The sequence below is a fragment of the Schistocerca nitens genome, chromosome 2, assembly GCF_023898315.1.
Source record: "Schistocerca nitens isolate TAMUIC-IGC-003100 chromosome 2, iqSchNite1.1, whole genome shotgun sequence".
Classification (NCBI taxonomy): Eukaryota; Metazoa; Arthropoda; class Insecta; order Orthoptera; family Acrididae; genus Schistocerca; species Schistocerca nitens.
This window is the reverse complement of record NC_064615.1, coordinates 1047523337-1047595425: the sequence shown is the minus strand read 5'-3', so window position 1 is coordinate 1047595425 and position 72089 is coordinate 1047523337. Positions and strand designations below refer to the sequence as shown.

Below are 72089 nucleotides of genomic sequence, written 5' to 3'. Positions count from 1 at the left end.
GTATTTCAACCTTCAAACTCATTTTTAGAACCAAAGAGCAGCACCTTCTTCATTGCATAAATCGTATAATGGTACTTTCCATTCTATTCAGAGTAAATGGGTTGAAAACTTACCACGTACGGAATCGATGTTACGAATAGTCTGTCTCTATTCCAATCACTAACCCATGGAGATAATGCAGTTTCAGTTGGCATCCGACCATAATGCACTGCTTAGTCGAATCTCGTTACATCTGACAGATGTTTCTCATTTTTTTCACTGACAAAGCTCATCATTTCTTGGTAAGAGGGTCCATAAACAAGAATTTCGATTCAGTTCATCACCCTCTTCGCTAAGTTATCTACCGTTTCACTATCAAAGAAGCCACTGTGCACCGAAATCCACAAAAATTGGTCGTTTTCCTGCCTGTTTATTTGTAGCGACTTCTACATCCGAGATGTGGAGGAGGCCCTACCGGCAGCGATAGAGACCACTGGGTGCACCCGACTGCAAATTGTTGCTCATGTTGGCACCAATGACTCCTGCCGTCTGGGTTCAGAGGTCATCCTCAGTTCGTACAGGCGGTTGGCGGAATTGGTGAAGGCGGAAAGCCTCGCTCGCGGGGTGGAATCAGAGCTAACTATTTGTAGTATCGTTCCCGGAACCGATCGCGGTCCTCTGGTTTGGAGCTGAGTGGAAGGCTTAAACCAGAGGCTCAGACGATTCTGCGGAGATCTGGGGTGCAAATTTCTCAACCTCCGCTATCGGGTGGAGAAATGTAGGGTCCCCCTGAATAGGTCAGGTGTGCACTACACGCCGGAAGCGGCTACAAGGATAGCGGAGTACGTGTGGAGTGCACATGGGGGTTTTTTAGGTTAGAGAATTCCCTCCCTATGCCCGACAAGACGCCTCCTGAGACGCGGCAAGGTAGGAGTAGGCAAAATGCAACAGGGAATAACAATATTAATGTGCTAATAGTTAACTGCAGGAGCGTCTATAGAAAGGTCCCAGAACTGCTCTCATTAATAAACGGTCACAACGCCCACATAGTACTAGGGACAGAAAGTTGGCTGAAACCAGACGTAAACAGTAATAAAATCCTAAACTCAGATTGGAATGTATACCGCAGAGACAGGCTGGACAGTGAAGGGGGAGGCGTGTTTATAGCGATAAGAAGTGCAATTGTATCGAAGGAAATTGACGGAGATCCGAAATGTGAAATGATTTGGGTGAAGGTCACGGTTAAAGCTGGCTCAGACATGGTAATTGGATGTCTCTATAGGCCCCCTGGCTCAGCAGCTGTTGTGGCTGAGCACCTGAAGGATAATTTGGAAAATATTTCGAGTAGATTTCCTCACCATGTTACAGTTCTGGGTGGAGATTTTAATTTGCCGGATATAGACTGGGAGACTCAAACGTTCATAACGGGTGGCAGGGACAAAGAATCCAGTGACATTTTTTAAAGTGTTTTATCTGAATACTACCTTGAGCAGTTAAACAGAGAACAGACTCGTGGCGATAACATATTAGACCTTCAGGTGACAAACAGACCCGAGCTATTTGAAGCAGTTAACGCAGAACAGGGAATCAGCGACCATAAAGCGGTTACTGCATCGATGATTTCAGCCGTAAATAGAAATAATAAAAGAGGTAGGACGATTTTTCTGTTTAGCAAAAGTGACAAAAAGCAGATTACAGAGTACCTGACGGCTCAGCACAAAAGTTTTGTCTCAAGTACAGATAGTGTTGAGGATCAGTGGACAAAGTTCAAAACCATCGTACAATATGCGTTAGATGAGTATGTGCCAAGCAAGATCGTAAGAGATGGAAAAGAGCCACCGTGGTACAACAACCGAGTTAGAAAACTGCTGCGGAAGCAAAGGGAACTTCACAGCAAACATAAACATAGCCAAAGCCTTGCAGACAAACAAAAATTACGCGAAGCGAAATGTAGTGTGAGGAGGGCTATGCGAGAGGCGTTCAATGAATTCGAAAGTAAAGTTCTATGTACTGACTTGGCAGAAAATCCTAAGAAATTTTGGTCTTATGTCAGAGCGGTAGGTGGATCAAAACAAAATGTCCAGACACTCTGTGACCAAAATGGTACTGAAACAGAGGATGACAGACTAAAGGCCGAAATACTAAATGTCTTTTTCCAAAGCTGTTTCACAGAGGAAGACTGCACTGTAGTTCCTTCTCTAGATTGTCGCACAGATGACAAAATGGTAGATATCGAAATAGACGACGGAGGGATGGAGAAACAATTAAAATCGCTCAAAAGAGGAAAGGCCGCTGGACCTGATGGGATACCAGTTCGATTTTACACAGAGTACGCGAAGGAACTTGCCCCCCTTCTTTCAGCGGTGTACTGTAGAAGAGCGTAGCGTTCCAAAGGATTGGAAAAGGGCACAGGTTATCTCCGTTTTCAAGAAGGGACGTCGAACAGATGTGCAGAACTATAGACCTACATCTCTAACGTCGATCAGTTGTAGAATTTTGGAACACGTATTATGTTCGAGTATAATGACTTTTCTGGAGACTAGAAATCTACTCTGTAGGAATCAGCATGGGTTTCGAAAAAGACGGTCGTGTGAAACCCAGCTCGCGCTATTCGTCCACGAGACTCAGAGGGCCATTGACACGGGTTCACAGGTAGATGCTGTGTTTCTTGACTTCCGCAAGGCGTTCCATACAGTTCCCCACAGTCGTTTAATGAACAAAGTAAGAGCATATGGACTATCAGACCAATTGTGTGATTGGATTGAAAAGTTCCTAGATAACAGAACACAGCATGTCATTCTCAATGGAGAGAAGTCTTCCGAAGTAAGAGTGATTTCAGGTGTGCCGCAGGGGAGTGTCATAGGACCGTCGCTGTTCACAATATACATAAATGACCTGGTGGATGACATCGGAAGTTGACTCAGGCTTTTTGCAGATGATTCTGTGGTGTATCGAGAGGTTGTAAAAATGGAAAATTGTACTGAAATGCAGGAGGATCTGCAGCGAATTGACGCATGGTGCAGGGATTGGCAATTGAATCTCAATGTAGACAAGTGTAATGTGCTGCGAATACATAGAAAGATAGATCCCTTACCATTTAGCTACAAAATAGCAGGTCAGCAACTGGAAGCAGTTAATTCCATAAATTATCTGGGAGTACGCATTAGGAGTGATTTAAAATGGAATGATCATATAAAGTTGATCGTCGGTAAAGCAGATGCCAGACTGAGATTCATTGGAAGAATCCTAAGGAAATGCAATCCGAAAACAAAGGAAGTAGGTTACAGTACGCTTGTTCGCCCACTGCTTGAATACTGCTCAGCGGTGTGGGATCCATACCAGATAGGGTTCACAGAAGAGATAGAGAAGATCCAACGGAGAGCAGCGCGCTTCGTTACAGGATCATTTAGCAATCGCGAAAGCGTTACGGAGATGATAGATAAACTCCAGTGGAAGACTCTGCAGGAGAGACGCTCAGTAGCTCGGTACGGGCTTTTGTTAAAGTTTCGAGAACATACCTTCACCGAAGAGTCAAGCAGTATATTGCTCCCTCCTACGTATATCTCGTGAAGAGACCATGAGGATAAAATCAGAGAGATTAGAGCCCACACAGAAGCATACCGACAATCCTTCTTTCCACGCACAATACGAGACTGGAATAGAAGGGAGAACCGATAGAGGTACTCAGGGTACCCTCCGCCACACACCGTCAGGTGGCTTGCGGAGTATGGATGTAGACGTAGATGTAGATGTAGATTTACAAAATTGATTACCAAACTGTTTCGTGTCCAAAGTCTGCCGTATTTTACTGCTTTTCTAATTGCGATTCCTTCCGCAGAGTGGATCATTTCCTCCTTAAATAGACAACGTAAGACTTGATAATTTTCTGCAGGGCTGAATATTGAGCATCTTACTTTGCAAGCATTGACGGCCTTTGATCCATCCCTATAAATCATCGTCGGATTCAGGAAAATGGTACGGAGCAGAACACTGATTTTAATCTTCAGTTACCTTGTGCAGCGTGAAGGGCAGTGCATTCGCTTGCGGGAGAGGAAGGTGGGACAGAAGCGGATCGAATCTGCTCGGCAGATTAATTGAACGTGGCTGGTGCACCAGCCAGCTTGTGGTTTTCAGGCGGTTTCTCACGCTCGCTTCCACAAATGCTAGGCTGGTCCCGACGTTTCACCTTAGACACCGTATTACACAAACAGTTAGAAAACGATCTCACACAACAAACTTTACACAATTCACAGAGAGGTAGCGCACATGACTTCGCTCCCTTATGTAACTGATGACTATGGCCGTAAGGTTAAGTAAACTAAAATTTCCAGAACTTGAAATAAGCGGAGCCCAGATCTGAGGTGGAGTAAAAGCTGATGAAGGAGAAGAATTGATTTTAATCTTCAAGTTTGGAGAATATTTATATTTGACTAGCTGTTAGCCATGGCTGCATTCCCCTGTCAGTTGTTTTGTTATGCTGAGTGATGGAGAGTGAATAAGCTACGTACGTGCAATAACACCAGCTGCCCTCACATGTCTGCCAGTTTGAGTAAGCATAGCATATGACAGGAACCCCGTTCTTCCCCCTCCAAAGCTGCCCCAACGCATGTTGCGTCGGCTCGTGCTGTCGCTATTGAATAGTGCGTGCAGAGGGGTGTAGACAGCAGCATGCATCTGTGCATCATGCTGTTGACGTATCTGTACATTATACCACTGACGTGCCAAAGAAACTGGTGTAGGCATGCGCATTCAAATACAGAAGCCGGCCGTTGTGACCGAGCGGTTCTAGGCGCTTCAGTCCGGAACCGCGCGACCGCTACGGTCGCAGGTTCGAATCCTGCCTGGGGCATGGATGTGTGTGATGTCCTTAGGTTAGTTAGGTTTAAGTAGTTCTAAGTTCTAGTGGACTGATGCCCTCAGATGTTAAGTCTCATAGCGCTCAGTGCCATTTGAACCATTCAAATAGAGGGATACGTAAACAGCCAGGATACGGCTCCGCGGTCGGCAACGTTGTATAAGACAATAGGTGTCTGGTGCAGTTGTTAGGTCGGTTACTGCTGATACAGTGGCAGGGTTCATGATTTAAGTGAGTTTCAACGTGGTGTTAGAGTCGGCGCACGAACGGTGGGACACAGCATCTCCGAGGTAGCGATGAAGTGGGGATTTTTCCGTACGACCATTTCACGAGTGTACTGTGAATGTCAGGAATTTGAAAACTTGTGGTAACGTCTTATGGGACCAAACTGCTGACGTCATCGGTCCCTAAGCTTACGCACTACTTAATCTAACTTAAACTAACTTACGCTAAGGGCAGCACACACACCCACGCCCGGACCGTGATTAGACGCCTGAGACCGTGCGGCTATTCCGCTGCGGCGAGTGCTAGAAATCCGGTAAAACATCAAATCTCCGACACCGCCGCGGTCGGACACAGATCCTGCAAGAATGGGAGCAACGACGACTGTAGAGAATCGTTCAACGTGACAGAAGTGTAACCCTTCCGCAAATTGCTGCAAATTTCAGTGCTGGGCCATCAGCGAGTGTCAGCGTGCGAACCATTCAACAAAACATCATCAATATGGGCTTTCCGAGCCGAAGGCCCACTCGTGTACCCTTGATGACTGCACGATACAAAGCATTACGCCCGCCTGGGCCCGTCAACATCTACTGTTGGTGCCTGGAAACATGTTGCCTGGTCGGACGAGTGTCTCATTTCAAATTGTATCGAGCGGATGGACGTGTACGGGTATGGAGACAACCTTAGAAACCCATGGACTCTGCATGTCAGCAGAGGACTGTCCAAGCTGGTGGAGGCTCTGTAATGGTGTGGGGCGTGTGCAGCTGGAGTGATATGGGACCCCTGACACTTCTAGATACAACTCGGACAGGTCACACGTACGTAAGCATACTGGCTGGTCACCTGCATCCATTCATGTCCATTGTGATTCCGACGGACTTGGTCAATTCCAGTAAGACAATGCGATATCCCACACGTCCAGAATTGCTACAGAGTGGCTCCAGGAACATTCTTCTGAATTTAAATACTTCCACTGGCCACCAAATTCCCCAGATATGAACATTATTGAGCATATTTGGGATGCCTTGCAGCGTGCTGTTCGGAAGCGATCTCTACCCCCTCGTACTGTTACGGATTTATGGACAGCCCTGCAGGATTCGTGACGTCAGTTCCCTCCAGCACTACTTCAGACATTAGTCGAGTCCATGCCACATCGTGTTGCAGCACTTATGCGTGCTCGCGAGGGCCCTACACGATATTAGGGAGGTTTACCAGTTTTTTTGGCTCTTCATTGTATAAAGTGTACATTATGCAACAAATAGTGTGGACGTATGGACTAACCACACTGAAGATTGTATAAGCATTGTATTCCTTACTTTGAATAGCGTCACGTTGCACACGTCAACCAATAAAAGCTTTTGCACAGGTATGATAAAGGAGAGAAGTGAAAGAGTAAAAAGATTTATCAAAAAGTAAATATTTTCCCTAATTCGCATAATATTTTTCACATCAATAAGTATCTTATACTACACACGTCATAAAGTGGCCTGTGCCCTTCCTCAGGGTTCAACCTATCTCCATACCAATTTTCATCGAAATCGGTTCAGTGAGATAGTCGTGAAAACGTAAGAGACTTGTAAGTGATGGTCAAATGCTCAAAAAATATACTAGAACATAAAAAATGGCAAGTCTGATTCTTTAAGCATTTTACTGATTAAGCTACTGCTAGCTGTTTTATTATGTACAAAAGACCTCGTACAAAGGAAGGAGTAACAAAATGCAACAGTTCGTCTCTCCTAGGTTTTAGACTAAATTTGGCTAACTCGTTACCTTCCCCAACACAAAGAGACGACGAATGCCTCTAAACGTGCTGTGAAGCGTGCAGAACAGTGTACAAGATATTTAATACCTATTTTTGTGTCTTTAAAAACATATGCGTCTCATCTGCGTGATCGCTCTGCAGGTCAGAATTACGTGCTTGGCAGAGCTTTTTAAAATTTCGTGAACAAAAGTCTTAATATGTGTTACTAAATGCGAAGTACATTTACGTGCACCTTAAATATAAAAAAAATTGAAAACCCTGTAATTTAGAATGTAACTGTGTGTAACAACAATAAAACACATGGCGGAAACATTTTTCTTTACTTAATTTATCACTGAAGAGGTTACAGAATCGAACTCCCATGTATAAAACAGATTCAGATGCCTGATTACTTCACGAATGATGTAATGTGTTAAATATTTACCTTTAAAGATTTAGCTGAAAAATAGTTAAGGAAAAGTTTGAAATTATACTTGAAGTAACTCAGTGGTCTCATTACGAAACACTGGACGGATATAAAGTTGATAATTTGTCCTATACTAGATTTTAACGCATATCAATGTTTATGACTTCTTATCTCCTGGACTATGTAACGTACAACGATGTAATTTTGGAGGAACATTCAGTGCTTTTGGCCACTAGCTGGTCACAATAATTTGCTTTCGACTGATTCTGCGTCTTACTGACCTGCCTATAAAAAAACATACTCCTTTAGAGCAGACTTTCACTCTTGGAATGACGAAATAAATCTCGGGTGAACAGTCTGGTATGAGTGTGCATAGGACATAATATTTCGGCAATCGACAACGTTGCCGAAATATTGTGTCCTAGGCACACTCATACCAGGCTGTTGTAACCTCCCCACGGAAAATTTAAAAGGACTATATTTATTAGTAATGGAGCCACAGCTAAGTGTGACCTTCCCACAAAAACATTAATGACAAAGACAATTAAACAAAAATTAGCAATCTGACTCAAGTATAAGTTCTCCACACTAAATGTAAGATAATCCCATGATAATGAAACTACAGTGATAATCAAAACTCAATTTAACCGAAATGTCGGTCTTTGCCCTGTGCGAATTCAGAATAAATTTCTTACCTTATTAAAACTGCATGTCAAAATTCTGCTCTTATTGTTGGCTGCGGCTTGGAGGAAAAACATTGGAAGTACCTTTTGAAAATCTTTGTTAAAAGGAAATGGAAGGAAATTTGAATGATTGTTTCTAAAATTGCTTTTAAATCAAAATTATTATTGGGGGCGATTTTTGAAAGTTAAATTACAATGAGTGTTCGTTACATTATCTGATGAGCGCAAAGCTGCATGATTATTTATTTAAATAAATTATACCTCATCCTGAATCTCGACCATTGCTGTGCCGACGCCCGCCGACTGCTCTCCGCTACTGCTAGCAACCGACTCCAAGCACTACTGAGGACTGACTACTGCAGACTGACTGACTGACTGCTCGCTACTGCGAGTCGAGCGCAACTGCTCTGGTCAGAGATTCTACAATGTCTCAGCATCGCTGCCGCACAACATACGTGTTTCATAACCCTCCACTGGGGGGGCAAAAATTTGGCAGCGATGGTGAGTCATTTGGACTTGCCATCGTAACAAATTTTTCCTTTAATTAATTAACATTTACAAAATATTTAGATGTATCACATGAATTAAATGTTGTGCGCATGCACCGATTACAAAACATTACAGACAAGACAAAATATAAGTACAAAACAAATCAGGAAAGATGTATATACAAATTATTTGACAGATAACAAAGTGTACACACACTAAAAAATTCTTTAGCAGTTTCATAACAGGCAAAAAAAAAAAAAATCATGTTGACAAGTGTCATGAGTGCACATGCACTGCAGGGGAGAACATATCAGTAAAAGACGAAATGTATATACAAGAGTAACAAATGACATAAATCATAAAAGGTATACAGAATGAACACAAATCATATCGAAAATTGAGAAGAGTGCACAGGCACTGTAGTTCAGTTGAAAACATATTCACATAAGTGCACATGCACTGAAAACTTTTGAACATTTTTATAACAAATAAACGCAAGAGTAGAAAAAATCATCAAATCACAAAAAGTATATACAATATAGATGACAAGAGTGCACACATACTGCACTTCAAAACAAATCGAAAATGTCTTTAGTATTTTGACAACAAATGGCAAAAATCATGTCGACAAGTGACACAAGTGTACTCGCACTAGAGTTCAACAAATCGAGAAAAAATGTATAGGCCATGAACATAAATGGTGTTAGTAAAAAAATGATTTTCACTATTAGGATAGGAAAGGAAGGATTGCATCATGGTTGTAGCACTTTAGTTTGCACATAGCTGCACTGAAAGTCCATATCTTTCCACAGAATCACAACTAAGTGATACAATCTGCAGTTCCGTTCCCAGAAGTATTTATCAGCGTATCAAGACAGTGAAACGTCGTAGTAGTATTCCATACTATCATTTGGCAGTATACCAGGTACACCAAACAGTGCGACCAGAATAACGTCTTCATCGGTTACGGTGGTGGACAGCATGTCGTGTCAACACCACGCTCTTAAGAGGCGGCACACAGTGCTCCATAACAAAGTCTTGATTAGTGATTACATAAGTAGTTTCTTCGCCTACAGTGGTGGACAGCATGTCGTGTCAACACCACGCTTTTAAGAGGCGGCACACCAACGTAGAATTAGTGCAAAAACCAAATATAGTGCTCCATGATAATGAGGATGGACAAGACAAATGGATGTTACAATAATTTCAGGTAGTTAGGTCAGAAGGTGAAGGACATTAACTAACACACAAGTCTTGATTAGTGATTACATAAGTAGTTTGCGGTATCCATACTCTAGTCATTGAACATTTCTGTACCATGAATGTAGTATTACAGAAAAATGTTCATTAATTAATTTAAAGACAAGAGTGGTAATCAATCGTCATCAAGTATTGAGTATTACAAAACATTTTTCCTCATTCAAATGACATATTTACAAGTAACTATTAACATTCAGTGGCCTAGCAACTTTCGATTAGTACAAAATATTTATCATCATTCAGTATTAATATGGGAAGTCATCATTGAAAACACTAACAAAACGTTAAGTTACATTAATTATTGGCACTCAGTGGCCAGCAAGTATTGAATAGTATAAAACATTATTCATCATTCAGTATTCTTCATATCATTAAGAAATCATTATTAAAAATCAGTTAATTACAGTCATAGCCTTAATAATCATGGGCATAATAAGTAATTACATTAATTATGGGCACTCAGTGGCCAGCAAGTATTGAATAGTATAAAACATTAGTCATCATTCAGTATTATTCATATCATTAAGAAATCATTATTAGAAAAATCAGTTAATTACAGTCATAGCATTAATAAGCATGGGCATTATAAGTTACATTAATTATGGGCACTCAGTGGCCAGCAAGTATTGAATAGTACAAAACATTAGTAGCATTAATAAGCATGGGCATTATAAGTTACATTAATTATGGGCACTCAGTGGCCAGCAAGTATTGAGTAGTATAAAACATTAGTAGCATTAATAAGCATGGGCATAATAAGTACTCTCATTACAATAGATAGTGGCAATTATGTTTAGGTATCATTAAGAAGTCATTATTCAAGTGACATACTATTCAGAGCTGATCAGTGTTATTCAGAATTATCATAAACTAGTGACATTATCTGGGACTGTTAATACATTTTGTTTTTTCTGCTAGCAATGCATTGCTTTGGGTAATTAGAAGGGAAAGCAAGAAGAAATAAGAGAAAAAAAATTGCTTCTAGGTTGTTCCTATAAATGAAAAGATTGTGTAACGTCATTCGTCATGAGTCAGCTGTAGCAAGGTTATCACATTTATAAATGATAGACACAAGTGGGTAAGAAAAATGCAAGTACTAGAACAGGTATAATAAGTAACAGGTTTAGTAAGTATCATAAAAAGCTTCTCCTGAAAGAAAAATACAAAATGGATTATTGAGCTGAAAGAAGAAATGCAGACTATGCTGAAAAGTAGTGAACTTCGAATTAACAGGTAGTGAAATGTGTATAAAAAATGTGTTCCATAGCTGTCCTTTCCAAAACCTTCAGTCATCCTACTACGCAATATAACACCTGCTGTCAAAGTAAACTGCAACAAATACTTAAATAACTACATAGCATAAATACATAACTTCAACATTATCCTCATCTGTAAAGAAAAACTTCATTATTCATATCATCATAACTCCATCATTATCATCACCTGTAAACAAAAACTTCATTATTCATAGTACCATATTCTTCATCATTGTTCATTATCAGCATTCATTATCATCTGCAAAAATCATTTCATTATTCATCACACAACTATTCCTAATCCCTAGCATATTTCATCACTTAAAACTAAAATGTGTAGTTCTGTCTGACAGCTTGCATCAATCGCTTTGTATTCTGAAAGAAAAAATTAGTTAAGACTGCTATTCTGTGATGTGTATAATATATTCTGGTTAATGCTTGTTAATTCTGATCCATTTACTCGTCCTCATTAGCTTATTGCATCTTCTTTCGTTTATTCCATAGGTGAAATTCCCACTTCTGTTTAATTCATTTCCTGTACGCATCATTTATTTCTGAAATTGATGAACAAAGATTAATGTCTTGCATTTAAATCATATACCCATTAAATAGTGACTGGTTAATGGTGACTCAATTAAGCATACAACATAACATGACGGAAAACGTAATATCTCAAAAGCATAGACAGTGTTTAAAGGCAAAAAGTGTACAGAGAATATCGTAATGCAGCAGCAAAAAAGGAAAATGTAAAACAGTCACGATGTTGAGATATCACAAGGCAAAATGTCAAAGTCAAATGGTGTGTGTTATACCTTAACTAGTTCACAGTGCATACAAACAAAACATGAAAACAATCGTACATACATAAGAAAGACAAAATGTGACATTCGTTGTGTTCAGCTTATATGTAGTGTAGTTAATAGATGCGATAATTAAAGACTTCAATGGAGAGAGAATTTGATAAAATTAATGCGTCATTATAGAGAATTGCATAATTATTCATAAAATGCTTAAGTTCATCTGAAAAAATGCACGGTCTAGTGTGTAACGACAAGAAGAGCGACCTGCTAACTTTTCCTTGCCGGGCACTTGCCAAGAAAAAATACGATAATCATCAATAGGTAGTCACATAAATGTAATTGCATAAGTGGTCACAAAATGTGTAAGTTCATCTGAAAAAATGTGCACGGTCTGATGTGTAACGACAAGAAGAGCGACCTGCTAACCTTACCTTGCCGGGCACTTGCCAAGAAAAAATACGATAATCATCAGTAATTAGTCATGTGAATATAATTGCATAAGTGGTCATAAAATGTGTAAACGGCCTCATAGCATGTTACATCGTAAAGTGGTTTCATTCGATAAAGGGTTTAATGTTTGACACATGATGGTTGCCTTTCGATTTTCTGGTTCTCAGAGTTTCGACGTGTACAACATTGGGGTGAGGAATGCTGCGAATCCGATATGGACCTGCATATAGAAGTTCAAATTTACTGCACTTACCTTTTAATTTGCTGGATAAATAATGTGTACGTACTAATATCTTCTGTCCAACGTGAAAGTCTCGGCGTCTACAAACCTGTTTTTGCTGTCTTCTCCGGCGCTCTGCGGCACGTTTGATGTTGTTCAGCGCAATGTCAATTATTTCGTGGTGTCGTAATCGACGAGATGTAGGAAATGTTACTAATTCTTTGATTTTGTTTGGTGGTTCAACGTTTTTCAGTATAACAGACGGAGATAGCATAGTAGATTCATTTGGTATTGAATTAATTACATCTTGAAATGAGTGTATGTGTGTGTCCCAATTAACATGTCTTTTGTGGCAGTATATTCTACACAGTTTACCAATTTCTTTCATTAATCGTTCACAAGGGTTCGAAGAAGCGTGGTACTTGGATACATAAATCGGAGAAATGTTTCTAGCTCGTAACATGCGTGTCCATATAGCAGAACGAAATTGTGATCCATTATCTGAAATTACTTTCATCACATGCCCTACATGAAATAAAAAATGCTTTACAAATGCTTTCGAAACAGTTTTGGCAGTAGCTTTACGTAACGGAGTGAAAGTAACAAATTTTGAAGTGAGTTCAACAGCGACAAAGATGTAGCAAAAACCTCTGTTAGTTCTCGGAATTGGACCAAAGATGTCTACTGCGGCCATATGTCTTAATTTAACAGGTATAATGGGATATAATGGAGGAATGTGTGAAGTGGTGTCTGACTTAGCTTTCTGGCAAATTTTACATGACGCTAAAACTCGTCGTATACGTTTTTCCATATTTGAAAAATAACAGTTCTGTCTCAATATAAGAAAACATTTTCTTGCTCCGTAATGTGCGTAACTTAAATGAGTATACCAGATTAATTTGTTAACCAGTTCGTCAGGAATGCATAGTAACCAATTGTTACTGTCTGGATGAGAGCGGCGAAACAGAATGTCATTGCGTACAGTGTAGTGGTTTCTAATCGTAACATTATTCTTATCTTGCCAAAGGTGTTTAATTTCTTTCCACACATTGTCTTTGCTTTGCTCTCGTGCTATGTCCTGTAATGACGATGAAATAAAATTTTCAAATGCAACTTGCTGAATGTACATGACGCTGAAATTTGCTTTGCAAAAGTTGGTTGCTACGTCTTGCTGATTGTTGTTGAGAGAACGGGATAATGCGTCTGCTATAACGTTTTGTGTGCCGGGAATGTGAACTATCGTAAAATTAAATTCCTGTAAATATAGCTTCCATCTGCTTAGTCTGTCGTGAGTGAATTTAGCTGAAAGTAAAAATTGTATAGCTCTGTGATCTGTGTAAACGGTGGTATGTCTGCCATAAAGAAAGTGCCGAAATCTCGTAAAAGCCCATACAACACATAATGTTTCTAGTTCAGTAACGGAATAATTTCGTTCAGCAGGTGACAAAATGCGGCTTGCAAATGCGATGTTTTTAATTACTGTAGAGCCATCTTCTTCAATTTCCTGAAAAATATGTACGCCTAAAGCTGTGTTGGAACTGTCGGTGGCAATGGAAAAATTTCTGGTAAGATCTGGGTGCGATAAAAGTGGAGCATTCAACAAAGCATGTTTCAGGTTCACGAATTCAGAGTGTGCTTGCTTATCCCATGACCAAATAGTGTTTTTACCTGTTAATTGGCATAATCTAGGTGTGTCTAGTGCAGAGTGATGAATAAATTTGCGAAAAAAGTTAATTAAGCCCAAAAAACTGCGTAATTGTTTCTTCGTCGTAGGAACAGTAATGTCACGTAGAGCTTGGAGTTTTTCTGGATCAGGCGCAATGCCTTCTGCTGAAATTACGTGTCCAAGAAATTTTATAGAAGTTTTACCAAAATGCGATTTACTGAGATTCACTGTAAGTCCTTGTGCATGGAAAGTTTGCAATAGTCGTTCTAAAATCAGATTATGTTCAGACCAGTTAGCTTCTGCAATAAGAATGTCGTCTACGTACGTCGTAATTCTGTCTTTAAGTTCTGTCGGAAGTATTGTGTTCAAACCACGAATAAAAGCTGCAGAGGAAATAGTTAAGCCGAACGGTAATTTGCAAAATTGATAACAGTCGCCAAAACAGAGAAAAGCTGTATATTTTCTGCAATTTGGATGAAGTTGAATTTGCCAAAATCCCGATTTCAAATCTAATGTGGAATAAATAGCTGTACCGTGAAATTTCTGTAGTAGTTCTTCTAATGTCTGTGGTCGATCTGTTTCATTAATAATAATGTCATTAATGTGACGTGAATCAAGTACAAGGCGAAGTGAGCCATCTTTTTTCTTAACAATATGCAGCGGGTTTATGTACGGACTAACTGCTGGTTCTATAATTCCTTGATCGAGCATATCCTGCAATTCCTTTTTAACCTGTTCTCTATGAATATATGGAATGGGATAATGCTTTGCTTTAAATGTATCGTGCTGTTTCACTTGAAATTCATACATAAAACCGGACATAGTACCAGGAATGTTATCGAAAACTGGAGCTTGCTCTGAAAGAATTTTGTGTAATTGCGTTCGTTCGTCATCTGTATTTGCACTGCTTTGTTTAACCTTATCGGAAATCATCTGCATTACGTCGTAGTCAGCTTCGCCTGGAGTATTATAGTTATGTACGTACGTGTCTGTGAACAATGTGGGATTATAGTCTATGTTACGTGTTGCGGAAATGACCTCTGTGCGGTTAATTGTTTGTTCTTCCGCAGATAAAGAATGTTGAAACTCTAAAGCTAATTGTACATTTTCGTCCTTCAACATTAAATAAGAATTTTGAAAATCGACCACTGCGTCGTGTTGTACCAGAAAGTTCATGCCTAAAATAACGTCTGTTGTCAATAACGGAACAATCCAAAAATTTGAATGAAAAGTATGACCTCCAATACAAAATGATAAATGCGTCTGTAATTTAACGTCTACACCTTTACTTGATACTGCTCCTTTCACTTTGGTTTTGCCTAAAGGTAATGTGGGATAGGTATTCTCTTTGTTGCACTCGTTAAAAGTTTCCTCATTTATAACTGACATAGGTGAGCCAGAATCAATTACTGCTGAAAATTTCGATGAACCTATTTTAATTTCGATGACAGGATGTGAAATGGTTTTCTGAACAACTGGTCTTTCCTGCAAAAGTGTGTCTCTGATGTCGTCAAACGTAATTACATTCTCGTGAACAACATTTTGCGTGTCAAAACTAGTGCTTGTGTTATTGGAAGATGCGTCCTGTACAGTATCTAGTCAGATTCTATCTGACGTGTTATTACTATCATCACGAGGATGTTGTGGCATTTCTACAATTTGAACTGTCCTATTACTTCTTCCAGACGTATTACGCTCTGGATGATACCTACTGTCGGGTTCATTCATGAGAATAGGTTCTTGTGGATAATCTTGCTGTTGGTATGACCGACTGTTGTTAGATGTACGCTGAAAGCTATCGTCATTATTTTTACGTCTATCGTAATAGTCATTCCTATACGGTGCATTGCGATTGGAATTGAAAAACTGTCTTCTCTGTACGTAGTTATTTCCTTGCTGCCGTGCGTTACTATTTGTTGTACCAGGGACTATACATGTACGCGGCGAAACATTAAAGCCTGGTTGACCTTGTGCATTCCATTGTTGGTTAGGCATGTTAACCGGTTGACTTTCATGCTGTTGTGGTGGAAAACGTCTATTGTTACAAAAATGTGGTTGCGACTGCTCAAAATTTTGTACATACTGATGATTAAAATTTTATCTGATATTAAAATTACGGCGGTAGTTCTGCAGTGCCTAATGAAAATTGTCACTTTCGGTAAAAATTTGTCATATCCGGTTTTCATTACATTTTTCTTAATTCTAGGTAGAGCAAAAGTTAAAGAGCTGTTTTGATAGATATAAAGGATAGTAGAAGAGAAGGCAGCAGTGCAGAAAACTAAAGATGAAACAGCACTACTACAGCTCGGGGCCCTATGCTCGCTACGGCACATATTCATTAAAGCGTAATGAATCCCCTGAGGTCTATTACGCACTGCAAATAAATTTTAGTTTTAGCGTTATAGGCAATAGCGGTAAAAATCCAATAGCAAATTGCTGTATCCATGCTAATTGCAGTTTTTGTAAAATAGGCAATGTTGATGAAAATACAAAAATAAATTGTCGTATACGGTGCAAAACGTGTATCTGTGCTCTGTCATTATTATGTTCCTTAGATTTTCTTACAAATAAAAATTGCTCGTAATGTACGTTCTCGTCACTGAATTTAAGAAAACGTTCAGGTTTGTGTGAGAATCTGTTTGTCTGTGTCATTTCTGAATCTAAGTCCCGTACTCTCTGTTGATTACCCAAATTATGCGCGCTGCGCGAGTCTGACAAATGTTCGAAAAGCGGGGTCTGCTGTGATGTGTTATTAACCGAAGTGTTTTTCATCTCTGTTACTTCTTGCTGTAAACTTGACAGTTTTCTACGTAAAGTGTTGTTAGATGAATCGATCTCATTAATCGTCTGCTGTAAATTTTGAAATTCCGGTGTTTGATTAAATGAAACCGGTGTAGTATCGTCTGATTTATTGTCATTAGTAGTTTCGATGACGTCAATACGACTGGCCAACTCATCATATTTTTCAGTCAGTATTTTAACCTGATCATCGGTTTTAGTGTCAGTGGCATTAATCTGGTTTTGCAATTTACGTGTAGTTTCGTTCAGTTTTCTAACGTCAGCTTTGACGACATCGGAATCCTGTGTTAGTTCTAATTGTTCGAGTCTGTCGGTCACTGTTTGAAAATCTGTTATGTATGTGTCTGTTTTCGATTTCAGATCAGAAATTTCGTCACGTAATTCTGTGTTTGACTGTTCGATGGTATTAATTTTATCCGACACTGTAGCAATATTGTTGTCTACATACGTTTTTGCCTTCGCAAACATTTTACGTTTGTCTTCCTGTCTCTGAGCAGTGATTGTTTCCATTACTTGACGTTTTACTTTATTTTGATCATCAATAAATTTGCGGAAACGCGTATCACTGTTTTGTATGTGAAGACTAAGACGTTCGTTAATTTGAGTGTTCTGTTGTTCGAATTTCGCGTCAATCTTTTCATCCATTGTGCGTGAAAGTTCTGTTGTCATTGCTTTAAACTCGTCGCGTAATTGTGTAGCTTTTTCAGAGCATTGTTTAGCGACTCCGCTAATTTCGTCTCTGAGTGTTTCTGTTGCTGCTGTTTGCAATTCCCTTAATTCCTGAGCAACAGACTTAATTTCTTCGCTACTTTTTCGCGAACAAGCCTCGATTTCCTCGCGTAACTGTTCCTTAGTGTCATGGCACTGCGCGGCAACGGCTCTAATTTGTTCACTTAACTGTCTGGAATTGTTATCTAATTTTTCATTTAACTGTCTGGAATTGTTATCTAATTTTTCATTTAACTGTCTGGAATTGTTGTCTAATTTTTCATTTAAGTGTTGTTTGAGATTTTCATTATCTTGTTTGTTCTGTTCTCTAAGTTGTCTGAAATCTTCTTTGAACTGTTTGTTATCTTCATTAAGGTTGTCTAATTTTTGATTCTGTTGTCTGGCCTGTTCACTCTGTTGTTTGTTTGATTCAAGAATTTGTAGCAATAATGCCCTAATTGGATCCGGCACAAAATTAGCATTTCTATTCTCTGTGCTGTTTAATGGTGAATCTGGAATTGTCTCGCTTTCCGTAACCATTTGGTTATTCTGAGATTCACAAAAAGGTTTGTCAGTCGGATGTACACTGTCAGACATTATTTCGGAGTTACATAAATCCGTCGTACTTTGTGTATCCTGTTCATTTTCATTAGACAAATTTGTCTGTACGCTACTTGAATTTTCCAAACCGGTTGTGTTAAGCTGGGCAGCGCTCATTACAATAGTGCGTCCCGCGTCATCAATTGTCGTCAAATTAACAGAGGAGACAATTGAGTTCGTTTGTTCATCATTAAGGTAAAAGTCGTCATTAGCGGTTGGAACGCACTGACTGTTAGTGAACACACCATTGTCATCATTACACTGCGTGTCACTAGTACTATTGGTCACGTTGTTTAGGTCGGTAACTTCATTCATAATGCCTCGCGATACACTATTCACTGTCTTTCGCGGCATTTTTTACAATAGACACAATTAATCACAAAACAAATAAACACAATGCAAAATCAATACACAAATACAACAGAGCAACGAATTGCCGATGATCTGAGGAAAGAAAGTCACAAGATTAGTAAAAGCGTTGCGCCAAATTCTAATTATATTTAAGCAAATAAGAGCAGATATCTGACTGTTTTTCAAAAGATTCTCTACGAAATACGATCCTGGACTGGGTGTCGCCAAGTGTAACCTCCCCACAGAAAATTTAAAAGGACTATATTTATTAGTAATGGAGCCACAGCTAAGTGTGACCTTCCCACAAAAACATTAATGACAAAGACAATTAAACAAAAATTAGCAATCTGACTCAAGTATAAGTTCTCCACACTAAATGTAAGATAATCCCATGATAATGAAACTACAGTGATAATCAAAACTCAATTTAACCGAAATGTCGGTCTTTGCCCTGTGCGAATTCAGAATAAATTTCTTACCTTATTAAAACTGCATGTCAAAATTCTGCTCTTATTGTTGGCTGCGGCTTGGAGGAAAAACATTGGAAGTACCTTTTGAAAATCTTTGTTAAAAGGAAATGGAAGGAAATTTGAATGATTGTTTCTAAAATTGCTTTTAAATCAAAATTATTATTGGGGGCGATTTTTGAAAGTTAAATTACAATGAGTGTTCGTTACATTATCTGATGAGCGCAAAGCTGCATGATTATTTATTTAAATAAATTATACCTCATCCTGAATCTCGACCATTGCTGTGCCGACGCCCGCCGACTGCTCTCCGCTACTGCTAGCAACCGACTCCAAGCACTACTGAGGACTGACTACTGCAGACTGACTGACTGACTGCTCGCTACTGCGAGTCGAGCGCAACTGCTCTGGTCAGAGATTCTACAATGTCTCAGCATCGCTGCCGCACAACATACGTGTTTCACTGTTCACCCGAGATTTTCAGTACTGGCCATTAAAATTGCTACACCACGAAGATGACGTGCTACAGACGCGAAAATTAACCGACAGGAAGAAGATGCTGTGATATGCAAATGATTAGCTTTTCAGAGCATTCACACAAGGTTGGCGCCGGTGGCGACACCTACAACGTGCTGACATGAGGAAAGTTTCCAACCAATTTCTCATACGCAAACAGCAGTTGACTGGTGTTACCTGGTGAAACGTTGTTGTGATGCCTCGTGTAAGGAGGAGAAATGCGTACCATCACGTTTCCGACTTTGATAAAGGTCGGATTGTAGCCCATCGCGATTGCGGTTTATCGTATCGCGACATTGCTGCTCGCGTTGGTCGAGATCCAATGACTGTTAGCAGAATATGGAATCGGTGGGTTCAGGAGGGTAATACGGAACACCGTGCTGGATCCAAACGGCCTGCCTCGGGCATGGGTGTGTGTGATGTCCTTAGGTTAGTTAGGTTTCAGTAGTTCTAAGTTCTAGGGGACTTATGACCTAAGATGTTGAGTCCCATAGTGCTCAGAGCCATTTCAACCAATATACCGCTCATTCGATCCCTGCGAAACCCTACATTTCAGCAGGATAATGTACGACCGCATGTTTCAGGTCCTGTACGGTCCTTTCTGGATTCAGGAAATGTTCGACCGCTGTCTTGGCCAGCACATTCTCCAGATCTCTCACCAATTGCAAACGTCTGGTCAATGGTGGCCGAGCAACTGACTCGTCACAATATGCCAGTCACTACTATTGATGAACTGTGGTATCGTGTTGAAGCTACATGGGCAGCTGTACCTGTACACGCCATCCAAGCTCTGTTTGACTCAATGCCCAGGCGTATCAAGGCCGTTATTACGGCCAGAGGTGGTTGTTGTGGGTACTGATTTCTCAGGATCTATGCACCCAAATTGCGTGAAAGTGTAATCACATGTCAGTTCTGGTATAATATATTTGTCCAATGAATACCCGTTTATCATCTGCATTTCTTCTTAGTGTAGCAATTTTAATGGCCAGTAGTGTATTTCGTCATAAAATACGCCTGAAGAAATTGAAGAATCACTCCTGGAATGTGCGTGACGCTGCATTTTATGCTACCTGGGACCACTGGACATATTCAGCCTCTTTATGTTTGTTTTTTCCGTGCCTGTACAGCATATTATCGCACTGTCTGCAACTACACCTTAAAGGATAGCCTGTTTCACGATAAGCTACACTGTTTCGCATTCTGTTGCATAACACCACACTCCATCAGTTCTCACCATCCTGTTACACCAGTACGATTCTATACGCATCCTTTAAGAGTGGATACCTTGCTGAACGCGTTGCACGGTTTGTAACTCCCAAGGAGTTCGCCTTCGATCTTTATGGTGCGAACCTTTTTTCATTCGTTGTTCATAATGCAGTTAACGGTTAGTTTTGAACATTTCTTGAATGTCGACGATGTTCATTTTGTGGAGTGTAATACATACACCCCATAGAAGGTTGACCTCTGCACCTTCCGGACACTCATTTTCTGTCGCCCTCCTGATGCACATGGTGAACCATAAGCAGCTAATATTTTTCCTCTCATAATTGTTATCACAACACTTTCAAATGAGCCTTATTAAAAACTGAAATTGCGACCTCGCAATCATGGGGTTCCTTGTTAGTGACGAAGCATCTTCACTGGGGGTCCTGAAAAATTAAACGATTTTTTTCATTTGCACATATAGTTTATTGTTTGCACATATGGGTTATCGATTTAAAACAGTTCATTGAGGTATTTATAACAAAATGGAAACTTATTTACAGATCAGCATCTAATTCATTATTTTTAAGCCAAAGAGCAATGTGGCAAACTGTTTCAAGATACGCTTATTTTTTTGGCCACTGCGAACTTTGAACCAGTTTGCCACATGAGAGAAAGCTGTTTGGCTTTAAAGTAATGATTTGGACGTTGATCTGTAAGTCAAACCTGATACTTGGGGAAACGCAGGATTTGGTGTGGATGGGGCCGTAATCATTAACCATTGGTTGCACAGTTTTTTTAAAAAATCACGTACACTTTATTTGGAAACAATTGCAAATAAAGTTGACAGTAAGGATCAATTATCAAATTTGACTGTTAAGACACAAAGTCTAATAAAAAAAATGCTTAAGAAAGTTGCACTCATGGCTGAAGACCTTATTGACCAGAAATTCAAATTATTTTTCGGCCAAAGGCCCCAATAGTAATAGCTCAAAAACAATCTGAGGCTGAAGGCCTGGATAGCAAATTCTTAAGAACCAGTTAAACTTCTCCAATACTAAAATATATTTTAATAAAAGACAATCATCAGAATTTCACTATTAAGAGACAATAGCTAATTAAAAATTCTTAAGACCATTTGCATTCACGGCTGAAGGGCTAATTGACAAGAAATTCAAATTATTAGTCGGCTGAAAGTCCCAATAGTAATAACTCAAAAAACAATTTGACGGCTGAAGACCTGGATCGCAAATTTTTGAGAAGCAATTAAACTTCTTTGAGAGATATTTAAAGAACAATCATCAAAATTTCAGAGTAAGATGTTGTTGTTGTTGTGGTCTTCAGTCCTGAGACTGGTTTGATGCAGCTCTCCATGCTACTCTATCCTGTGCAAGCTTCTTCATCTCCCAGTACCTACTGCAACCTACATCCTTCTGAATCTGCTTAGTGTATGCATCTCTTGGTCTCCCCCTACGATTTTTACCCTCCACGCTGCCCTCCAATACTAAATTGGTGATCCCTTGATGCCTCAAAACATGTCCTACCAACCGATCCCTTCTTCTGGTCAAGTTGTGCCACAAACTCCTCTTCTCCCCAATCCGATTCAGTACCTCCTCATTAGTTATGTGATCTACCCATCTAATCTTCAGCATTCTTCTGTAGCACCACATTTCGAAAGCTTCTATTCTCTTCTTGTCCAAACTATTTATCGTCCATGTTTCACTTCCATACATGGCTACACTCCATACAAATACTTTCAGAAAAGACTTCCTGACACTTAAATCTATACTCGATGTTAACAAATTTCTCTTCTTCAGAAACGCTTTCCTTGCCATTGCCAGTCTACATTTTATATCCTCTCTACTTCGACCATCATTGGTTATTTTGCTCCCCAAATAGCAAAACTCCTTTACTACTTTAAGTGTCTCATTTCCTAATCTAATACCCTCAACATCACCCGACTTACTTCGACTACATTCCATTATCCTCGTTTTGCTTTCGTTGATGTTCATCTTATATCCTCCCTTCAAGACACCATCCATTCCGTTCAACTGCTCTTCCAAGTCCTTTGCTGTCTCTGACAGAATTACAATGTCATCGGCGAACCTCAAAGTTTTTATTTCTTCTCCATGGATTTTAATACCTACTCCGAATTTTTCTTTTGTTTCCTTCACTGCTTGCTCAATATACAGATTGAATAACATCGGGGAGAGGCTACAACCCTGTCTTACTCCCTTCCCAACCACTGCTTCCCTTTCGTGTCCCTCGACTCTTATAACTGCCATCTGGTTTCTGTACAAATTGTAAATAGCCTTTCGCTCCCTGTATTTTACCCCTGCCACCTTTAGAATTTGAAAGAGAGTATTCCAGTCAACATTGTCAAAAGCTTTCTCTAAGTCTACAAATGCTAGAAACGTAGGTTTGCCTTTCCTTAATCTTTCTTCTAAGATAAGTCGTAAGGTCAGTATTGCCTCACGTGTTCCAGTATTTCTACGGAATCCAAACTGATCTTCCCCGAGGTCGGCTTCTACCAGTTTTTCCATTCGTCTGTAAAGAATTCGTGTTAGTATTTTGCAGCTGTGGCTTATTAAACTGATTGTTCGGTAATTTTCACATCTGTCAACACCTGCTTTCTTTGGGATTGGAATTATTATATTCTTCTTGAAGTTTGAGGGTATTTCGCCTGTTTCCTACATCTTGCTCACCAGATGGTAGAATTTTGTCAGGACTGGCTCTCCCAAGGCCGTCAATAGTTCCAATGGAATGTTGTCTACTCCGGGGGCCTTGTTTCGACTCAGGTCTTTCAGTGCTCTGTCAAACTCTTCACGCAGTATAGTATCTCCCATTTGATCTTCGTCTACATCCTCTTCCATTTCCATAATATTGTCCTCAAGTACATCGCCCTTGTATAGACCCTCTATATACTCCTTCCACCTTTCTGCTTTCCCTTCTTTGCTTAGAACTGGGTTTCCATCTGAGCTCTTGATGTTCATACAAGTGGTTCTCTTATCTCCAAAGGTCTCTTTAATTTTCCTGTAGGCTGTATCTATCTTACCCCTAGTGAGATAAGCCTCTACATCCTTACATTTGTCCTCTAGCCATCCCTGCTTAGCCATTTTGCACTTCCTGTCAATCTCATTTTTGAGACGTTTGTATTCCTTTTTGCCTGCTTCATTTACTGCATTTTTATATTTTCTCCTTTCATCAATTAAACTCAATATTTCTTCTGTTACCCAAGGATTTCTACTAGCCCTCGTCTTTTTACCTACTTTATCCTCTGCTGCCTTCACTACTTCATCCCTCAAAGCTACCCATTCTTCTTCTACTGTATTTCTTTCCCCCATTCCTGTCAATTGTTCCCTTATGCTCTCCCTGAAACTCTGTACAACCTCTGGTTCTTTCAGTTTATCCAGGTCCCATCTCCTTAAATTCCCACCTTTTTGCAGTTTCTTCAGTTTTAATCTACAGGTCATAACCAATAGATTGTGGTCAGAGTCCACATCTGCCCCTGGAAATGTCTTACAATTTAAAACCTGGTTCCTAAATCTCTGTCTTACCATTATATAATCTATCTGATACCTTTTAGTATCTCCAGGGTTCTTCCATGTATACAACCTTCTATCATGATTCTTAAACCAAGTGTTAACTATGATTAAGTTGTGCTCTGTGCAAAATTCTACCAGGCGGCTTCCTCTTTCATTTCTTAACCCCAATCCATATTCACCTACTACGTTTCCTTCTCTCCCTTTTCCTACACTCGAATTCCAGTCACCCATGACTATTAAATTTTCGTCTCCCTTCACTATCTGAATAATTTCTTTTATTTCATCATACATTTCTTCAATTTCTTCGTCATCTGCAGAGCTAGTTGGCATATAAACTTGTACTACTGTAGTAGGTGTGGGCTTCGTATCTATCTTGGCCACAATAATGCGTTCACTAAGCTGTTTGTAGTAGCTTACCCGCGTTGCTATTTTCCTATTCATTATTAAACCTACTCCTGCATTACCCCTATTTGACTTTGTGTTTATAACCCTGTAGTCACCTGACCAGAAGTCTTGTTCCTCCCGCCACCAAACTTCACTAATTCCCACTATATCTAACTTTAACCTATCCATTTCCCTTTTCAAATTTTCTAACCTACCTGCCCGATTAAGGGACCTGACATTCCACGCTCCGATCCGTAGAACGCCAGTTTTCTTTCTCCTGATAACGACATCCTCTTGAGTAGTCCCCGCCCGGAGATCCGAATGGGGGACTATTTTACCTCCGGAATATTTTACCCAAGAGGACGCCATCATCATTTAATCATACAGTAAAGCTGCATGCCCTCGGGAAAAATTACGGCCGTAGTTTCCCCTTGCTTTCAGCCGTTCGCAGTACCAGCACAGCAAGGCCGTTTTGGTTATTGTTACAAGGCCAGATCAGTCAATCATCCAGACTGTTGCCCTTGCAACTACTGAAAAGGCTGCTGCCCCTCTTCAGGAACCACACGTTTGTCTGGCCTCTCAACAGATACCCCTCCGTTGTGGTTGTACCTACGGTACGGCTATCTGTATCGCTGAGGCACGCAAGCCTCCCCACCAACGGCAAGGTCCATGGTTCATGGGGGGGCAGAGTAAGATATTTTGTCTAATTAAAATTTCTTAAAACAAGTTACACTCACGGCTGAAGGCCTTATTAACAAGAAATTCAAACTCTTTGTCGGCTGAAGGCCCAAACAGTAATAATTCAAAATAAAAATATTTAAAAAAAAACCTTCATCACAATCCGACCAAATCAAGAGAGAAGTGGGCCTCAGACAGTGCTCCAAGGATACAATGATGGAATAACCCAGGCAAGGCGGAACCGGCGGACAGCACTGCATCTTCAGAATCCGATGCTTAGAACATCCAGAAGTAGAAGAAACCACTACGACCAAAGTAGTAAAAAAGGAACAAAATATTCGAACCACAATCAAGGAGCCTGTCGAACTACATGCCTTACTGGACAGCAAATGCAAGGCGAGGAAAAGTACACTGCCGCGAAAATAAGCTAACCTCCTGGGCAGGTAACTGAGCCGCTAGCGGACACTAGGCAGAAAAATACCGCTGGTTGAACTTCACCGCCGACCGCTGTGGCCGAGCGGTTCTAGGTGCTTCAGTCTGGAAACGCGCGACCGCTACAGTCGCAGGTTCGAATCCTGCCTCGGGCATGGATGTGTGTGATGTCCTTAGCTTAGTTAGGTTTAAGTAGTTCTAAGTTCTAGGGGACTGATGACCTCAGATGTTAAGTCCCATAGTGCTCAGAGCCAATTCTGAACTTCACCATTAATAACACAAGGAATTCAATGATTAATAATAAGCAGTGGAGGACGGCTAATTAATTTCGCCAACTCCAAACACTCCACTCGTTGATCTTCGTCTCAGTGACCCTGCGGGCAGTAATGCTCGAACAAACGGCATGATCTCAAAATAGTGGAGGTTTCACTATCGGGTTAATGTTCACTTAACTCAAACGTCCGCGGTCCGGTGGACAACGAGGTTGTCGCCCTCGCAGCTACAGCCCCCCTATCCGGCTTTGCCTGCAAGCCGCCAGCGGTCCCGGCATTTCTTCCCACTGCCGAACCTCACTGCTGCTCCGCCCCAACCGAATCCCCTTCATATTCCGGGCCAGAAAACACTTGACGTCCCTCCAAAGATAGTACCACCGTACTAGATATCGATACTGCTGCCACTCGCAGACAGACAACGCTAGCAAACATAGTGGCGCCAGTAAACGCAAGAAGGAAACGAGACGCTACTATTGTAAGACGTATGCTTTGCCGGCGATGGGCGAGGCATGACAGAATCTCTGACCAGAGAGTAGTTTATCGTTAGTTGTTGCTTATCGCTAGTCTGCGCTTGTCTGCGCGAGTGGACAGTAGTGTGGTGTAGTCGGCGGGAGTCGGCATATGTCGGCTGTGTGCTCTGCTCGCGACTCTGGTCAGGATTCTGGAGGATGAGTATTGTTGTAGAAGGTAAAGAAGCAGCATTGCGCATATTTAATAATGTATGTTAATTGTAATTTAATTTGTTCCAAAAAAATGCCCCAATAATAATTTTTATAATATAAAGTAACTCTTTTAAAGAAAAGCATTCATTTCAATTTGAAGAATATTTCCAATGCATGATCATTCCTTCCAAGAATAAAAAAAAAAATATACGCCAGCATTGCACGAAGCTGTGTCAAAAAATATATTTAAGAGCAGATATAATTGCAGTTTTTATTGAGGTAAGAATTTTTGCTTTTTTTATTCAGAATACAGGGCCGAACGGCAGCGCTGCTGTCCTCATAAAATTCATCAGGTTACAAAACTTTTTTATTATTTTGGTGTTTAGGAATTTTTCTGTTTCGAACTTGACATTGAATGAGAAAAGAATTTTGTGGGAACATTAAATGTGAATGCATTTTTGCACACAGACAATAAATGGGAGCCAATTTTGTTCAGAGGTTACAATCTTTAAAATTCATTTAATTATTATTTTTTGTGGCGAGGTTACACTTAGCTCATTTTCATTTCAATTTTTGTGCGGGGAGGTTACACTATGTATATTACACGATGCCAACCTACCAACAGCACTAACGTGAGCCGCAACACGGCTCAGCAAGTACCTTTCCATTTTATTATAAAAATGTCAATGAACTGTTTTAAGTCTATAGACTATATGTGCAAACGAAAAACTTGTTTAATATATCTGGACACCCATCGAAAATGCCTAGTAACTAAAGTGAAATGCGCCTGGGATACAAGATAAAGAAAAAAACCTTAATGTACAGCATGCAAACGATGTTTTTGTTTTGAACTGCTGTAATTTAACTCTCTCTCTCTCTCTCTCTCTCTCTCTCTCCGCCTCCCCACCCTCCCACGCACACACGCGCGCAACCGCGCGGGCGCGCATTCATAGTACGTCGCAGCGGAGGAAAATGGGCTTCCATAGGTAATATTTGAATTCTGCGAATAATGATAATAGGTGTTAGCTTTGTGCTTATAGCGTCAAACTTAGCAATGTGGATGTCTCCTCAGTTTTGTAATTGTTGACTTGGAGTACAAAAGGGCATTAAATCGTCAGAGCCAAAATGTAATGGTCCATTTTCATTCATTCTTATATATATTTTTTGTGTGGGGAGGTTACACTTGGCGACATCCGGCCAGGATCGTATTTCTTTGTGAATCTTCTGATAAGTAGTCATATATCTGTTCTTATTTACTTAAATGTAGTTTGCATCTGGCGCAACGCATTTACTAATTTGTCACTCTTTCTTTCACAGATCATCGGCAATTTGTTGCTTTTTGTTGTATTTGTGTTTGTTGCATTTTGCATTGTCTTTGTTTCATTTGTGAATAATTTTGATTTGTGAAAAATGCCGCGATAAATTGTTAACAGTACATCGTGATGTGTAATGAATGAAATAGCCGATTCAAATAATTTGACCGATAGTACTTGCGACACTCAGTGTAATGATGACAATCCTCCATTTACAGACAATCAGTGCGTACCGACCACTAATATTGATTTTTATCCTAGTGATGAGCAAACAAATTCGATTGTGTCGTCTGTTAATTTAACGACAATTGATGACGCGGGACGATCTGTTACAATGAACGCTGCCCAGCTTGACACACCCGGTTTGAAAAATTTACGTAATGAACAGACAAATTTTTCTAACGAAAATGAACAGAGTACTCAAAGTACGACAGATTTATTTGATTCCGCTTTAGTGACCAACAGTGCACATTCGATTGGCAAACCTTTTCAAGAATCACAGAATATCCAAATGGATACACAAAACGTGACAATTGCAGGTACGCCATCACACAGCACAGAGAATAGAGTTGCTAATGTTAGCTTGGATCAAATTATGGCAGTATTGCTACAGTTTAAGAAGGAACAAAACGACCATTACAAACAACTTAATGAAAGTTTCGACAAGCATTTCAAACAACTTAATGAATCCTACAAACAACGTAATGAAAATTTCGACAACCACTGCAAACAACTTAATGAACTAATTAATGAAAGTTTCCAACAGCGGAATGAAATACTAGATAACCATTTCAAACAGTCGAACGAAAAACACGACAACCTTAACGAACAAAACAAACAACTTAGTGAACAGATTACAGCCGTTGCCGCGCAATGTCATGATACTAAAGAACAATTACGTGACGAAATTGAGGCTTGTGCTAAGAACAGTAGTGAAGAAATTAGATCTGTTGCACAAGAATTAAATAATACACATGCAGCCACAACAGAATCTCTTAGAGATGAAATTAATGCAGTCACTGAACAATGTTCTGAAAACGCAACACAGTCACGCGACGGGTTTAATTTAAAGTCATCAAAACTTTCACACACTCTGGATACGGAAGTCGATAAGAAATTTGAACAACAGATCAGCCAAATTGACGAACGTTTTAAAGTGACAGAGATAAAAAATATTTCAGTCACTAACACGTCACAACATACGGCACATTCCGAACATTTGTCACACGTACACAGCCAGTGTAACTTAAGTAATTTACAGAGAGTAGGCGACTTAAAATCCGAAAAGATACAGACAAACAGATTCTTATGCAATCGTGAACCTGTTCACACATTCAGTGACGATAACGTTGATTATAAGCAATTTGTATCTGTAAAAAAATCTAAGGTATTTCAATATGACAGAGCACAGGTACACGTTCTGAACTGGATACATCGATTTATTTTTGTACTTTCATCAGCATTGCCTGTAATGCAGAAACTAGCTTTGGACTTGATACAGCAATTTGCTTTTGAATTTTCACCGGCATTGCCTGTAATGCAAAAGCTAAAGTTTATTTGTAGCGCGTAATTGACCTCAGGGGATTCATTACGCTTTAATGAATTTGTGCCGTAGCGTGCACAGGGCCTCGAGCCGTAGTAGTGCTGTTTCATCTTTAGTTTTCTGCACTGCTGCCTTTTCTTCTACTATCCTTTATATCTATCAAAACAGCTCTTTAACTATCGCTCTATCTAGAATTAAGAATGAGTAAAGAAAACCCGATGTGACAAGTTTTACCGAAAGTGACAGTTTCATTAGATACTCCCGAAATGACAAGAACTACCAGCGTAATTTTAATAACAGGAAAAATTTTAATCATCAGTATGTGTAAAATTATCAGCAATAGCGAACGCATTTTGGCAACAATAGAGGTTTTTCTCTGCAACAGCAACAAAACCAACCGGTTAGCATACCTAACCAACAATGTAACGTACAAGGTCAAACAAGCTTTAATGTTTCGCCGCGTGCACGTATAGCCTCAGCTCCAACAAATAGTAACGCACAGCAGCAAGGAAATAACTACGTACAGAAAACACACTACTTCAATTCCTATCGCACTGCGCCGTATAGAAATGACTATCATGACAGACGTAAAAATAATGAGCACAATTTTCAGCGTACATTTAATAACAGTCGATCTTATCAGCAGCAAGAAGATCAGCAACAACATATTATCATGAATGAACCAGAGAGTAGGTATCATCCAGAACGGAATACGTCAGGAAGAAATAACAGAACAGTACAAATAGTGGAAATGCCACAGCATCCTCCTGAAAATAATAACACGTCAGAAAGAATTTTACTAGATACAGTACAGGTTGCATATTCCAGTAACGCAAGCAATAACTTTGACACGCAGAATCTTGTTTACGAAAACGTTATTTGAAACATGCTTTGTTGAATGCACCACTTTTATCGCACCCAGATCTTACCAGAAATTTTTACATTGCCACCGACAGTTCTAACACCGCTTTAGGCGTACATATTTTTCAGGAAATTGAAGAAGATGGTACCACAGTAATTAAAAACATCGCTTTTGCAAGTCGCATTCTGTCACCTGCTGAACGAAATTATTCTGTTACAGAACTTGAAACATTATGTGTTGTATGGGCTTTTACCAGATTTAGGCATTTTCTTTATGGAAGACACACTACCGTTTACACAGATCATAGAGCGATACAGTTTTTACTTTCGGCTAAATTTACACACGACAGATTAAGTAGATGGAAACTTTATTTGCAGGAATTTAATTTTACAATTGTTCACATTCCCGGTACACAAAATATTGTAGCAGACGCACTATCCCGTTCTCTTAACAACAATCAGCAAGACATCGCAACCAACTTCTGCAAAGCAAATTTCAGCGTCATGTACATTCAACAAGTTGCATTTGAAAATTTCATTTCGTCGTCATTACGAGACATAGCACAAGAGCAGAGTAAAGACAACGTGTGGAAAGAAATTAAACACCTTTGGCAAGATAGGATTAATGTTACCATTAGAAACCATTACACTGTACGCAATAATATTCTGTTTCGCCGCTCTCACCCTGACAGCAACAATTGGTTATTATGTATTCCTGACGAGCTTGTTAATAAATTAATTTGGTATACTCATTTAAGTTACGCACATTACGGGGCCAAAAAATGTTTTCTTATACTGAGACAGAACTGTTATTTTGCCAATATGGAGAAACGTATTCGACGAGTTTTGGCCAGAAAGCTAAGTCAGATACGACTTCACATATTCCTCCATTACATCCCATTGTACCTGTTAAATTGAGACACATGGCCGCTGTAGACATTTTTGGCCCGATTCCCAGAACTAATAGAGGTTTTTGCTACATCTTTGTCGCTGTTGAACTCACTTCGAAATTTGTTACCTTCACTCCGTTACGCAAAGCTACTGCTAAACTATTTCGAATGCATTTGTAAAACATTTTTTATTTCATGTAGGGCATGTATTAAAAGTAATTTCCGACAATGGATCACAGTTTCGATCTGCTATATGGACACGTATGTTACGAGCTAGAAACATTTCTGCGATCTATATATCCAGGTACCATGCTTCTTCGAACCCTTGTGAACGATTAATGAAAGAAATTGGTAAACTGTGTAGAATATACTGCCATAAAAAACATATTGATTGGAACACATACATACTCTCATTCCAGGATGTAATTAATTCCATACCAAATGAATCTACTATGCTATCTCCGTCTGTTATACTGAAAAATGTTGAACCACCTAACAAAATGAAAGAATTAGTATCCTTTCCTACATCTCGTCGACTACGACACCATGAAATAATTGACATTGCGCTGAACAACATCAAACGTGCCGCAGAGCGCCGGAGAAGACAGCAAAAACAGGTTTGTACACGCCGTGACATTGACATTGGACAGAGGATATTAGTACGTACACACTATTTATAGAACAGAGGAAAGAGTAGATGCAGTAAATTTGAGCTTCTATACGCAGGTCCATATCGGATTCGCAGCATTCCTCACCCCAATGTAGTACACGTCGAAACTTTGAGAACTAGAAAAACCAAAGGGAACCACCACATCTTAAACATTAAACCTTTTATTGAATGAACATACTTTATGATTTATCACACTGTAATGCCATTTCCTAATTTTTTTATGATCACTTATGCAATTATATTCACATGAACACTTACTGATGATTATCGTATTTTTCTTGGCAAGTGCCCGGCAAGGTAAGGTTAGCAGGTCGCTCTTCTTGTCGTTACACATCAGACCGTATACATGTTTTCCGTTTTTCATGTATGTATGATTGTTTTCCTGTTTTGTTTGTATGCACTATGAAATATTTAAGATATAACAAACACCTGTTGAATTTAACATTTTGCCTTGTGATATCTGAACATCGTGACTATTTTACATTTTTTTTTTTTTTGCTGCTACATTGTGTAGATTTTTTTTGCACCTGCACACTGTCTATTTTTTTTTTACATATTACGTTTTCTGTCATGCTATGCTGTATGCTCAATTATGTTACTATAAACCAGTTTTTATTTAATGGATATATGAATTAAATGCAAGACATTAATCTTTGTTCCTCATTTTCAGAAAGAAATAACGTGTAAAAGAAATAAATTAAACAGAAATGGGAATTTCACCTTCGGAATGAACGAAAGAAGATGCAATACCTCGTGACGAAGAGTAAATGGATCAGAATTAACAAGCATTAACAAGAATATACTATACACATCGTAGAATAGCAGTCTTAACTAATTTTTTCTTTCAGAATACGAGGCGATTGATGCAGGCTGTCAGACAGAACTACACATCTTAGTTTTAGTGATGAAATATGCTAGAAATAAGGAATAGTTGTATAATGAATAATGAAGTGACTTTTTTGCAGATGATAATGAATGGTGATGAATAATGATGAAGAATATGCTACTATGGTTAATGAAGTTTTTCTTTACAGGTGATGATAATAATGGAGTTATGGTAATAAGAACAATGAAGTTTTTCTTTACAGATGAGGATAATGATGAAGTTTATATATTTACTGTTAATTAAGAAATGCTATGTATTATTTAAGTATTTGTTGCAGTTCGTTTTGACAGTATGTCTTATATCGTATGGTATGATGACTGACGGTTTTGAAAAGGACAGCTAGAGAACATACATAAATTTTTTATACACATTTCACTACCTGTTAATTCGAAGTTCACTACTTTTCAGCATAAAATACGTTTCTTCTTTCAGTTTAATAATCCATTTTTGTATATTTTGCAGAAGAAATTATTCATGAAATTAATATGTTATAAGCAGTTGTTCATTAAACCTATGTCATTTATGAATGTGATCACATATACTCTACTGGTTTCATAACATTGCTACAGCTGACTCATGACGAATGACGTTACACATCTTCATTTGCAGCAATAACTCAAAAGCAAATATTTTCATTCCCTAGTAATTAATTATCGATCCCAACGCAATGCACTGCTAGCACAAAAAAAAAAATGTATTACCAGTCCCAATTAATGCTACCAGTTTAAAAGAGTTCTGAGTAATACTGAGTGATACTTTGTAATAATGCATAAATACTATGCGCATAATTTCTGTAAATAATATTTTTGTTATACCCTAAAAATGGTATGCCAATAATTAACTCTTGTTTTGAATGATCACTTCTGAATAATGCATAAAAAAATGCTTTGTAACTGGCCAATGAATGCCACTGATTACTGTAATGAGATGACATGATGCCAATGACTACTATAATTAGATGAATTATGTATAAATGCTATGCCAATAATTAACTCATTTTGAATGATCACTTCTGAATAATGCAAAAAAAAAAATGCTTTGTAACTGGTCAATGAATGCCACTGATTACTGTAATGAGATGACCTATGATGCCAATGATTACTATAACTAAGTGAATTATGTTAATACTATGCCATTTATTTGCTCCTGTTTTGAATGATGACTTCTGATGCTTTGTATCTGGCCAATGAGTGCCAGTAATTACTACATTCAGATAATTTATGAACATTATTCTGTAATACTACATACATGGTACAGAAATGTTCAGTAACTGGGCGATGAGTGCCACCAATTACTCAAATCAGTTGATAGACTAGTGTAATTTTCAATGAAGACTAGTATGTGACTTAATGTCCTTCACCTTCTGACCTAATTACCAGAAATTACTGCAATATCCGTTTGTCCTGTCTATCCTCATGATCATGGAGCACTATATTTGGTTTTTGCACTAATTCTACGTTGGTCTACTTTACAAGAACGTGGTGTTGACACGACATGCTGTCCACCACCTTGAGCGATGGGGATGTTATTATGGTCCCACTGTTTGGTGTACCTAGTGTACTACCAAAATGATAGCATGGAATATTATTACGACATTTCAGTGTCTTGGCTACACTGATTAATACTTCAAGGAAAAGAACTTCAGATTGTCTCACTTGGTGTTGTGCTTCTATAGAAAGATATGGACTTTCAGTGCAGCTGCGTGCAACCTAAAGTGCTACAACCATGACGCAATCCTTCCCATTCCTTTCCTAGTTCTTGTAAAATGGTAAATACTTATACAATGCGTTTAAATTCTTGTAAAATGATAAAGACTTATACAGTGCGTGTGCACTTTATTTCACTCGATGATATGTTACGTAAAAATGCTATGTTATGTAAATATGCTAACGACTTATACAGTGCGTGTGCACTTTATTTCACTCCATGATATGTTATGTAAAAATGCTAAAGACTTATACAGTGCGTGTGCACTTTATTTCACTCCTTGATATGTTTATTTGTTGTAAAAATGCTAAAGAGTTTTACAGTGCGTGTGCACTTTATACCATTTGTACTCATAACGTATACATTTTGTGATTCCCAGATATGTTCTGTACTACAGTGCGTGTGCACTTTCGTCATTTTGTTAACATGATTTGTATTCATTGCATATACATTTTGTGATTTGCTGATATGTTCTGAACTATAGTGCGTGTGCACTTTTGTCATTTGTCAATATGATTTGTACTTATTATGTTTATTTGTTGTAAAAATGCTAAAAAGTTTTACAGTGCGTGTGCACTTTTTGCCATTTGTTAATATGTTTTGTACTCATAGTGTATACATTTTGTCATTGCCTGATATGTTCTGTACTCAGTGCATGTGCACTATATTTTATTTCATGTTCTGCACCTATATATATGTATATATTCTGTGATTGTAAAGTTAGTTAATTAAGAAAAATTTGTTGCTCATGGCAAGTCCAATTGACTCACCATCGCTGCCAAATTTTTGCCCCCCCCCCCCCCCCCCCAGTGGAGTGTTATGTAAGACGTATGCTTTGCCGGCGATGGGCGAGGCATGACGGAATCTCTGACCAGAGAGTAGTTTATCGTTAGTTGTTGCTTATCGCTAGTCTGCGCTTGTCTGCGCGAGTGGACAGTAGTCTGGTGTAGTCGGCGTGAGTCGGCGGGAGTCGGCATATGTCGGCTGTGTGCTCTGCTCGTGACTCTGGTCAGGATTCTGGAGGATGAGTATTGTTGTAGAAGGTAAAGAAGCAGCATTGCGCATATTTAATAATGTATGTTAATTGTAATTTAATTTGTTCCAAAAAAATGCCCCAATAATAATTTTTATAATATAAAGTAACTCTTTTAAAGAAAAGCATTCATTTCAATTTGAAGAATATTTCCAATGCATGATCATTCCTTCCAAGAATAAAAAAAAAATATACGCCAGCATTGCACGAAGCTGTGTCAAAAAATATATTTAAGAGCAGATATAATTGCAGTTTTTATTGAGGTAAGAATTTTTGCTTTTTTTATTCAGAATACAGGGCCGAACGGCAGCGCTGCTGTCCTCATAAAATTCATCAGGTTACAAAACTTTTTTATTATTTTGGTGTTTAGGAATTTTTCTGTTTCGAACTTGACATTGAATGAGAAAAGAATTTTGTGGGAACATTAAATGTGAATGCATTTTTGCACACAGACAATAAATGGGAGCCAATTTTGTTCAGAGGTTACAATCTTTAAAATTCATTTAATTATTATTTTTTGTGGCGAGGTTACACTTAGCTCATTTTCATTTCAATTTTTGTGCGGGGAGGTTACACTATGTATATTACACGATGCCAACCTACCAACAGCACTAACGTGAGCCGCAACACGGCTCAGCAAGTACCTTTCCATTTTATTATAAAAATGTCAATGAACTGTTTTAAGTCTATAGACTATATGTGCAAACGAAAAACTTGTTTAATATATCTGGACACCCATCGAAAATGCCTAGTAACTAAAGTGAAATGCGCCTGGGATACAAGATAAAGAAAAAAACCTTAATGTACAGCATGCAAACGATGTTTTTGTTTTGAACTGCTGTAATTTAACTCTCTCTCTCTCTCTCTCTCTCTCTCTCTCTCCGCCTCCCCACCCTCCCACGCACACACGCGCGCAACAGCGCGGGCGCGCATTCATAGTACGTCGCAGCGGAGGAAAATGGGCTTCCATAGGTAATATTTGAATACTGCGAATAATGATGATAGGTGTTAGCTTTGTGCTTATAGCGTCAAACTTAGCAAAGTGGATGTCTCCTCAGTTTTGTAATTGTTGACTTGGAGTACAAAAGGGCATTAAATCGTCAGAGCCAAAATGTAATACATGAATAGCGTTTTTACGTGCGAGATTGCCGTGCAAAATATCTGTCAAAAGTGAAACAGCACCTGTCGATGTATATTATCAGCCCCTGTAACCCGATGGTATACAGAGAAGAACTACTTGTCACTGTCTCGAGACTCCACCTCAGTATCTGATTTTCCATGCATCGGAATATTCATTGGTCGTGAGAGGGACCCTCCACATATAGCAAAATAGATGCAACACAACATGGAACGACCTTTCTTCTTAATAACAAAGTATGATAAGATATATATTCAAATAAAGCGGAAAGAAGTAGATTCATAAACGTTTATATTCTTACATGATTTTACGAGCGCCCATGATAACGCAAACCTACAACTATAAGGTTCAGATTCACAACAAGCAATCGCAACATCATGTTCTCATCTCACGGTTTTGGTCAAAGCAAAAACTATTTTATCTCAGAGGAGAGGGTAATAACTTTGAATTTATAGCACGACGAAGTGAAAAGGAAGTGTACGGCGCTATAACCAGCTTCCACTGAAACAAGTGTGAGCAATCTTTCAGCTTCCATTTTACTGCTTGCAAGCACAGGGCCGCACCTCGGCTAACGGAGTAGTAGTGACCAAGCAAAGGCACTGTACCCTCACCACCTTAACTAAGCTTCACCACACTATACCCTCACCACCTTAACTAAGCTTCACCACAGCAAGTGAACTGAAGTGGTCCCTCCCAGCGCTTCGTTCACTGCAGGATCTTCAGAACAGCGTGGACCAGAGAGTGATAGTCTTCCTTTCCACACCACAGGCGTCCTCCAAACATAGCAGCAGAATCTAGCATCCACCCGAACCCGGAACGCAAAATGATGTGGCGAATGCTCTTCCAAACAAGAACGATCTCATGGCCTGCAACCCGCGCATCATTCCCACTGATCGAAAACTGACCATGCGAAGAGATTGCTGCAGCGCTTATACATATTAATCCAAACTTAACATTGCAGACCCTCGTAAGGTGTTGCGAATGGTAAGAAATGTGCCGCATTAACCGTCTGCTTTCAATCTGTAATTATTGCTTTTTTTGTAGTTTTGAGTAGCCTCTTCAAATTTATTGACTTTCCTAAGAGAATAGTGCCATGACGAAGGGTCAGCTTTCTTAGTAATACGTGTGTAGGGTGCTTACTAGCTGGCCTTATCAGCTGCAATTAATTTGAGATGATGATCCTACATTTCAGTTTTGATACTTTGGAACATACAGCGATTCGCGTTTGAAAAAGGGGTATCTAATTTCGAAAGGGCTCTATACGAAATTCCTTCAGATGTGGGAGAATATGCGGCTACAGACTCAACACGTTTTTCTTGAAAAATGGATCTCTGAAGATCGAACTCAGCTACTTCGTTTGACAGTGGCTCTGAGCACTATGGAACTTAACATCTGTGGTCATCAGTCCCCTAGAACTTTGAACTACTTAAACCTAACCAACCTAAGGACATCACACACATCCATGCCCGAGGAAGGAGTTGAACCTGCGACAGTAGCGATCGCGCGGTTCCATAATGAAGCGCCTAGAACCGCTCGGCCACTCCGGCCGGCCGTTTGACAGTCAAACACGGTGCCACCAAATCTTGGCGACGGACTAAGTGAGAAGGAAATGAGGATGGAGAATAGACGGGAAAAGTAACGATAACCGTAATGAAGGCACGGACAGTTATAAAGGATATATAGAAAAAGGACGAGGAGAAGGCTCTGTTCAGTAACTTGGTAGAAGAAGAACGTAAGATTCACGTGAAAGTAGAACGTCATGCCGCTTTGCCGTCTGAAATAGCCTTGCATGACATCAGTTCAGTTAAGCCAGAAGCTGTACATGAGGTACCATATACCTTTGGAGTTCTTAATAATGTGTGAGTAGAAAATAGAAAACTATTCAGTGTTATGTTTATGAAATAATTGAGACCACATTGTCAATGGAAGCAAACTACGAAAAAGGGGAAACTACTGCACGGGTTCTACGCCATCTCACGTCTCTAAACTGTTGACAGCAATTAATATAGAGAAGGAGTGAGCAAGAAAGTTCAGGGCGTACAGACCTATGATGAGTTTATCCACAGAAAAGTTAGGTCTAAATAGTGGGGGAGTGGTGCTCATCCTAAGCTTAATTCTGGTAAAGAGAACAGAGGCAACTTGAGTATTTTCAAGGCATTTATTGATACAGAGAATGTCGCTGAAACCACAAAGCGGAAAAATGTGTTTGGGATTCCACAGAAAGAAACGATGAAACACACATAGTAACTACAACGCGGACTGTGTGAAGCTATGAAAGTGGATACTCAAGAGATACTGCGGTGCACTATAAGTGTAGGAGAGAAATCAACGAAAGAAAAATCGGAATAAGAGTAATAGTGCAACTTCTGTCACAGATTAGGTTCACGTTTAGCGCCGCTTTACTAACTGCCAGCAAAGAAAACTCACAAGGCCAGGTATTCTCCATAGGGATAAAGGAAGTATTAAGAACGAAAAAATGGAAATAGAGTTAAAATAAGCAGAAAATTGGGAATACTATAATTAATGAAACAGATTTTTTCGTAGAATCTATGATCTAACATTATGTAAGGACGAGACAAAAAAAGGTTTGTTCGCCAAAAGACATCTGTTGAAGCCAAGCATTGAGAAAGAAGCTTATGAAAAGGCAAGAACTGAGGAAGAAGCCTATGAAAAGACCGTGTAACAACAAAACGTGTACAATGACAACTGCGAAATTCAAAAACAAAGAAAGCGTTTGGTACTGGGAGCTATAAAAAATTATTAAAATAAAAGAAAAAATGAAAAGGCATCAGCAGATAAAACTGATAAATTTCTTACCAGGTGAAGGTCAGGTTGGTTGTCGTTACGTGAAGGTTTAGAAGGCTAGCTAACTACCTTGAAATTTGAGGGGACGCCAGGTCGTAAAAACTACGGCGGAAGAGAATGATTTTAGCGTGTGACACAAGTTACTAAGGGCGCTACATGTAGCAAAAATACTTTGGTTGAGAGACTGGAGCAGGATGTAGATCGGAGACGGATTCACACCTCTCGAAAGACATGAAAATAGACAAATATGCGTATTTCGCCTTTACGTCATGAAGTGAAATTTACTGTTACGCGCTTGACGGTTATCTGGGATTTTGCAGAGACGTTTTTGTATGCTGCGAATGTGATTTCTTCTGAGGCACATTGGAATTCTGTTTTAAATTCGATTAACAGTGTGTTGCTGGCATGAATGCATTCTGGTTTCACGACATTCTACGAATATTTTTTTGTATTTGATGGTGCCAAGAAAGTTCCACAGTTGTTGTAAACGAGAAATCTCCGATAGTTCGTAGATATATTCATTTTCTATGAACCGTGGATAACAACGTCTCGTGGAGGTCACAGGTTCGGTTTACAGCGACCGCCTCCGATTCTTCTGAGGTTTGTAGGCCTAAGACGCTTCGTGAGGCCAAATGAGAAACCGTTAGATAAGTTTAGAAAAATGGCATATCACACCGAAAATAAAAACTTACTTCTACCCTCTGTTGTGTTCAATCGATAAATTTTATTCTATTTCCCAAGAACCTTTTTTCCATTTCTACGTAATATTCGTACACAGACATGACGATCTCGTCACCAGCAGAAAAGTTCTTCCTTGCTAAGCATTTATGAGCAGACTACGTAACAGTAAAAGTCAGCAGTGGACATGTATGGGGAATAGAGTGGATGGGCACCTATTTCGTAGCCAGTTACACACGTACCTACCACCACGACGGCTCATGGTACGCAGCCACCACGTTGTACCGGTGTAACACTTCCAGGAAAGAATAGTAATATTTCAGTACTTGGAGTTGCATATATCATCGTAGAATATAAAACAATTACGGTCGGCTGCACTGTATTAGTCTGGTATCTGAATTATCTGCATCGTATAAAATACACTACTGGCCATTAAAATTGCTACATCAAGAAGAAATGCAGATGATAAACGGGTGTTCATTGGACAAATATATTGTACTAGAACTGAAATATGATTACATTTTCACTCAATTTGGGTGCATAGATCCTGAGAAATCAGTACCCAGAACAACCACCTCTGGCCGTAATAACGGCCTTGATACGCCTGGGCATTGAGTCAAACAGAGCTTGGATGGCGTGTACAGGTACAGCTGCCAATGCAGCTTCAACACGATACCACAGTTCATCAAGAGCAGTCACTGTGACTAGCCAGTTGCTCGGCCACCATATTAGGAAATTGGCGGGTAGTTCCTGCGGTGCAGATGCATCAACTCCAAGAACAGCAGCAACATCAGTAGTCTACACCACTGCAGAATACCGTGTTCCAGTCAGGAAGAGAAGTCACCATACCAACGTGGTAGTATAGTAGAAATGGTAGCAGTAGTGTGCGTTGACTTCGGTGAGTTACTGCCACTGAAAGGAGTTTGCTTCTGCACGATCGGTCTCAAAGGTCAGCACTCAAGGTATCGCTCCGAGCGGTCGGCTCTTGCTTTCGCCGCCGAGGCACCGCCTCAGATACGTTCTCCGGCGCGGCCTTAAGATGCCTGCCCAGTATGGCCAGGGTGGGGGACCTCAGGGAGAAAAAAAATATCCTCCGATAAGTACTTTCCCTCCACTGTGCCGGAGATTAACGAGCTATATAAACCAGCGCAGACGCCTCGAACAGTCACACAACTGCGGACCTCCTCCACTCCCAGGACAGCTGCAGCAGTCGCCTCCCAACCACAGCCGATATGCAGAGTGTCGCCGTCCTCGCCTGCCTGCTGGCCGCCGCCCACGCCGGGCTCGTAGCGCCGGCCCACCTCCCCGCGGCTCCAGCGCCGGCGCCGGCCCACGCCGTCGTCTACGACCACTACGCACCGCCCAGCTACAGGTTCGACTACGCCGTGGCCGACTCGCACACGGGCGACGCCAAGACGCAGTTCGAGCACCGCGACGGCGACCGCGTGACCGGCGCCTACAGCCTCATCGACGCCGACGGCACGACCCGCATCGTCGAGTACACGGCCGACGACCACAACGGCTTCCAGGCGGTCGTGAAGCGCATCGGACACCCGACGCCGGCGCCGCCCAGGGCCGTGGTCGTGGCCGCCCCTGCTCCGGCACCCGCCGCCCACGCGCCTGTGTACGCCGCCCCCGCTCCTGCCCCCGCTCCCGTCGCCCACGCCGCTGTTTACGCCGCCCCCGCACCGGTGTACGCCGCCGCCCCCGCCCCAGCTCCCGCCCCCGCCGCCCACGCAGCTGTCCTGGCCGCCCCCGCTCCCGCCGCCCACGCATACGCCTACCCGGCTGCTGGTCACGGTCCTGCGCCTTACCACGGTTAGAGGACCTGCCGCCCAACAGACTGCATCGTTGTCCACAGCATAGCTCTCGGCACGAGAGCGGTTTACATGAATGACCCGCCGCCGCATCGCTTAACTAACTTCGCCACTGTTGACCCATCGTCGCACGTTCATCGTCCATTTGCATGTACATTGTAAAACATATGAACACTGTAAAATAAAATTTATTTTCTAAAATTAAGTGCTCTTAGTACATTTATTTAACCTCTGATTACTGATGTCTGTTCATTCCTACTGTGCTTGTCAAGCCACTGAAAAAATAACTTTAAAATTGTACCCTATGATTTTCATTTTCTAATGTTACGGGACGGCGTGGGGCAAAAGTCAGTACCGATTGTAACTCACTGAAATCGTTAAGGTAATCCTGTTAGTTTGTGGTAATTATAGACGTAAACATCGGAGTTCACTACCATTAAATCAAACATCTGATATTACTAGAAAGATGTGGCAGATTAGCTGCTTATAACAATTAATCGTTATGAACGACAGACTGTTTCGGCATTTATCGCTGTTGTCAAGTACCTGCGAATACAATTTTGACGAGGCCGTGTATAAATGTGAATGTCACTTGTATTATAGTGACTATATTGCACTCACGTCTCGAATGGTGTTACTAACTAAATTACTCATTAACTACATTCAGGCACTAAAATGATATTGCTGTTCATCTGTGTAATCTTTGTAAACATATAAAGTCGTAAGAGTATAACTGTCAGAATACTGTCAAACCATAATTAACATATTATTTATATATATTAACCAAACCTTGAAAGTTCACCAACGACGTAATATGGACGTCACATCGTTCTAGACGTGATAATAATACGGTAACTTTAATGTAAATGACATTTATACACTGACTCACCAAAATTCTATTCGCAGAAAATACCGAAGCATCTGTCGTTAAAAAAGATTAACTATTATAAACAGCTATCCTGGTGCACCTTTCTAATAATGTTGTCTGACATGTATTATGCTGCTGACCCTAAAGAAGAAAAATCTCTGACATTGTTCTTTGTTGACTCTAGCCTGTTGTGAAGATGTTTTATAATGAAATAAGTGGTTTTGGTTTAAAAGGATGGTAAGGGCGGTACAGAGGTAGTTATAATTTAATAATAAACAAGTGGAATAATAGTTTAACACTGTTACACTTACAACGAAGGCTGTCTACAATTTACGGAAATGTTTTGAGAAAAGTGGATCTGTAACTGACTGCCAAAGGTCGGGTGGGCCACCAATAAGTGGTGATACTAAGCTTAAAGGTCTACAAGCGGTTTTCCGGAGCCGTATAATGTCTACTCTGAGGCTGGTTCTGGAACAGGATATTTCTAGAACGTACATGCGGAGAATTTTACGTAAGGCTAAATTCCAACATTATGTACCTCGTTTCATACATGAGTTGTTAGAAGACGATCTTGACCGTAGGCTTCAATTTTCCGAGAAAATGTTAAATGAATTACTAGAAGGTGATAATGTCAACAGACACAACTCTACCTATGAATATATAAGAACCACATAATTGATTTTGAGAGGCAGTGAAATCAACCTGGTGTTATCGTTAGGGGTGGTATGTCGTGGAGTAATATACTGGGGCATGGTTGTTTGATGGAACAATAACTAGAGAGCACTACGTAGAAATATTGACAACCTGTGCCATTCCGGGCTATAAATAACTCACGATGACTTCAGCTCACGTTACTTCCAACGTGATGCGGCCCACTGTATTACGTAACAACTGTGTGAAACTATGTTGATGAGGTATTTGGTGGGAACGTTAGTGGACAGCAATGGACAATACAAATGCCATCCAGATCTCCTAACCTTGCACCGGTGAATTTCTTCCTTTGGGGTTATGTTAAAGTATTTGGTAGACAACAGCAAACAATTGAGAATTTGAAAGAAGCTATTTGCAAAGCTTTTGAAGACAATCATTCTAATAAACGACTTTGTAAACTAGCGTGCTTAAGCGTCACAGATTGTCTGAATAAATGTATCAACAATGATAGAAAACATTTCGAGAAAGAATGTTATACACAATTCTGTACCTTCAACAAAGTGTTAAGTTATTTCAGAGTTTTTTATTCAGTTAGGTTATGATGATTAGTGAGTTGTGCCCCATGTGGCATTTATTTATTAGTTTCTTATTTAGGCTGAGCAGACAGGGCGTTAGTACCCTCTGATACATCTGACCAAAAACAACAACATACCAAAACATATTACCAAAATATTCACAATAATAAGAACAGTAAAAAAAGGGCACTGAGATGGATATCCATTAGTGTAGCACATTTGAAGCCGTGTTTAGTGTTATCAGAAGCGGAAGGGACAATGAAAGAGGAGAAGATTGAACTCACAATGACAAGGGCTGTTATTAAAGAAAAGAATTTCAGTCGAGAATTCTGTAGACAAGAGAGAGTGAGCTGCAGACGAGCATACGAATGAGATAGCTACTGTGATAGGTCTTTTGAAGTTTGTGAGAAATTTAATTTCCCTTATAGTCTGACGAAGATTGTTCCAAAGTCGGAATCCTGAGATAGAAAATGATTTAGAGAACATGAGTGTTATGTAGTGATACAGAGGAATTTTATGTTGTTGTGAACGAGCATTTTCACTGTGCTCTTGAAACAAGAGAGTAGGAGTTGAGATAAATCAGAGGGAGTGCGGTGATTGAGAAGATGACAGAGCACGAGGTATGATAGTCTCTACACTTACTGGCATGTAATCATGATAATACTGAGTTTGATAACAGCAGCAGGAAAACTATTCAAAGTGTCATATGCTCTGACTGACACCAGTAAATCTTTTGTCTTTGCCGAGTACCACAGACATTATCAATCAGCGAAGAAAACAGATTTACAGTATTAGCAATAAATTTTATTGCAATCAAATATTCGCTTCAAACGTTTGTGGCTAAACTAGTCACCACTGAACAACCATTTTCAATAGCCCATGGGTAATTTTGGGCCTAAGGCTGCGACAATACATTCTAAAAATTGCCTTTTTCGAAAGACTTTTACCAATATATATGGAGTATTTTGTATGCCACTTTCTTTGCAACATAATCGGTAATTTTTGAGCTACATTTTAAGATCCAGCAAACAGCCTTGCCGCAGCGGTACACCGGTTGCCGTCAGATCACCGAAGTTAAGTGTTGTCGTGCATGCCTGACACTTGGAAGGGTCGCCCTACGTGTCTGCCGAGTGCTGTTGGCAATAAGGGTGAGGCCAACTGAGGAGCTACCTGACTAAGGAGTAACGGCACAACCGGTCGCGAAAACTGACAACGGCCGGGAAAGTGGTGTGCTGACCACATGCCCCTCCATATCCACATCGGGTGACGCCTAAGGGCTGAGGACGACACGGCGGCCGGTCGGTACTGTTGGGCCTTCAAGGCATGTGCGGTTGGTGTTTCTTTGTTTCTTTTAAGATGTGGACTACTTTATAGCAAATTTCATAAGACAGCAACAGGAAGTAATAACAGATTTCATCTACGGCCAACAAACGGTTCAAACGGCTCTGACCACTATGGGACTTAGCATCTGTGGTCATCAGACCCCTAGAACTTAGAACTACAAACCTAACTAACCTAAGGACATCACACACATCTATGCCCGAGGCAGGATTCGAACCTGCGACCGTATACGACCAACAACAGTTGACAACATGGCTTTTAGCGATTTCTTTTAAGTATCTCGAAACAGTCGAGGACACGGTCTGTGAGTGTAGAAGAAACGTAAGTTATTTCTTTATTTATTGGTTAAACAGTAACATTACTCTAAACCGTACACAGACCAACAGGTGTCTCACAAGACACGATTACTTTTGAGCCATTAGTGGTGTTAAAGCTGGAATACATAGTTAATCAAGTGGATCTAAAGCACTATCGTAACAGAGCTTGATATCCGATACATATCGGTGAATGATCTGGCCAGTTTTCCGGCTATTCACGACAGAGATTCGTTCACATACACAGAAGGAAATTCCGAGTGAGAGAAGTTCGATAATGTGCCTCACGAACAGTAGTGATATAATTAAAAATTAACTATTTTCTGATGTTTTCCTTTCGTTGTAGTGTGAAACCTTGTTTCTGGCCAAATTTCATGATTCTACGGTAAGTACACTGTAGATTTTGACGAGCGAGTTTGCAAAAATCAGTCCGGGCATGGTGGCCGAGCGGTTCTAGGCGCTACAACCTGGAACCGCGTGACCGCTACGGTCGCAGGTTCGAATCCTGCCTCGGGCAAGGATGTGTGTGATGTCCTTAGGTTAGTTAGGTTTAAGAAGTTCTAAGTTCTAGGGAACTGATGATCTCAGAAGTTAAGTCCCATAGTGCCCAGAGCAATTTTTTTGCAAAAATCAAAATATGTGACTAAATGGTCATATCTTTTGCATTGACTTAGAAGCTTCCAATTTTTATACCGCCAAAGGACCACAGGCCTAAGCAAATGACACACATTTCAGATTGATGCGTAAACCCTTTCATGAAAAGAATAGTTTTTCACCGTTGGACAAACAGGCAGACAGATAGACAGAGGGGCAACAAAGCTATCGTAAAAGGGTTCCGTTTTCACAGAGTGAGGCACCAAAGCCTCAAAACAGAAAAATTTTAAGAAATATAATAAATAAGATATTTTATAACCAATGTAGCGCTAAAGAACCTTCATTGTAGACTTCAGATTGCAGATGGTATATTTATTACGAAATGTGGAAACAGCAATTCTTTAAAATGAATTTAGGATCGATAGTTGTAATCTAGTAATCTGTTCATTCGTAGGCAAACTGAAATTCGACGATCCTTGGAATAGTACATTATCACATAAAATCAGTTTTCTTCCGACTCTAGTTCAGAGAACATTATTTCGTTTGTGTTCATGAAACAGTAGTCAACGTAGGACAGATAGGGTAAACCTGCATTCTACAATTGCTGTGACCAGCGTTACCAAAACTGAGTAATATGTTTTACTGTTCACTATTCTGTGTTACGTTCATTGTGCGTGTGCTGCCCTAGAACCCACGCATCCGTCCGAACAGGACACCTTTATTAGTTTTTTTCAGTAGCAGCGAGATTTTCATGCAAGTGGACGCCCTAGTACGCAGCACTTCTCAGAAATCATGCGGCAGATTAAATGTAACACTAAAGTGCATATAACAATCAATAATAAAATCTTAATGTCACTTGGCAGTATTCCGAACGGTGCAGAACTTGATATTGTTTGACAACTAGAGACTCAATGAACTTATACTAAACACATATTCAGTAACAATGAAAAGAACAGTTACAACGCGATGTTCTGTTCTAGGACATAACCTTCTACCACATGTATTAACAAATAACGCGGATCAGAACCGCCATAAGAAACTCAGCGTTGAACCACAAGAAAATTTCTTCAGAAAATCGCCGTTCATATACTGCGTCATCGCAGTCAACAAGAAAACACCTTGAATGGGCGTGATTTGGAGGCCACAGAGCGATTCAATCGCAAGAAGGATTATGTCTGGCTCTGCTGGCGGCTACGTCTTCTTGAACCAGTTGTAACTGCCGCTGGCCGTAACCGCCACTCCAACGTGGAACCTTATCGGAGGTTACGAACGTAGCCCGCGACAATGCGTCGTGCTTGAGTGCTTGATACACAGCCTAGCGGTAAAGATAGAGAGAGGGAGAAGAGGGTGGGGAGGGGGGGGGGAGGAGCCAGCGCTGTTACCATATACACGCTTAACAGTCAGTGTTCCTCTTCCTCCGTCTTGCTTCCTTGTTGGGTCTTCCCACATTGTCTTCCAGCTCGGTGCTGATGCTTTACTTAGCCGTTGGTCAAAGAGATTACCTGTCGATCCCAGCATTAGCTACAAGATGTATCTGAGACCGATAGTTGTAACCATCATAATAATTACTATTTTCATATCACTACATCCTTGGTAATAAAAAAGCTATAACTTTTGTGCAGACAATAGCAGCTGGCACTGGTACATTCATAAAACATTGGCAAATATACTTAAATGCTTCATGGAAATCGATGCATATTAAAAAAAAGTTTGGTGTGTGTGTGTGTGTGTGTTTGTGTGTGTGTGTGTGTGTGCGCGTATGTGTATGTGTGTATGTGTTTTCTACTTTTCCTCCTAAACCACAGGACCGATCTCAGTCAAATTTGGTGTACATATTGTTACGGCGTAAAGTCAAGCGCCGACACGACAGTCGGGAAAGACAGAGCAGAGACCGCTGTGAAGAAGACGTCAGCCAATTGCACGCTGCGGTCGCAGGTTCGAATCCTGCCTCGGGCATGGATGTGTGTGATGTCCTTAGGTTAGTTAGGTGTACTGAAATGCAGGAGGATCTGCAGCGAATTGACGCATGGTGCATGGAATGGCAATTGAATCTCAATGAAGACAAGTGTAATGTGCTGCGAATACATAGAAAGAATATAGCAGGTCAGCAACTGGAATCAGTTAATTCCATAAATTATCTGGGAGTACGCATTAGGAGTGATTTAAAATGGAATGATCATATAAAGTTGATCGTCGGTAAAGCAGATGCCAGACTGAGATTCATTGGAAGAATCGTAAGGAAATGCAATCCGAAAACAAAGGAAGTAGGTTTCAGTACGCTTGTTAGCCCACTGCTTGAATACTGCTCAGCATTGTGGGATCCGTACCAGATAAGGTTGATAGAAGAGATAGAGAAGATCCAACGGAGAGCAGCGCGCTTCGTTACAGGATCATTTAGTAATCGCGAAAGCGTTACGGAGATGATAGATAAACTCCAGTGGAAGACTCTGCAGGAGAGACGCTCAGTAGCTCGGTACGGGCTTTTGTTAAAGTTTCGAGAACATACCTTCACCAAAGAGTCAAGCAGTATATTGCTCCCTCCTACGTATATCTCGCGAAGAGACCATGAGGATAAAATCAGAGAGATTAGAGCCCACACAGAGGCATACCGACAATCCTTCTTTCCACGAACAAAACGAGACTGGAATAGAAGGGAGAACCGATAGAGGTACTCAAGGTACCCTCCCCCACACAGGTGGCTTGCGGAGTATGGATGTAGATGTAGATGTAGAAGTAGTTCTAAGTTATAGGGGACTGATGACCTCACATGTTAAGTCCCATAGTGCTCAGAGCCATTTGAACCATTTTTGAATTGCACGCTGACCGACCCCTCTCCAGGAGGACAACGCAACAGCAGTGGCATCTATACGAAGAGAATATAAGCGCCGTGCCCGAATGGCCGTTGTCCAGTTCAAGAATAGCTTCAAGACTACTCATTACGCCTGTCCTATGTATCATTGTCTATACTGAAGAAACTTCCTTAATTTGTCTGTCGCCCTTTGCTTGCGACACATCTGTTTAACACAAAATTAAGTATTGTAATTTTTCCTTTTGTAATGAAGCTTATTAATACGATTTTTTGGATTGTTGTCTAGCGATCCGGAAAAGCAGGTTACCTAGACACTCCATTTCGACGACTAGGCAAGATTCAACACATATATGTGGTATCGTGATATAATTTTGTTGGTACATTTAGCGGAATATTCGGCTACTGTCTGCAAGAAGTGTTGCGAACAGAGTAAGTAGCAAATAAGTAATAAATTGTAATGTCGTGCACAATGCGGCAGGTTTTCACGCGTTGTAGTGTCAGGCAACAATCGCTATGGGGATAAGAAACACCAAACATAGTTTAGGGGATACGACGTCATAAAGAATGAGATGCGTGAAGAACTGCCGTATCATGCATGACGTTTAAATTTATTACTTCTGTGCTACTACCTCTATTCGCAACAGATTTCGCAGACAGTATCAAAGTTATGTCATGGTACCACACATAGATCAGGAGATATGAGTCACAAACACTAGAATGCCTGAAAAACTGCCGCATTGCGCATGACATTAAAATTTATTACTTCTTTGTTATTAACTCTACTCGCAACACATTTTGCTGACAGTATCTGAATATTCCACTAAATGTATCAACAAAATTATATCACGACAAAGGAGATGTGATGTCATAAACACTGCGGCATCATGCATGTTGTTTAAATTAATTACTACTTTGCTACTAACTCTATTCGCAACATATTTCACAGGTGGAATTCACTTATGCTGGTAAATGTACCTACACAAATATATCATTGTACGACACATCGTCCAAGAGATTCGACGTCACGAACACTGAGATGCGTGAAAAAATGCCTCATCCTGCATGAAGTTGTAACATATTTTTTCTTTACTACTAAGATAGAGAATGGCAATAAAATGTCAATATAGACAAGTGTTATGTGCTGCGAATACATAGAAAGAAAGATCCTTTATCATTTAGCTACAATATAGCAGGTCAGCAACTGGAAGCAGTTAATTCCATAAATTATCTGGGAGTAGGCATTAGGAGTGATGTAAAATGGAATGAAAAATTAATCGTTGGTAAAGCAGATGCCAGACTGAGATTCATCGGAAGAATCCTAAGGAAATGCAGTCTGGAAACAAAGGAAGTAGGTTACAGTACGCTTGTTCGCCCACTGCTTGAATACTGCTCACCGGTGTGGGATCCGTACCAGATAGGGTTCATAGAAGAGACAGAGAAGATCCAACGGAGAGCAGCGCGTTTCGTTACAGGATCATTTAGTAATCGCTAAAGCGTTACGGAGATGATAGACTCCAGTGGAAGACTGCAAGAAAGATGCTCAGTAACTCGGTACGGGCTTTTGTTGAAGTTTCGGGAACGTACTTCACTGAGGAATCAAGCAGTATATTGCTCCCTCCTACGTATATCTCGCGAAGAGACCATGAGGATAAAATCAGAAAGATTAGAGCCCACACAGAGGCATACCGACAATCTTTCTTTACACGAACAATACGAGACTGGAATAGAGGGGAGAACCGATAGAGGTACTCAAGGTACCCTCCGCCACACACCGTCAGGTGGCTTGCGGAGTATAGAGGTAGATGTAGATGTAGAAGACACTTCTACAGTCGAGTCAACTTAAGGAAGTCCCTGACATCTGGCAGCGCTATTGACATCTTTCAACTGCGAAGTACAAACGGCTCTTGGCGAAAACAGTAGCCGTCTTTAGAACTATGAATAGACGTTGACACAGAGACGTTTACAAAATCCCTTTCTAGACGAGCGAAGCAGCTGCGCCCAGCTTACAGAAGTGTACTGCAGGAGTATATATAAGGTTTCTAATACAAAATTGGCAAAACGAATACCCGGGTAGTGCCGTTAATCAGTGATTAAATTAATTGGGAACGAAAAGAAGGAAAAATTAAATTACATGTTAATACCTCGGATTTACTGTGTCATTCTGTGCTCTATGAAGTCGATGATACGTGAAAAGAAAGACAAATTAAATTGTGTGTTAATATCTCGAATTTACTGTGTCATTCTATCTTCTGTCTTTTAAGAAGTCAGTGGTACAGGAAACTCCAGTAAAAACTGGAGAGGACTGACAGCACAGTTGTAACCGCCTGCCTCGAAGTCCATAAGCCAACAAAAGTCTATGTGGTGCAGCAGTGCACGCAAAGGGTCGGCGGTCGTCACTTTCAATAGTCCCTTTTTGTTATTAACAGTCTTCTGACTGGTTGAATACGGCCCGCCAAGACGTTCTTCCCTGTACAACCTCTTCATCTCATAGTGTCACTTACATCCAACATCTTTAACTACCTGTTGGATATATTCCAGTCTCGGTCATCTTCTACAATAGCTGTGAGGTGCATTTGTTTATTGCTATCCTTCTCCACCTCTCGGTATTGGCAAAATGCCTGTTACAGTTTCAGACAGTGAGAGGTTCCCATTGTTTCCACGGTTTTCCAACATATTTGCCTACTTATTCACTACAAATCTGTTCTAATGTTCTTCAGTTTCTTGATAGTTTCTTCTAGTTTTGTTCCAGTTTTAATAAAGTCTGATTCTGATCTTTTGGTCACACTGTTCTGATGCAGATGCGATCCACCACGAATTCCTCTCCTGTGCCAAACTTTTTATCTCAAAGTGGCAGTTTCAACCCTACACCCTTAGCTTTTTACTGGATGTATTCCAATGTCTGTCTTCCTCTATAGTTTTTTCCCTCTACAGCCCCCTCTAGTACCGTGGAAGTTGTTCCATGATGTCTCAACATATGTCATATCATCATGTTCCTCCTTCTTCTTAGTGTTTTTCATATTTACGTTTCCTCGCCGATTCTGCGGAGAACCACCTCATTCCTTACCTTATCAGTTCACCTAATATTCAACATTTTTCTCTGGCATCACATTTCAAATGCTTCGAATCCCTTCTGGTCAGATTTTCCCACAGTTCGTGTTTCACTATCATACAATTCTGTGCTCCAAACGTGCACTCTCAGAAATTTCTTCCTGAGATTAAGGCCTATGTTTGATACTAGTACACTTCTCTTGGCGCCTTTTGCTTGTGCTAGTTTGTTTTTCATATCCTCCTTGCTCCGTCCATCTTGGGTTATTTCGCTGCCTAGGTAGCAGAATTCCTTTACTTCGACTACTTCGTGATCACCAATTTTGATGTTACGTTCCTCGTTGTTCTCATTTCTGCCACATCTAGTTACTTTCCTCTTTCTTCGATTTCCTCTTAATCCGTATTTTATACTCGTTAAATTGTTTATTCCATTCAACACGTAACTTTTAATAATGGCACTAAAGTCATCAGCAAATTCCATCTTTGATATCCCTTCACCCTGCATTTTAATCCCACTCTTGAACATCTCTTTTATTTCTGTAATTGCTCCTTCTCTGGTGTCACCGCCAGACACCACACTTGCTAGGTGGTAGCTTTAAATCGGCCGCGGTCCATTAGTACATGTCGGACCCGCGTGTCGCCACTGGCAGTGATCGCAGACCGAGCGCCACCACACGGCAGGTCTCGAGAGACGGACTAGCACTCGGCCCAGTTGTACGACGACTTTGCTAGCGAATACACTGACGAAGCCTTTCTCTCATTTGCCGAGAGACAGTTAGAATAGCCTTCAGCTAAGTCCATGTCTACGACCTAGCAAGGCGCCATTAGCCTTAGATAGCTTGTATCTAAAGAGTCTCACTTGTATCGCCACAATCTCCAGATGGCTCATCAAGAACGATGTATACAAAGGATGGATTAAAAGTTAAGTATTCAAGAAGCTACGTAGTTTTCTTTATAGCATTCCTTACGTATCCTGTTTCAGACCTCACTCCATCCTTCGTGAGTTAGCGCGTGCATCTTGGCCGCCTCTTTCAATTAGTGTGCGTAGTGTTGGCAAGTCTGCCGACACTACACCTTCGACATAGATTGAGCAGTAGGGGCGAAAGACTACATACCTGTCTTACACACTTTATAATCCGAGCTCTTCGTTCTTGGCCTTTCACTCTTATTCTTCCCTTTTGGTTCATGTATAATTTCTGTATCACTCGTTTTTCCCTATTGCTTACCCCCATTTTTCTCAGAATTTTGAACATGTTGCACCATTTGACATTGTCTAACGCTTTTTCCAGGTCAACAAATGCTATGAACGTGTCTTGATTTTTCTTCAGCCCTGCTTTTACCATCGACCGCAACGTCAGAACTGCCGCTATGGTGCCTTTACCTTTCCTAAAGCAAAATTGATCGTCATCTAACACAGCCTCAATTTTATTTTCCATTCTTCTGAACATTATTCTTGTCAGAAACTTGGATGCATGAACTGTTAAGCTGATTGTGAGGTAATTCTCACACCGATGTGGTACTACAGACGAATGTTGAAAATTAGGTGACCTGATAGGAGGTTCTCCGCAGAATAGGCGAGGAAAGAAATGTGTGGGAAACAGTGACAAGAAGAAGGGACAGGATGATAGGACATCTGTTACGACATGAGGGAATGACTTCTATGGTACTAAAGGGAGTTTTAGAGGGCAAACACCGTAGAGAAAGACGCAGATTGAAATAAACGTAGCAAAAAACTGAGAAAGTAGGTTGCAAGTGCTACTCTGTGATGAAAAAGTTGCAAAGGAGAGGAAATGGTGGCAAGCCTTATCAAACCAGTCCAGAAGACTGATTACTCCTAAAGAAAAAAAAATGCGTATCTTTCACTCGTTAATGTTTCTTCAATGAAGTAAGGGCCAATCACGTACTCCCCAAAAGTCCAGCTCCAAACGTGCACAACTGATTGTCTCAAAATCCAACCTGCCTCAACCATGGCGAATTATCATCGGCTCAGTAATGCTTATTTCCCACATTCCGTTTTCCATTATTAGGATTATAGGCAAAGAGAATTTTTGCTTCAAAGAAACAATTGTCCTGATATCGCATCAAAGCAGAGCGACAGAATTCCAGGTGTCTTCTGCATTCTCGCTAGTTAATCTGGTGGTAGAGTGAGCTACCATGTGGATCACGAGCTGCCAATGTATTTCGATCGCTCTGGACGCTGCGGACTTGCTACTTACTACTCCGATAGCAATTATTGTCATTCTTGGTGAACACCGTCACTGTCTGTTGGTATAGCTTTTTTTTGTACGACCCAACTGTTCTGTTCACATTCCTTCTACATTCTTCTTTAGGGCCGGCAGGAGTGGTCGAGCGGTTCTAGGCGCTTCAGTCTGTAACCGCGCGACCACTACGGTCGCAGGTTCGAATCCTGCCTCGGGCATGGATGTGTGTGATGTCAGGTTAGTTAGGTTTAAGTAGTTCTAAGTTCTAGGGGACTGATGACCTCAGATGTTAAGTCCCATAGTGCTCAGAGCCATTTGAACCATTTTTTCTTCTTAAGGAAGTGGTGTGTCTAGCTTTACTTGGTTTGTGCTGGTTGTGAAAGGCATTCTTATATATATATATATATATATATATATATATATATATATATATAACCTGCTGGGCCGGGCGAGGTACCCGCGCGGTCTGTGGCGCCTCGGAACGGTCTGCGAGGCTGCCCCCGTCGGACGTTCGAGTCCTCCCTGGCATGCGTGTATGTTAGCCTAAGGACCGATGACCTCAGCATTTAGGTTCCATAGGAGCTCACCACAAATTTCCTGCGTCTGGCCATCCTGATTTAGGTTTTCCGTGATTTCCCTAAATCGCTTGAGGCAAATGCCGAGATGGTTCCTTAGAAAGGGCACAGCCGACTTCCTCTCCCCATTCTTCTCTAATCCCGTGGGACCTCGCTGTTTGGTCCCTTCCTCCAACTCAATTAACCAACTTCCGATACAAGCAACAGAAATTATTGTAGGTCCATTTTAAAAAGCGAACTTGGTTCCGATATCTCTGTATTTAATATAGCTATGAACAGAGTCTATTCGTCATTTAGCAAGTTTTTTCTTGCCCCCTAGTTTCGAAAAAAAAATCTTTATTTTAAAGGGGAAAGAGAGAGGGGTAGCACCTGAAATCGACAGAAGAAATGTTCATTAATGCTGTTTAGAATTTCCGATAGTGGCTGAAAGAAGTGCTTGTTGACCTGAGGATTACTTTCAGCGCCAAAGAAAAGATGCAAATCGTTACTCGTACCTCAGACCCTAAGCAATACTCACAGTAATCATGAAATTAATTCTTAAACTCAATATGATTACAGCAGCCAAAAATTTTCCTTCCAAGCACATGATAACTGAAAGGAAATATGGATGTTTTGTGATAATACCGTATCAGTATAAAAGAAAAACAGAAAAATGTAAGTTAATGCAGATGAGTAGAAAAAATATTCGAATACAGCATTAGCTGCATACTGCTTGACACAGCCACGTCGATTAAACATCTAGCCGTAACATTGCAAATCGATATGAAATGTAATGAGCACCTAAGGACGGTGGTAGGTAAGGCGAATTTTCAACTTCTGTTTAAAGGGAGAGTTTTACAAAATTGTAATCCATGTGTAAAAGAGATCTTTGAGTACTGCTTGAGTGTTTGAGATCCCCACCAGGTCAGATTAAAGGAAGACATCGATGATTCATTACCTCAAGTGGGAATACCAGTAGGAAAGACGACATTCATTCCACGGAACACTACTGAGAAAATATAGAGAACCGCGTTTTGAAGCCGACTGCAGAACGAATCTGCTGCCACCAACGAACGACTTGCGTACTGACAAAGAAGCTAAGAGAAATTAGGACTCTTATCGAGGTATATAGCCAACGGCCTTGCCGCAGTGGTAACACCGGTTCCCGTCACAACACCAAAGTTAAGCACTGTCGGGACGGGATAGCACTCGGATGGGTGACCATGCGGTCTGCTAAGCGCTGTCGGCGCACGGGGTGCTCTCAACCGTTGTGAGGATCTACTTGACTGAGAAGCAGCGGTTCCGGTCTCGTAAACTGATATATGGCCGGAGTGCGGTGTGCTGGCCACACGCCCCTCCGTATCCGCATCCAGTGACGCCTGTGGGCTGAGAATGACGCGGCGGCCAGTCGTTACCGTTGGGCCTTCATGGACCGTTCGGGATGAGCTTAGTTTTATGGCGAAATATAGGCAGTCATTTTCCCATCGCTCTGTTTGAGAGTAGGACAGGAAAGAAAATGACTAGTGGTGGTAGAATGTACACTCCGCCATGGACTGTGGTGGCTCGCGAGGTATGTATGTAGGTGTAAATTTCGATTATGGAATAATGATTTCGTTAAACGTGTACGTGTCGTCATGTATTTTCACTGGAGCCCATTCATTATCACACTTCGCCGGTTTCCCTTCCGCTAAGAGTATGACTTAATCGGCTCACAAATGAGCGCCTGTGCTCGAGCCACGAGCTTCTCACTGCCCCACTCCTCAGCACTGCCCAGGTCACGAGGAACGAGCAAGTTTGTTGCGCGTGCTTACCGCGTCTGTAAGATACGCACTCGTGTTTGTCGCAACGTCTCTGATTACAGTCCGTCAGCGTACGCACTCACATTCTGTGTTGGAGTGGTGGCCCAGAAGCGGGCGTTGGCGCCTGTAATTGCGACGCTCTGTAGTGACGCTGCATTACTTTTCCGGACGTCAGTTCCAACTCTCAATTTGTTTCCTCCCCCTAACACTGCAAGAAATTCGCCGGCATCCTTTTGTTCCACGTTATATCTCGTTTCATAATCTTCAAATTCCTGGGTTCCTTTCAGTTTCTTTTTCGTTTATGTTACCGTTGCTTTAATACTATTTCTCTGTTACTCTCTTCTTTATTAGTTAACCCTCATGGCATAACATTCACTTCTGTTTATTTTCTGGGACATTCCAAACTGTATATCCTTTTTTCGATTAGTACGTCTTCTACAGTTACCTCTCTCAGTTAATACTCAGCAAACCATTGAGAAGTGCATGGCAGAGGGTACCGGTGCACTATATTATTTCTCCCTCATCTGGCTACAAAAACCCTACTTTTCAACATAATCTCCGTTCAATACAACGGCCTTACGCCATCTTACTGGGAGCGCCCGTATGGCCGCATGGTGGGCATTAATAACCTCCCCCTCACCCACATACTGCTTCACGCGGAGTGCATCCTCCGGACAGACGGAAGTGGGAACGTACGAGATACGGGCTGTAGGGTGGATGAGGAAGAACAGTCCAATGAAATTTTGTGAACTTCTGTCGGATGTGCAGGCCCATATAAAGGCCTTGCGTCATCATGGAGAAGTTCGTTTGCATTTTTGTGGCGAGAAAAACTTTGCAGGAGTCACAGCTGTGTGCGACCGGCCGGCACGCCGAAGCTCGGCCGGGTTTGCGCGGCTTTGTTGTGATGAAGATAGACACCTCACCCAACGACTCTCCGTGCTTTTGTTTACTGCCACGTCTCCGTAGACACTGTGCAAGCGTCTATGAATATCTGCGATGTGCTGGTTTTCCGCCAAGAGAAGCTAAACGGCAACTCACTGCTTGGAACGCACCTCCGCTACAGACGCCGTTTTGAAGGCTGCGTATACCGCCGCCAAGTAAAAACGAAATGATCGTATGGCATCTATTGACTGGGATATCCCCTTCGGGTTTCGGCAGACATATTGCAAGTCTTATTAGTTGACGCTAATTCGGCGACTGGCATGCCGATGATGGACAGACAACACTCAGTCCCCTGTCGGGGATCGAACCCGTGCCCTCTTGCTTGGTAGGCGGTAACGCTACCGCTGCGCTACGGAGGCGGGTGTTATCGGTACTACATGAAACTGAAGGACCTGAAGCGGGAATAATCTACGCTGTCCCAAAACAAATTCCGAATTTTTTCAACCAAAAGTGACTGAGAAAAAATGTATTGCACTACTTATTGAACGCGTCTCGTAGATGCTCACGACAGTAGCACATGAACAGTTGTCCAGCCCTACTGAGACGCTGGTTCCCGGACGCCGGACCATAACAATCTGCTCTTTATCGGTGTCGCCTATATCAAGCCGGCTGGAGTGGCCGAGCGGTTCTAGGCCCTTCAGTCTGGAACCACGCAACCGCTACGGTCGCAGGTTCGAATCCTGCCTCGGGCATGGATGTGTGTGATGTCCTTAGGTTAGTTAGGTTTAAGTAGTTCTAAGTTCTAGGGGACTGATGACCTCAGATGTTAAGTCCCATAGTGCTCAGAGCCATTTGAACCATTTTTTTTTTTGTTAAGTCCCATAGTGCTCAGCTGATTTCATAATTTTCGGCCCGTATCGTCGCTAGAATGATTACCCGTTCGTCTCTGCTCCGCTGATATATTTTCCATCCCGAGTCACGTACCCGCAACGCGGCCACGCTTGCTTGTACAGTGATCATAGCGTTCCGGTTCATCAGTGTACTTCTGCTTAGCAAGTGGCACAAGCAACATATTCAAGAACACCTGAACGGTCAACACCAAATTTCGTCTGTGGGTTTGAAAATGTAGAGAGCATCAGTAGGAAATAAATACGGCATAATAAAGCTTCCACAAGTACACTCCTGAAAATGGAAAAAAGAACACATTGACACCGGTGTGTCAGACCCACCATACTTGCTCCGGACACTGCGAGAGCGCTGTACAAGCAATGATCACACGCACGGCACAGCGGACACACCAGGAACCGCGGTGTTGGCCGTCGAATGGCGCTAGCTGCGCAGCATTTGTGCACCGCCGCCGTCAGTGTCAGCCAGTTTGCCGTGGCATACGGAGCTCCATCGCAGTCTTTAACACTGGTAGCATGCCGCGACAGCGTGGACGTGAACCGTATGTGCAGTTGACGGACTTTGAGCGAGGGCGTATAGTGGGCATGCGGGAGGCCGGGTGGACGTACCGCCGAATTGCTCAACACGTGGGGCGTGAGGTCTCCACAGTACATCGATGTTGTCGCCAGTGGTCGGCGGAAGGTGCACGTGCCCGTCGACCTGGGACCGGACCGCAGCGACGCACGGATGCACGCCAAGACCGTAGGATCCTACGCAGTGCCGTAGGGGACCGCACCGCCACTTCCCAGCAAATTAGGGACACTGTTGCTCCTGGGGTATCGGCGAGGACCATTCGCAACCGTCTCCATGAAGCTGGGCTACGGTCCCGCACACCGTTAGGCCGTCTTCCGCTCACGCCCCAACATCGTGCAGCCCGCCTCCAGTGGTGTCGCGACAGGCGTGAATGGAGGGACGAATGGAGACGTGTCGTCTTCAGCGATGAGAGTCGCTTCTGCCTCGGTGCCAATGATGGTCGTATGCGTGTTTGGCGCCGTGCAGGTGAGCGCCACAATCAGGACTGCATACGACCGAGGCACACAGGGCCAACACCCGGCATCATGGTGTGGGGAGCGATCTCCTACACTGGCCGTACACCACTGGTGATCGTCGAGGGGACACTGAATAGTGCACGGTACATCCAAACCGTCATCGAACCCATCGTTCTACCATTCCTAGACCGGCAAGGGAACTTGCTGTTCCAACAGGACAATGCACGTCCGCATGTATCCCGTGCCACCCAACGTGCTCTAGAAGGTGTAAGTCAACTACCCTGGCCAGCAAGATCTCCGGATCTGTCGCCCATTGAGCATGTTTGGGACTGGATGAAGCGTCGTCTCACGCGGTCTGCACGTCCAGCACGAACGCTGGTCCAACTGAGGCGCCAGGTGGAAATGGCATGGCAAGCCGTTCCACAGGACTACATCAAGCATCTCTACGATCGTCTCCATGGGAGAATAGCAGCCTGCATTGCTGCGAAAGGTGGATATACACTGTACTAGTGCCGACATTGTGCATGCTCTGTTGCCTGTGTCTATGTTCAAATGGCTCTGAGCACTATGGGACTCAACTGCTGAGGTCATTAGTCCCCTAGAACTTAGAACTAGTTAAACCTAACTAACCGAAGGACATCACAAACATCCATGCCCGAGGCAGGATTCGAACCTGCGACCGTAGCGGTCTTGCGGTTCCAGACTGCAGCGCCTTTAACCGCACGGCCACTTCGGCCGGCTGTGTCTATGTGCCTGTGGTTCTGTCAGTGTGATCATGTGATGTATCTGACCCCAGGAATGTGTCAATAAAGTTTCCCCTTCCTGGGACAATGAATTCACGGTGTTCTTATTTCAATTTCCAGGAGTGTATGTGCCTAGCAATGTTTTTGAGGTTGGGAAAGTACGGTAACGTTTCAAGAGTCTTGTTAGTAAGTTCCTTTGAAATCAAAGAAAGCTCATTATATATTTAAATGAAACCAGATATAGTTCTCAAACAAAAATGGACGAAGCGAAATGAGAACAATTAGTTAGCCGTGTTGCTAGGGCCTCCCGTCGGGTAGACCGTTCGCCTTTTTTTAACGGATCAAAGTCATCTACGCAAGCAGTAGGTGATCGTGACCACCAAACAATGAGCCAGGGACTTCTCTTCGATGCAGCCTGAAACTGGACTAAAAAAATGCGTAATAAAATGCCATATAACATTAATAGCAAGGAAACGGATCTCCAAATGAAACACAGCTACTTAATATGAAATTAATATAATTATTCAGCAAAAGCATACAACTTACGCAACTTATCTCGATAGCGGAGAACAAAGGGGTTGGGGGGGGGGGGGGAGCGTTAGACAAACGAATGTACATACTACATTTTGTTTCACAGAGTTGTCTTTAAATATTTTAACTCATAGATACTTCTTTACAAAATAATTCATGAATAATTAAAAATACATAATCTAATTAGTATATCGTTTCTTTCAATTAATACACAAATTTATTTATATACGTAAAATTATATATATATATATATGTAGTTTCAGGCGTTAATTATAATTGGGGCTACTTTCGTTACACATTTATAAACATTTCACAGAGAAAGGCAAAATACTCAATTCTGTATTCTGAAATCGTGTCGCCAAAGAAAAACGTAATAAGACTCCTGTTTTCAACGGTCACATGAAAGCGTAAACGACAGAGTTATCACGGAATAAGAAATTAACTACAGTCTCTCAACGAAAAGCAGGCGACTCGACCGATGTTATACCTGTAAGATTCTATACAGATTATGCGAAGAAACCTGCTCCCTTCTAGAAACAGTTTATCGTAAATCGCCGGAGCAATGAAGCGTTCAGAGCTAATGGGAAAAGGCGCGGGTTGTAACAGTTTTCAAGAAGGGTCGTGAGTAGGTGCGTATATCGCAAATGTAAATCTGCTGTAGGATTATGTAAGTCATTTTATTCGAGTGCACTGTGACCTTTTCGAAAACAAAATATCTCCTCTGCACGAATCAAAATACATTTCGAAAACAACGATTTTGTGAAACTCAGTTCGATCCGTTCCTCCCAGATTGTTGACTCGACTTCCGAAGGCGTTTGATACATTTCTACACGTTGACCTAGTGAATAAATTACGAGATTACCGAATACGGAATTACGCTTGTGATTTTCTTGCAGGCTTCTTACCGGGTAGAACTTCGCACGTCATTCTTCACAGGGAGAAAATGCAAGAAGTGAAAGTAACTTCAAGGGAATGTTGAAGTCATTAACCGTTCAAGGTGATCTGGTGAATATCGTCGGAAGCTCAGTGAGGCTGCTTGTGGAGGCTGCTGTTGTGTATAGGGAAGCAGCAACGCCAGAAGATTGACTCAGAATGCAGGAAGACCTGTCGATAATCGACCCTTAGCGCAACTGGCAGCTACCCTCAAACAAATGCTGATCCGCTGGAAGAATCGTAAAGAAATATAGCTCCTCTACGAAACAGGTATCTTACAAATCCTGACTAATCGTCAGTCTGGAACGCTTACCTGTAGGGATTGTTAGGGGCACATTTGGTACAGGCTCGTTTAGTGGACGTGACATGCTCACCAGTCTCCAGTGGTAGGCGCGTAGATGGTATATATGATACGTAAGTACTTCAGAACTTCAGTTACAAATGTCACCCCACCGTAAGAGCTTAACAAGAGTGGCGCATTGTGAGAAGAGAGTACATGTTCCGGGTTTACTGCAGACACTGTTGTGCTGCGGTACAGATAACAGCTAGGGATGGGAAAAACCGACCAGTTAAAAACGACACCGGTATTTTAATTGTGAATAACCGTTTTTTTCGGTATTTGAATGGTCTCGATTATAACAGGTGTTATTTTTTTACTAACAACTGGGTTGTTGTTGTTGTTGTGGTCTTCAGTCCTGAGACTGGTTTGATGCAGCTCTCCATGCTACTCTATCCTGTGCAAGCTTCTTCATCTCCCAGTACCTACTGCAACCTACATCCTTCTGAATCTGCTTAGTGTATTCATCTCTTGGTCTCCCTCTACGATTATTACCCCCCACGCTGCCCTCCAATGCTAAATTTGTGATCCCTTGATGCTTCAAAACATGTCCTACCAACCGGTCCCTTCTTTTTGTCAAGTTGTGCCACAAACTCCTCTTCTCCCCAATTCTATTCAACACCTTCTCATTAGTTATGTGATCTACCCATCTAATCTTCAGCATTCTTCTGTAGCACCACATTTCGAAAGCTTCTATTCTCTTCTTGTCCAAACTATTTATCGTCCATGTTTCACTTCCATACATGGCTACACTCCATACAAATACTTTCAGAAACGACTTTCTGACACTTAAACCTATACTCGATGTTAACAAATTTCTCTTCTTCAGAAACGCTTTCCTTCCCATTGCCAGTCTACATTTTATATCCTCTCTACTTCGACCATCATCAGTTATTTTACTTCCTAAATAGCAAAACTCCTTTACTACTTTAAGTGTCTCATTTCCTAATCTAATTCCCTCAGCATCACCAGACTTAATTTGACTACATTCCATTATACTCGTTTTGCTTTTGTTGATGTTCATCTTATATCCTTCTTTCAAGACATTGTCCATTCCGTTCAACTGCTCTTCCAAGTCCTTTGCTGTCTCTGACAGAATTACAATGTCATCGGCGAACCTCAAAGTTTTTATTTCTTCTCCATGAATTTTAATACCTACTCCGAATTTTTCTTTTGTTTCCTTTACTGCTTGCTCAATATACAGATTGAATAACATCGGTGAGAGGCTACAACCCTGTCTCACTCCCTTCCCAACCACTGCTTGCCTTTCATGCCCCTCGACTCTTATAACTGCCATCTGGTTTCTGTACAAATTGTAAATAGCCTTTCGTTCCCTGTATTTTACCCCTGCCACCTTCAGAATTTGAAAGAGAGTATTCCAGTTAACATTGTCAAAAGCTTTCTCTAAGTCTACAAATCTAGAAACGTAGGTTTGCCTTTCCTTAATCTTTCTTCTAAGATAAGTCGTAAGGTCAGTATTGCCTCACGTGTTCCAATATTTCTACGGAATCCAAACTGATCTTCCCCGAGGTCCGCTTCTACCAGTTTTTCCATTCGTCTGTAAAGAATTCGCGTTAGTATTTTGCAGCTGTGACTTATTAAACTGATAGTTCGGTAATTTTCACATCTGTCAACACCTGCTTTCTTTGGGATTGGAATAATTATATTCTTCTTGAAGTCTGAGGGTATTTCGCCTGTCTCATACATCTTGCTCACCAGATGGTAGAGTTTTGTCAGGACTGGCTCTCCCAAGGCTGTCAGTAGTTCTAATGGAATGTTGTCTACTCCCGAGGCCTTGTTTCGACTCAGGTCTTTCAGTGCTCTGTCAAACTCTTCACGCAGTATCTTATCTCCCATTTCGTCTTTATCTACATCCTCTTCCATTTCAATAATATTGTCCTCAAGTACATCGCCCTTGTATAAACCCTCTATATACTCCTTCCATCTTTCTGCCTTCCCTTCTTTGCCATAGCAGCAGTGCTAAATTTTTTCGTTCTTAAATAAACCTATTTTTAAAAAGAACAAGTAACTTTATATGTAAAATTTGCATTGCTTTGAAATATTGCGGTATTATAGAAAATGGGGAAAGCGATTCAGTGCTGTTTTAATAGCAATGCCGACAGAAAAGAGATGCAAACATATGGCTTAAGACTTGGTATAGTATTGCCGAGACAATAATGCTCCTGTTACCACGTGGTGTGGCCTGTTACGTGGTATGCGTGTACATGCAGTGTGCGAGGTCTGCCCCCATACGATCTATCTGGTACTTTCTCACTGTCGTCGTTGAACATCAGTTGTATTACATAGTGGCACCATCCTACCTAGTCTGGAAGTTTTTACAAAGTACGGCATCAGTGACATACAATGTTCCACTTGCTTTAAAATAATAACAATGGGAGTATCGACAACAAACTTGTGACAAAATATGACGAGAAAACTTAAAACTTAACAGTTCAGTCACAGTTTCCAATAGAAATAGAAAGCAACTGATCTGCTGCATGCGTCTACATAATATGCCTTAGATCGATTGTAGCCCTTGAAAACAGACAAATTAACAAGAAAACTACAGTTCTTCAACCTGTTTTCGCCCTTTAGCACTGACTATTTTTAATGTCCAAATAGTGGTGTTATCCCATATTGAAACATGATTTTTGAGAAGAGTTTCAAATAATTAGTATCGGTAGGAGAATGTTGGCGATTTTTTGTAGTAGTCAACCACTTGTCACTTTTCGAAAAGAGGATCGAAAGGTGGACAGAAAAAGTTTTCTTCTGATTCCCTATTTAATTTAACATTTTGGTTTTTTGTATCTTGAAACTGAAGGAGTCAAAAGATTTGAATCTCTGTTTGATTTCTACTTTTATTACAGGAAATAATAGGAATAAAAAACCGAAAAACAGTTATTTTAGAAACCGGTTATTCTGAGGGGTTTTAATATTCCGGTTAAACTGACGTTGAAGAAGATCGATATAACCAAAAACTGGATGTTTCAGTGATAACCAGTATCTCTGATAACAGTTGCGTCACGGTATGCGAGAAAGATGGCGCGGTAATTGGAAACGTGCTTCGAAGTTAAAGTAGGCGAGACACTACGATTATTGCATGCAAAACTTCTACATTTCACACAGATTAACAGTGAAATTCTGGCTGTATACAGGGTGGTCAAAAACAGTCTGAAAAGCTTGTAAGGGTGTTGCAGGCGAATCTGTACTGAGAAATAACTGTCAGGAAATAAATTCGATACGTTCCGCCGTTTCCGAATTATTTAGCATTGCAGCTAGGCACTGAGATCTTGGCGCGCGCAAATTCAAGCACATGCGTGCTCTAAAATGAGGTGATGCATAGAGATCTGTGGATCCGTGAGTTACTACTTGTTGAAATGATTATTACCAGTTACAATGCGCCTTTTTTAATATAATGCATTTAAGCTAGATGAGAAAAAGCTACTTTCGTTAAGTTTGAGGAAATCAAACAAACAACATATCTGGCAACACCGCCACTGGCAGGCCGCTTGAATTTGCGTGCGCAGCGACCTGATTCGTTAACTTCAATGCTATATAACACGGAAACGGCGTAATCTATCGAATTGTTGTCTTAACAATTATTTCTCAGCACAATCTCCCCTGAGACACCCTTAAAAGCTTTTCGGTCTGTTTCTGACCGCCCTATACACAGGGTGATTTTTTCCACCGTTTAAAAGCTCTAGGAGCTGACCGTTGGAAAGATACGGAACGAAAAAGGTCTGATGAACTTAAGTTCGGAAATGCATATTTCCATGCTAGAGACCATTCATTCAATCATACATTGTTACAGAGACTACGGTCTAACACGCGCTGTACCATGCACCTACAGTTACAATATGTAGCCGGCCGGGGTGGCCGAGCGGTTCTAGGCGCTACAGTCCGGAACCACGCGAGTGCTACGGTCGCAGGTTCGAATCCTGCCTCGGGCATGGATGTGTGTGATGTCCTTAGGTTAGTTAGGTTTAAGTAGTTCTAAGTTCTAAGGGACTGATGATGACCTCAGAAGTTAAGTCCCATAGTACTCAGAGCCATTTGAACCACTTTTTACAGTATGTGTTGAAAATGGTTTCCATGTGCCTCAACGCATGCGTGTACGCACCGTAGCGTGTTCCGTCTCACAAGTTCACATCGGCCAGGCTGCATCCGAACAATGTGAAAGGCAGCATGAATACGCTGTTCCAGTGTCTCCACATCTGGAATGGGCTCTGTATACACGATACTTTTTTGAGATAGCGCCATAACCAGAAATCGCGCGGGTTGAGATTCAATGAACGAGCAGCCCACGCAACTGGACCCCCTCGTCCGATCCATCGACCAAGAAAGACACGATTGAGATGCGTCCGGACGTTGACGGCGAACTAGGCTGGAGCACCATCATGTAGCAGCCACATAACCCTTCGAATCATCAATAGCACTTTCTCCAGCAGGGGAGGCAGAGTCACCCGCGAGAAACGCCGATAGTTCCAGTCTGTTAGGCGACGTGGAAGGAAGACTGGTCCCGAAATGCAGTCACCAATTATCCTGGTCCACACATTCCTGCTGCACCGATGCTTATGATTCACTGTCATCATACCATTGGGGGGGGGGGGGGGGGTTGGGTTGTTTGGGGAAGGAGACCAGACAGCGAGGTCAACGGTCTCATCGGATTAGGGAAGTACGGGGAAGGAAGTCGGCCGTGTCCATTCAAAGGAATCATCCCGGCATTTGCCTGGAGCTATTTAGGGAAATCACGGAAAACCCAAATCAGGATGGCCGGACGCGGGATTGAACCGTCGTCCTCCCGAATGCGAGTCCAGTGTGTCATACCACGGGGGTTCTGCATACTATCCCATGGATGACTTATGAAAGTTTAAGACACCACTCCGCGTAAAGGTGGTCTCATCTGTGAATAAGATGGATGACACAAATCTCCGAATATTGGTTGCCTGGTGAAGAAATCAGTGACAAAACTGCTCCCGATGTGGAAAGTCTGTCGCTAGTAAGCCCTGCACACGCAGTAAGTAATAAGGCTAGTAACAACTATCATAGAGAATGTTCCACACTGTCGTCAGGCTTAGCCTGTACTGGCGGGCCGGCTGCCTGGTAGTGACACGAAGGTCGCCTTCCATAGTGTTAACCACATTTTTCTTCAAGTCTGGTGTCCGAACATTCCGGGTACGTCCTACATGATTTCCTGCTTCCTGAAGCGACCCTGTCTCAGACAAACGGAAAAACGCTGTTGCAAGCATTGAATGCAGGGGTTGTTGTCGGTGGGAGTAGGTCTCCTGATACAACCTTGCTGCCCGCCGTTCGTCGCCATTTGCCTCTCCGTAAGTAAACACTATGTCGTCAAGCTCTCGACTCGAATACGAAACCATTGTGTACGTCGGTGTATCACATTCACTACAAGGTAAGTCAGCAAGAGAAGTGAATGGGGCACAACATTACCAATTACTATGGCAGGAGAAGGCGCTAGGGCATGAGGAAACTAGCATGAAAACCATGCATTTCCGGACTTAAGTTCATTAGATCATTTTTGTTCCGTATCCTCTCATCGATCGATTTCTAGAGTTTGTACGCTGTAGAAAAAAATCACGCTGTAGCTCAAAACATCGACTACAGACGACAATGCCTAGACAATCGAAGAACTGATTCGCAGCAGTCACGGAGTACAGAGGTTTTCCACCGATGAGGACGCCCACACAGCGGTTCTGCAATGGCTGAGTGACCAAAGAGCAAATTTCTATAGTCGAGAAACTGAACGCTTGGTAGAACTTTTCACTGCATGATCTTCTACTATTGATTTATCCGTATTCCGCAGACGACAATTGCTTTTGTGCTCCTTAAGGCGGGTGTTAACGCTCCATTTTGTAATTACTGTGAATACCTTAAACTGAGAAGAAAAGTGGCCGCATATTTCAAGACAAGCGACGAGTATGTAAAATGCCTTGTACTTGCCAGCGTACACAGGAAATGCAAAAACATACTGTGGTTTTTTCAAGAACTAATGTCTGGTTCAAATGGCTCTGAGCACTATGGGTCTTTACTTCTGACGGCATCAGTCCCCTAGAACTTAGAACTACTTGAACCTAACTAACCTAAGAACATCACACACATCCATGCCCGACGCAGGATTCGAACTCGCGACAGTAGCGGTCACGCGGTTCCAGACTGTAGCCACTCCAGCCGGCTAATGACTGGTATGCTAGGATGTACAGAGAGGCCATAGAAATTCAAAAGCCCAAAATCAACTTTAGCGGAAGAAAAGAAGGATTGAAATAAGACATTGTGGACCTTAGTGCTAAATAAAACTAATAGCCCCAAATTTCCCCCACTACAAGCTCCACAATATACGTCGACTATATTCCGCGATGTTAGGCAGCGATCTGACGACGTCACGAACCGACCGCTGCGTGGATACGTGTAAACAGTTCGGTATGCTGCGCTTATTTGAGACTTTAACTGATTTTTAAGTGGTTAAATCCTCTAAAGATCTCTCCAGCGTTGGAAGACGAAACGTTAGGCAAAGAATTACGTCTTGGAACAAGACCTGATGCCCGTAAAACAAAAATCACGATGATCTACAGATGATTACTTTTCACAATTAAAATTCCTACTTGCAGTTCCTTTGTCGACTACAGTATGAGCATTATCGTACACAATTATGGAACACAGATTGCAATTTGCAGCATTCTGAATCTCAAAATTAAACTTACAGCTTGATTACTACATTAACTAACTATTGGATCTTTTGAGTTTCTTCTCTGTTTAAGAGATTTCGTTTCCGATGTTACACAATACCAAGGAGGGCGAAACTATTTTAATTGATAGTAGTAGTAACAGCAGTAACGCCCATCCTGCCGTAAGTCTGTTCCCAGGATCACGTTACGAAAATAAATATGTAACTTATGAATGCCTCGACGGAAGACGTGGCTGAAAAGGATCGAAATCTTGTTTATGGAAATTAACAAATATTATACAAGTCTCCCGTTGCCGTTATCCTTATTTACATTCAATTACTGCACACTGACATGTTCTAGAGTATCCATATAGCATAAGCTTAAATAGTGGTAAGTATGTTCTCATATCGCACCATAAATTTAAAGAGATACAACGCCTGTCTATTATTGTGCAGACCAGTAATTTTCAAAAAGCTTCGGTAGGAGACAATAGTTGTACTAACGCGTCATAAGCTGGTTCACAAGAGAGTCACATTTATAACAGTTACCTGGAATGGCGGTTGTTAACGTCCGTGTATGTTAGTGCTTTGCTGTAATTTAATTCGATGTGGTTCCTTTGTCATTCTCAAGTCAGGTGACGATTAGGAAACTGCTCCTGCATCGCACGTTGGTGGCCTTCCTTGAGATCTCCGGTACAATCACCTTGCGACCTCTACACTCTCCTACAGCAATGCCGCCAAGGACGAAGGTTATGCGACGCCGAAATACTTTCTCCCGTCTCTGCCGGACATTAGACACGTACTTAAGCGGGAGCAGCGACCACACAGCCACACCACACCCACCTCCCCCGTTGCCAGGACAGCTGCAGCAGTCGCCCGATATGCAGAGTGTCGCCGTCCTCGCCTGCCTGCTGGCCGCCGCCCACGCCGGGCTCCTAGCGCCGGCCCACCTCCCCGCGGCTCCAGCGCCGGCGCCGGCCCACGCCGTCGTCTACGACCACTACGCGCCGCCCAGCTACAGGTTCGACTACGCCGTGGCCGACTCGCACACGGGCGACGCCAAGACCCAGTTCGAGCACCGCGACGGCGACCGCGTGACCGGCGCCTACAGCCTCATCGACGCCGACGGCACGACCCGCATCGTCGAGTACACGGCCGACGACCACAACGGCTTCCAGGCGGTCGTGAAGCGCGTCGGACACCCGACGCCGGCGCCGCCCAGGGCCGTGGTCGTGGCCGCCCCCGCTCCGGCCCCCGCCGCCCACGCGCCTGTGTACGCCGCCCCCGCCCCTGCTCCAGCCCCCGTCGCCCACGCCGCTGTTTATGCTGCCCCCGCCGCTCACGCTCCGGTGCACGCCGCCCCCGCCGGCCTCGCAGCTGTCCTGGCCGCCCCCGCTCCCGCCGCCCACGCATACGCGTACCCGGCACCAGCGCACGGTCCCGCGCCTCACCACCTTTAGGCGTGACGCCCATCAGAATTCATCGTTTTTCTCCGCATAGTTGTCCGTAAGAGAGTTGTATCATTACATAAACGACCCGTCGCCATCTCGCATACAACTTCAGCACTGTTGACTCATCACTCTTTTATCGTCCATTACCATGTATTTTCCAAAACGAGCATGTAATGTAAAATAAACTATATTTTCTAAATTCTGTTGTTAAAATTTATTTACTAATTTTTGCTGTTTTCTGTTTGATTTCTAACCTATCATTTCTTTTACGCAGTCTGGAACAGCGCGAGCCGGCCGCGGTGGTCTTGCGGTTCTAGGCGCTACAGTCCGGAACCGCGGGAGTGCTACGGTCGCTGGTTCGAATCCTGCCGCGGGCATGGATGTGTGTGATGTCCTTAGGTTAGTTAGGTTTAAGTAGTTCTAACTTCTAGGGGACTGATGACCTAAGATGATAAGTCCCATAGTGCTCAGAGCCATTTGAACAGCGCGACTGCTGCGGTCGCTACGGTAGGTTTATTGATGTGCGGTTTTCACAGAAAGGGTTGATAGTTAGATGCTCGTATTTTTAGCCAATAAACAGATTGTAATAATGCTTCGAAAGTGTATTTTTTGTGCAAACAGACACTTTTTCAAATGGAACAATACCTTTTGGCATTAACAAACTAAAAGTAGGTTAAATTAGAATTTCAGTGGTGTATGTTGTAGATTTCTAGTGCGAGTCGTTTACAAGATATTGTGTTTTGAAAAGTTCCAGGCCGACACGTGTTTGCGCCATGCAACCTGCGTAACTGTTAGGTATGATGTTACGTTTGCTTGCCGGCCGGTGTGGCTGAGCGGTTCTAGGCGCTTCAGTCTGGAATTGCGCGACCGCTACGGTCGCAGGTTCGAATCCTGCCTCGGGCATGGATGTGTGTGATATCCTTAGGTTAGTTAGGTTTAAGTAGTTCTAAGTTCTAGCGGACTGATGGTCTCAGATATTAAGTCCCATAGTGCTCAGAGCCATTTGAACCATTTCTTTTACGCCAGCGTAAAGAGAGAATTTTTTACAACTTTATTCCGCTTTTTCGCTTTATTCAAGTAAAAAAAAAAAAAGGTTCAAATGGCTCTGAGCACTATGGGACTCAACTGCTGTGGTCATCAGTCCCCTAGAACTTAGAACTACTTAAACCTAACTAACCTAAGGACATCACACACATCCATGCCCGAGGCAGGATTCGAACCTGCGACCGTAGCAGTCGCACGGTTCCGGACTGCGCGCCTAGAACCGCGAGACCACCGCGGCCGGCTATTCAAGTAAAGGTAAGGAGTTTTTCTTAGTTAGTCCTAAGTGTAACTCAATACAAAAGTTAAACAACACAGTGCATTTTGGCAACAATGTGCTACAGATTTAGTAACAATGGGGTGTAGATTATCCCACAGCGTAAATTTTTCTTTACATTGAAGTACAAGCCTTTTTAATGCTTTTTAATGGACAACATAGAATTCACTACACAGGATGCAAGGACTTGGAAACATAACTATGTCGAAAAGATTTTGATACTGTTTCTGTGGTGCTCATAAAAAGGGGGACAGCGTTACTGGTATTTCTCAAATGGATTTAAGTAGATCACTGCTTCCAGAAACCAATCAGCTCCATTCGAGCAAAGAACGAAAGATGAATCTTCATTCTAAGTAGGGTAAATGAGTTACGTGGAAGTTCACATTACCGTGTGACAGACAAAGTCTAAGTAAAAGAGATTATGCAACTTGTAACATTTATGTCTTAAGTGAGGTGTGATGTTTATGCCTAACAAATAACCGTTCTTTCAAGTGATGTGCTGCCTGCGTATCTGAGTACGTGTA

At 41.6% G+C, this 72089-nt stretch overlaps 1 protein-coding gene across 1 annotated transcript; it reads left to right on the top strand.

The window, feature by feature from the left end:
• Positions 1-41346: 41346 nt before the first annotated feature.
• Positions 41347-70446, top strand: LOC126235529 (skin secretory protein xP2-like). The gene is made up of 3 exons (XM_049944247.1): positions 41347-42007; positions 68891-68979; positions 69750-70446. Exons 1-3 carry the CDS (start codon positions 41422-41424, stop codon positions 70254-70256), a joined length of 1182 nt encoding a protein of 393 aa, XP_049800204.1. The 5' UTR covers positions 41347-41421; the 3' UTR covers positions 70257-70446.
• The last annotated feature ends 1643 nt before the right edge of the window (positions 70447-72089 follow it).

What these genes read in the sequence shown, in the direction of transcription:
- LOC126235529 (XM_049944247.1), top strand. Translation starts at nt 41,422, where the DNA reads ATGCAGAGTGTCGCCGTCCTCGCCTGCCTGCTGGCCGCCGCCCACGCC. An exon ending in CGGTCCTGCGCCTTACCACG is followed by an intron (nt 42,008 to 68,890) that starts GTTAGAGGACCT and finishes TCTCTGTTTAAG; the next exon opens with AGATTTCGTTTCCGATGTTA. An exon ending in GCAGTAACGCCCATCCTGCC is followed by an intron (nt 68,980 to 69,749) that starts GTAAGTCTGTTC and finishes CCGGCCCACCTC; the next exon opens with CCCGCGGCTCCAGCGCCGGC.